At 34.8% G+C, this 72,089-nt stretch overlaps 3 protein-coding genes and 1 non-coding gene across 4 annotated transcripts; 2 read left to right on the top strand and 2 right to left on the bottom strand.

The window, feature by feature from the left end:
- The first annotated feature begins 6,088 nt into the window (after positions 1 to 6,088).
- On the top strand, positions 6,089 to 7,661 carry LOC132062349 (uncharacterized). Its single transcript, XM_059454933.1, has 2 exons — positions 6,089 to 6,770; positions 6,865 to 7,661. The coding sequence occupies exons 1-2, from the start codon at positions 6,089 to 6,091 to the stop codon at positions 7,659 to 7,661; spliced, it is 1,479 nt and encodes a 492-aa protein (XP_059310916.1).
- A 15,939-nt stretch (positions 7,662 to 23,600) lies between these two features.
- LOC132065696 (exocyst complex component EXO70H1-like) lies at positions 23,601 to 25,722 on the bottom strand. The gene has a single exon (XM_059459204.1). It carries the CDS (start codon positions 25,626 to 25,628, stop codon positions 23,730 to 23,732), a length of 1,899 nt encoding a protein of 632 aa, XP_059315187.1. The 5' UTR covers positions 25,629 to 25,722; the 3' UTR covers positions 23,601 to 23,729.
- A 7,484-nt stretch (positions 25,723 to 33,206) lies between these two features.
- TRNAR-UCG (transfer RNA arginine (anticodon UCG)) lies at positions 33,207 to 33,280 on the top strand. Its single transcript has one exon. It is a non-coding gene; the product is annotated as a tRNA-Arg (tRNA).
- A 3,553-nt stretch (positions 33,281 to 36,833) lies between these two features.
- On the bottom strand, positions 36,834 to 40,740 carry LOC132065697 (large ribosomal subunit protein uL29-like). The gene is made up of 4 exons (XM_059459205.1): positions 40,579 to 40,740; positions 39,447 to 39,582; positions 38,959 to 39,115; positions 36,834 to 37,043 (listed from the first exon to the last, which is right to left on the bottom strand). Exons 1-4 carry the CDS (start codon positions 40,580 to 40,582, stop codon positions 36,969 to 36,971), a joined length of 372 nt encoding a protein of 123 aa, XP_059315188.1. The 5' UTR covers positions 40,583 to 40,740; the 3' UTR covers positions 36,834 to 36,968.
- Between the last annotated feature and the right edge of the window lie 31,349 nt (positions 40,741 to 72,089).

Consider the following 72,089-nt stretch of genomic DNA (forward strand, 5'->3'; position numbering starts at 1 on the left):
TGGGTAGGGCAATAAGATGAAATTGAGTAGAATATAAGTAGTAAGAATTTCATAACAATTCTATCCTCAAACCTGGAAGTATGTCCTCTTAAGTCTAGTGAGATGCAAATTTGATAACTTCTTATGAAAGACTAAGGCTAATAAATGGATTGTGATGAATTTATTAGTGACTTACGATATGAATTGAAATTGATATTTGTGGATTGAGTTTGTGTTGATATAATGGTGATATTAAGCCGGAAGCGGCTGCCCGAAGGGGCCATCATTATTATGCCGGAAGCGGCCGTCCGAAGGGACTATTGTGATACTAGCCGGAAGCGGCTGTCCGAAGGGACCATTATATTAACATGTCGGAAGCTGCGTGTGTTGGATTGCATTACTTACTTAAAGATTGTTTTGAGACTTCGTGTGCACATTTATGTTTCTTCCAGCGAAGGCTGCAAGTATTGAGTTAGATTGTGATTTCTTCTCTTCTAAGTCAAATTATGATTATGATTTGTTACCACCTTACATACTCAGCACATGATCCGTACTGACGTCCTTTTTCCTGGGGACGCTGCGTTCATGCCCGCCACTCCCGCATTGTTTGGCGTTAAGTGTATAACTAGGATGCTTGGACGTCGGTTGGGATTGGCAAGTTTCACCTCATTCCGGAGTTGTCTTTGAGTCATGTATAGATATGTATGATTATGGGTATGTCGGGGCCCTTTCGACTCATAATGTTCGGTTTACTTCTTAGAGACTTACGACGACAGGTGTCTGTGGTATGTTTGTCGAGATGTCGACAAAGTGATGTCAGTTGAGTCATTTGTGGGTTTTAAAAGAGTATGTATTTTAGATGATTTCAATTGGTTTAAAGTACTTATTTGATTGAAAATTTTCATAATTGTTATAAAGATAATGATTTCTATTTGGAAAAGTTTTATATTCTTAAAAGTTTTTGAAATGATAGGTTTTGATAGCGCGAATGTCTGAGGGTTCGCTCGACTCTGATGAGAGTCGGGTGCCCGTCACGCCCTATTATTGTTAGGGTGTGACACGTGCGAGTGTCAGACCATACGGATCAGTCTTATCCTTTTTAGGGTTTATTCATAAAAGCTTTTTGTATGGTACTAAGGGCCCATGAGGAATACCTGTAAATAGAGGGCAACCCTCCCCTTTTTTGGGTTAGCTTTTTTTCTCATATCACAATATTGTAACCATCTGAAATATAAAAGCTCTCTTCAAAGTATTTTGGTCCGGATTTGTATTAGTCATCCACAACTGATCTAATCCATCTTCATTATTTAAGCATATTTGGCACATCTCATTTACGATATATTACTTATACACACATATATAAATATAATCATATACACTTCCGTAGACATTTCATACCAACTTAAAAGATTAAAGTTCATCCATATATCCTATTTCACCACATACAAATCTAATTGTTACCCGTAATTAGGGGTAAACAAACATATCCCTTTATTTGAAAGGGATAATAAACACCCTTGACCTTAAATCAATGAGCGAACATGAGTTGGGTTATTAAATATATTTTTAAAATATAAAAAATAGCCCTCATTTAGTGTGGATTTATAACATGTAGTTTTTTTCAATTATTAAAAAAACTTAAGTATATTATATAAAATCTTAATTTTTCATACCTTCACTTTTTCCCTTAGTTTTTCTTTTGATTTTCTAAACCTTTTTTGGCTTCATGAGATATTCTTTTTGTAGAATTTCAAACTTAAGATATGTCTTGATCAATCTTGTTACTTGTACTATTGCTAGTAATGAAATTTTAATTCTATTAGTCAATTTTTTTGTAACACAATTATTCTATTTTCGTGTTAGTTTTACACATAAGTTCTAATTATTTTTAGAAGTATTTCTTGGGTAATTATTTCCAAAAAAAAAAAAAAAAAAGTAACAATTTTGAATGATAATACAGTTTATAAGCGATACAAAATTCAAATTTTTGAAAATGTTAATTAGAGTATTCTTTTTATTTCATACGAAAGATGAATGATGAGTTAATATTTTTTTACTTCAAAATTTTTAGGTATATTAAATGAAATTACTCATTTCTGTACGAGATCATTAAGAACTTTTAGTTAATTTTTTCAGTTTTGAGAAAAACATGTAATAGTTGATCATATTTGAAGGTTATTTTTGACATATTAAAATTACATGCAATGATTAAACTCGATTTTGGCTGTTGATTTATGATAACGAAGGGATATTGTTTGTTATACCCAAAAAGTTAAAGGGGATTTACTCGCAACTGTTGTTGTTAGTTTTTTTTTTTTTTTTTTTTGTGAAGAAAAATATATTAATATTAATCTCCACGAACCACCATTACAATGTACCACTTCAGAGGAAAAGAAAACCAAATGCTATTTGCTTTAGAAAATAATGGCAAAAATTAAAAAAGCTACTCGAACTGGGGATTGAACCCATGACTTTCAGAATATAAAGATAACCTTTGACCAATGCTCCACTCAATCTATTATGACTATGTGTTCACTTAGTTAATATTAGATATAGTTTCAGAATTATACACATAATATATCGAGATTAGTCGAGTGACCATGTGTTCACGTGATCCAAAATTTACACACAAATTCGCCCCTGAGTGTAGTAGTGCTGCCAGTGCTCCCATAACGAGCTCCCTGCACCCTCTGCCCTTTGTGATTCTATCTATTCTCCTCAAAAAAAATTAAAAAAATAAAAAAATCTATTCTCCTCCATATTCCTTTGTTGTTAGCTTTTAAATAACCTGAAAATGTACAATTTTATTATGATGTGTGTCTGTGTGTATGAAGGTGTTTGGCTGCGTACAAAGTTTAAGAGATAATGGAAGATTTTGATACTTGTTGTCTAAAATAAGCTATAGAAGTTTGAAGTTTCTATAGCTATAAATTATCTTATTAAGGATAAATGAGAAATTTGAATATAAATTGTTACTAAATATAAAAAAATATCATTCTTTTTTGGACGACTAAAGAGAAAATTAAGTCACGTAAATTGGGACGAAGGGAGTAAGTCATAATTACTGTCATATCAGTAATGTATTTGATGTATTAAAAGAGTGAAATTTATAAATTGCCTTTATCTCACGTTCATATTATTCACTCCATACACATAAGATTAACAATCCGACATCTAATCGTTCTGTATTATATCCTATCGTTCCCATGTCTCCAAATTTGGATAAAATTAATGGAGACTTCAAGATTAATTATGGCCTGTCTATAGCTTTAATGATGTTTAGGGAACAATAAAAGCTATTAAGCAGGATAGCTAACGTACACCAAAAGCTTCAATGGCACGAGGAAGGAAAAGAATCCACCACCACCACCACCGCCGGAACCCACCCCGCCGAGAGATCCCACACCCACACCAATGAGAGATAAGAGCGACCGTACTGTTACGCCTGAATCGGGAGTTCCTCAAGCCTTAGCCCCAGGGGCGGATCTACTCAGTGGCGTGGGGATGCCACGCCACCCGCAAGCTTCGGACGAAACAGTACATATATATAGGTATATATACATAATGTATAGATAAATATTAAAGTGGCACCACGATGACAAAGGCATGCCGTAGTGCCGATGGTGAATGGGCCGTACGTACGCCCTTCAATACGCGGGATCGAACCCCCGTAACTACACAATTTTTTTTTTAGAAAAAATTAAATATAGACAAAGACATCGACAAAGCGTACCACGCGAGGTACAAATCCTCTTATTCTAATCGAAAGAAGTACCACGTTCTATTCTAATCTCTTTCTTTTTCTTTTTAATAATTTGTGTTGACTTAGTTTCAATTATTAGTAATTTAGTTACTACTTTTTAGTTACTACTTTTTAGCTTTTTTATTTCAATAGTACTACTTTTTTGTTTAGGTATATAAACTTTACAAAGATAACTTCTTCTCTCTCATCAAATCAAGAAACATAAACCTAGTTCTTGGGTTCCCCCTTTCCAAATCAAAATCAATACGGCAACCTTCCAATTCCATTGCCAAGAACCTCCATCTCCAAAATCGATCAATGATGCAGCATCTTCTCCAAATTCCATTGTTGTATGTCTCTGTTTGTCTCTCTTTCTTTGTTTCTTTTAGTTATTTACTTGTTTTTTGTCTATTGGAAATTTGAAAGAAATAAACATTAAAAGAAGATTTATGGTGCGAATGTGAAAATGGTATTTGTGTGCAAATGGACTTGAAGGAAACTAATATGCATTTATTTGAATGTGACATTGAATCGTGATATCAACCATCAAGGCTTGCTTTGAGTTTTAGGTTCATAAAGTACTTTTTATCCATTTTGGATTCATTTTTTTGCGCGGACTTAAACACAACTAAAAGTCCGCCCCTCTCCGACTTTTACTTAAACACAACTAAAAGTCCGCCCTCCGGCAGACTTTTACTTAACACAACTAAAAGTACGCCCCTCGCAGACTTTTAGTTGAACATAACTAAAAGTCTGCCGGAGGGGGCAGACTTTCCCTTGAAGCATATATATATATTTTTTTTAACTTTTCAAGGGAAACTTTTAGTAATGCCTTAGCTAAAAGTGTGTCCCATAAAACATAACTAAAAGTATGCGGTTGGGTTCCCCCTTTCCAAATCAAAATCAATACGGCAACCTTCCAATTCCATTGCCAAGAACCTTCATCTCCAAAATCGGACAAAGCAGACTTCTCCAAATTCCATTGTTGTATGTCTCTGTTTGTCTCTCTTTCTTTGTTTCTTTTAGTTATTTACTTGTTTTTTGTCTATTGGAAATTTGAAAGAAATAAACATTAAAAGAAGATTTATGGTGCGAGAATGTGAAAATGGTATTTGTGTGCAAATGGACTTGAAGGAAACTAATATGCATTTATTTGAATGTGACATTGAATCGTGATATCAACCATCAAGGCTTGCTTTGAGTTTTAGGTTCATAAAGTACTTTTTATCCATTTTGGATTCATTTTTTTGCGCGGACTTAAACACAACTAAAAGTCTGCCCCCTCCGGCAGACTTTTACTTAAACACAACTAAAAGTCTGCCCCCTCCGGCAGACTTTTACTTAACACAACTAAAAGTCTGCCCCCTGGCGACTTTTAGTTGAACATAACTAAAAGTCCGCCTGAGGCGTACTTTCCCTTGAAGCATATATATATATATTTTTTTTTTTTAACTTTTCAAGGGAAACTTTTAGTAATGCCTTAGCTAAAAGTGTGTCCCATAAAACATAACTAAAAGTATGCCCCATAAGGCGTAAGTTTTCCTTAAGGTGTGCAAATAGAAATACAAAATTAGCACTTAAGTGATTCCTTCATGTTTACAGAGAAAATTTACTTCCAGCTTTACGTGCTTCATAACTGTGAGTTGAATATAAATTTTATTTTGTAGGAAGTGCTCCGATTTTGTGAATTGCGATGGATAAGTTTCTCACAAAATTCAATTGTTCTCAACCAAGTTCTAGTACGGATGCCAACAGTTCTCAACTTATAAATGAGCTCAATTTAGGATCGCTTGAAGCCGATCCAGGAGAAAGGGTACCCATTGCCGAATATAACCCTCGAATTCGAGATGAAGTGAGGAGACATTATATTCAAACAGGGCCTTGTCAACCTTTGCTTAAAAAAATTCCTTCAACTCAAATAGGAAATAGAGGTCGTCAATTTGTTTCAAATTGGTACAAAGGTCCACATTCTAAATGGTTGGAGTATAGCATGAAGACAGATGCCACATATTGCCTATGTTGTTATTTGTTCAAAAATGAATTTGTACATGGAAGTGCGGCTGAGTTTTATACGAAAAATGGTTTTAGGAGTTGGAATAGGGCTCTTGAAAGATTTCGTTTGCATGTTGGTGAGGTTAATAGCGTCCATGATAAATGTTTCAAGAAGATGCTAGATTTGTCAAATCATGATCAATCAATTCAAGTTGTTCTTGAAAAGCATTCCGAGAAGGAAAAAAGTGATTATAGAATGCGTTTGGAAGCCTCAATTGATGTGGCAAGACTTCTTTTGCATCATGGGTTGCCTTTTCGAGGTCATGACGAAAGTGAAACTTCAACATATCAAGGCTTCTTTCTAGGATTTTTGTGATGGCGCGGGACAAACATCCGGATGTGGGAAAAGTGATACTAGAAAATGCTCCACAAAATGATACTTTGACTTGTCCTATGATCCAAAAAGACATTGTCAATGCTTGTGCAAAAGAAACGGTGAAAGCTATAATTGGAGACTTGAATGGAGATTACTTTGGTATATTAGTGGATGAGTCCAAAGATATCTCACACAAAGAACAAATGGCTCTCGTGTTGCGGTATGTTGATAAGAATGGTGAGGTGGTAGAACGATTTATCGGTCTAGTCCATGTTAGTGATACATCGGCATGCTCATTAAAGAAAGAAATCTACTCTTTGCTTTCCAATCACTCACTAAGTCCATCTAAAATACGTGGACAAGGTTATGACGGAGCTAGTAATATGAGAGGAGAGATAAATGGTCTCAAAACTTTGATTATGAAAGATAGTCCATCGGCATATTACATTCATTGTTTTGCTCATCAATTGCAATTAACACTTGTAGCTATTGCTAAAAAACATGGGGATGTTGAAGACTTCTTTGATCATGTTACTAATGTGTTGAATGTTGTTGGAGGATCTTTTAAGCGTAGAGATTTAATTCGTCATCATCAAGCTGAAAAGTTGGAGCAGTTACTTGAATCAGGTGAAGTTCATACTGGACGAGGACTAAATCAAACGCGCGGACTTCAAAGACCAGGTGATACTGTTGGGATCGCATTTCAAAACATTAGATAACTTTATTGTTATTTTCTCAACTATTGTTCATGTGCTTGAAGTGATTAAACATGAAGGTTCCACCTCAAGTGATAGAAATCAAGCAAAATATCTTTTGATTGAGATTAAAACATTCAAATTTGTTTTTATGCTTCACTTGATGTTGAAAGTGTTGGCAATGTCAAATGAGTTGAGCAAGATTTTACAAAAAAAGGATCAAGATATTATCAATGCGGTGGAGTTTCTTAAGATTGCAAAAGAAAGATTGCAAGATATGAGGGAAACTGGATGGAAGCCTTTGTTGGATGATGTTTCCTCATTTTGTGATGAACATGATATTTTGATTCCCAAGTTAGATGAGTCTTATTTTCCTGGAAAGTCAAAGCGTAAGTCTTCTGGTGTTTGTTATTCACACCACTTGCGTATTGAAATCTTTTGTGCCGTGATTGATGTGCAACTTCAAGAGCTTAATGATCGTTTTGATGTAGCGAGTAGTGATTTGCTTCTTGGGATGGGTAGCTTGAATCCAATCAATTCTTTTGCTAATTTTGATAAAGGTAGAATCATGACTTTAGCAAAGTGTTATCCGGATGAGTTTGATGAAGTACGAATTCGAGATTTGAGTTACCAACTTGATACTTTCATATTTCATATGCGAAGTGGTAATCCCAAGTTCTCCAACTTGCAAGGAATTCGTGATTTGGCAAAAGCATTGGTTGAGGCAAATCTTGTGGATACTTATTCACTTGTTTATTTACTTGTGAAGTTAACTCGATCTTTACTCCGTTGCAACCGCAATCGTGGAGAGAGCATTCTCATCCATGAAGCGGATCAAAAAATGAAGTGCGGAATAGCATTGGTGATCAATATTTGAATGATTGTTTAATATGTTACATAGAGCGTGATGTATTTACAAATGTAAGTAATGATGTCATCATTGATCATTTTCAGAAGATGAAACCTCGTCGAGGACAATTGTAAATGAATGATGGATATTTATGATATTAGTAATATTAGTGGAACTTTTATGCTTTTCTCTTCTATATAGTGCTATAAACAAATGTTTCATCGGAAAAGACGAATAACCCGAACCAAAGCCCGAAAAATGAATAATCCTTATCCGACCCGAAGCCTAAATTGATTGAATGGCGCATGGCACCCGGAAACTTCAAATCCTGGATCCGCCTCTGCTTAGCCCCCATTCACTTCGGGCAATGGATGGTGGGCAGAGGCAGTGGCCCTACTGTGCTACAAAGACCAAAATCAACGACGATAGGACAGCCACAAGGTACCCCACTGAGCAGTCCTGTCAAAGTGGAAACTCAACCGGATCCAAAAGTGACGACCCACCCACAGGTGACTCAAGCCCTAGAGCAAAAAGAAGAAACTGAGATGGTGCGCAAATTGACATTTTCAGCAGGTTCAAGTGCGATTAAGAATATAGATGAAGAACGGGAAAGGATAAAACCCCCATCTCTGGCTGAGATTGTGAAAGGGAACCGCTCATTGCACCAAGGTAAGAAGCTTGACTACTTTCCGCCTACTATTAAGGATGGAATTAAAGTAGTGAAGCTTAATCCAGCTGGAATTGAGGAACAAAAGGAAAAATGGCAAGATGCACTGGTGGGGTTTGTAGTGGGGGGGGGGGGGGGGAACCCTACGTTTAAGGAGATGCTGAGGTTCGTGTATGGAATCTGGAATTTTGTTGCTACACCCCAGGTTTTCCTACATACAGATGGCTACTTTATCTATCGATTCGAAAGTGAAGAGGACAAGGAAGCTATGTTGGAAACAGGACCGTATACGTTCAATAGTCGACCCCTGATTGTTAAGCAGTGGGAGGAGGACTTCGAAATTACTGAGGAGTCATCTAAGCTGCTCCCTATTTGGGTAACTTTCCCTAGTCTACCCATACAATATTGGGATATTGAAAACCTTGGAAGAATTGCTAGTTGTTTGGGGAAACCCTTGTGCACAGATAAACTAACAGCTCGAGGGGAAAGAGTGTCATATGCTAGAATGCTTATCGAAATGGACACCTCCCAACCTTTCCCTGACTCTATATTAATTGAAACTCCAACAGGGAAAATTAGAGACCAGAGACTTGACTATGATTGGTTGCCAAAATATTGTCAAGAATGTTTGCAAATAGATCATCATACTGCTACATGTAAGGTAAATCCTGTGAATCTAGAAAAACCAGCAGTGGAGCAAAGGAAGAAGAAGCGACAGAGATTCAGGCAGGAATGGAAATCAAGACATAATAACACTGTCCTACCGCAAAATGGGGTAGCAGTAGCTCCTCAACCTAGTGGTGTTCCTGATGCCAATAATTCACACGCTGATAAGACTGAAGGAAATTTCCAGAGAATTCAACTTAAAAGGAAAACAAAGGAGGTCCATACTTCTCCATCGAAGGCAAAGAATACGGATGCTGCTGAATTAGAGCAATTCCTTCCCCAAAATCAAAATGTTGGTCTAAAAATCGCTGAAGGTGGAGAAGGTGACAAGGGGCAGGGAAGGGTGGTCATACACAAGCCCCCATGATTTTTTGCTCATGGAATATTCGAGGGCTGAACAAGCACTTCAAGCAGAAGGAATTGAAAACCTTCCTGCTTAAAAATAAAGTAGATTTAATAGGGTGTTTGGAAACAAAAGTTCAGGAGAGAAATGCAACTAAGATTAAGAAGCAAATGGGCATGGTATGGGAGATATTCACAGACTATCCAGCAGCCCCAAATGGCAAAATATGGGTTTTTTGGAAGCACCAAAAAATTAGAGTTAGAGTTCTATACTTTGATTCCCAGCTAGTACACTGTACTGTTGACACCCAATTTTGTCCCCCTTTTATTCTAATTTATTTCTTCGGGCTTCTAAATTTATTGACGAGTTAAGTATTTTATTTTCACTACTATTTCTACTACTATTAATATCATTACTTTCATTTTCATTATTCTACTATCAATATTAATAGTATTACTTTATTACAAATTTTTTAAATGGTTCGTCATCGTTTATTTTAGGATTTGTACGCGTTAAATTAATTTTACTTTACACATACTAATTACCATTTGTCTTTACATAGTATATATTGTATTAGAGATTAAGTTAAAGGCCAAGAATAAATTAATTGAAGGAAGAAAAGGGCCACATTTTCGGACCAAAACAATTTAGCCTACATTATTTTCCTACCCAGCCCAACCACATCACCCGAACCGACCGGCCCAATAGCTTTACCCCTAAAAAAACCCTTCAGCCGCTTCTCTCATCTCTCGCCTCTCTCTCTCTTCAGCCGCCTCCCTCTTTCTATTCTCATCTCTCTCGTACATCCTCCCTCTCTCCACCATTTTTGGGCTACAACACAAGTATCCTTTCACCATTACAGACTGGGGTATCCCATTTTCGTGCAAACTTTGTCTTTTCAGCCGCGCCTCTTTTCCCTTCATCCCTCTTCCATTTTTGGCTAAAATCCCACTTTCCTTTAGCCGTGCATAGACATGTCCTTCCATTTCCACATAAAATTTGTCCTCACGTCTGTTTTCTGTCATTGAAATGGAAAAGAGTTTCCCATTCTGACTTCAAGACGCGACAATCTTCAAAGAACGGAGAAAATCGGTCCGTTTTGGGGACGAACCTGCAACCAAATCACGTGAAGGCCTATGGGAATTTCAACGGATCCATTTTGATTCGTTTTTGAAAAAATCCAAAACTAAAAATCCCGCTCATTTTGAACCCGAGAGAAACCCTAGAAGTCTACTATAAATATTCGCTTCATTACCCATTTGAAGGGGTTTTTTTTTTTTTAACATCTTAGCATACCTTGAATGCTATTTTTATTCTAAACACCAATTTTTTCTAGTTCTTACTCTATCTCTGTTGGCTTCGAGCCATAGCAGAGATTTTCCAGTGTTATTCGTGAAAGAGAGTTAGATCCGAGACCCCGACGTCTTGGTTCACTGCACCCACAAGAGGTAAATTCTGAATTTCTTCTTATTTATTTAATGTCGACGTGTGTTTCGATGTTGGGAAATCATGTTTTTAGTATCTGAGTTTATGTTCTAGAAAACATGACCACAGCAGTGAATTTGTTTAGTCGAGTATTATATAAATCTAGCATATGTGTTCTGTGCCTATTACATAGTATATGTTTTTTTTTTTTTTTTACATACTTTAGATTTCATGTTATATGACTGTTGGGTTCATTTCTCGTTGGAGTGTTTTTCTGGATGAGCGACTTCGGTTTTTATGATGAGTGGTTATGTTCTGTTGAATATTCGAAAGTGTGTTTGCCTTCGTTTCTTAGTAGTGTGTTTAGATGTCACGAATATAAGACACAATTTCAATTTGTATTTGAATGGATTGCCTGTTAGACCAAGAATTTGTCTATATCATATAGATCTCATAACCTGAAGTGGAAGTTTTAAAATTTACTTACAGTAGAAATCATTAAATATCATGTTTGTAGATTATTCTGGACGACTTAGCATTTAAAGAGTCGAAGTTAATATCCGGTTCATGGGGGTTATTACTAAGTAAACGCTTGTCGTATTATCTTCTTAAATAATTCATGGGCACTTCTATATTTAATAATCTGTTGAAACCAAAACATTCATTCAGAGGTAGTAATTAAGGTAATACGTATGTTGAGTAGGCTGTGGCTTTCATTACTTTGCTTGATTTCCACTGCATTTTTTTGCTTTTCTCTCAGATTCACGGCTTAGTTTTAGGCAGTTTAACTAGCTCATCTCCGTTTGGATAAAGCATTGGTCCATTATAAAGGATCAGTTCATGGTCTATATTAGGATTGGAATTACTAGGATGATAGTAGTTATGACCTCAGTAACTGATTTTCATTTTTTTTCAAAATGGTCTAATGGGATTAGAACTTCTTTTTTGGTGTTGTATATTTATTGATAACTAAGTGGTTGTATTAGCTTGAATCAGTCTTTCCATGAAATTTAAAACAATTCGAAGTCTCTTGTGTTCCCAACTATTGGTGTTGATCAAAACCCTTTTGAGAAACTTGTCTTGTGACAGCACACTAACTATAGCAGTATCCATCTTTTATTTCATTTAAAGTATTGTTTCTAAGTTGGTTAACAAGTCCATCTAAGTGCTATATGTTTTTTTTTTCCTGTGAAGTTTTGGCCGCTGATTGAATCAGCTTCCTGGAGTTCAACATTATTTCTTTTTAGTTTTCTTTTTCCTAATTTGTTTACAGAAATGAAAAGATTTTAGCTTGGTTATTGAAGTTTTTTCATTCTTAACTTGAGATGTTGGTTTCTTCTGAAATTCGAGACTGAATATTTAAGGACAGAGTTGGTACCCTCTGGTTTTCTTCTTTTTGACTAGCACATGATATGTTAAGGAACACTAAAATATAATGCGCTGTTTTGTCTGATATATAATTTTATTTCTTCGATTCTTTGCTTTGTTTTGATACATCCACCGCTACTTTGTATGGTGTCTGTATCGCAATGACGTCGGCTATACTTGTTTAATTTCTTTTCTTCTTACCGTTTGCTTAGAAGTCGTTTAGTAACTATAGGCAGCCCTCGCTTTAGTTAAAGTCGTTAAATGGGTAAATCGATTTCTATACTTAGTGAATATACTATGGAGTATCGAACCATTGTCCTCTTGCCCCGAAACTGCCCCACTTTATTTGGGCTTACTTTATTTGTTCGTTTTGTTGCTTGTACACGATTTCGGGTCCGTACTTGTTTTCCTCTAACTCGTTTTTGTTGGTATTGGGCTTTCTTCGCCCATTTTATTTATTTCTCGTATGTCCTCAATTTGGCAATGAGCTTTGTTGTGAGCTGAATATTTCCTTCGCGTATGAATATTAGTCTTCAAATTTTCCATATTTAATGATCACGCTCTAATTCTTTTCTTTTCCTTTCTTCCTTTTGCATGACATCCGGGATTGCGAGGAGTCTCGAATGAGACTCGACTTGGCCACGAGATCAAACAATTGCATGGCTCTACTTGTGTTTCCTAGTTCGCTAAGCTTGGTTGAAATAAATCCGGTGACGATTGGGGTTTGATTCCTCCATTCGAACAATCCTTCTCCCCTCGGAAAATGACTAATCCGAAGCAATATAGAAAGGGGAGAAGAGGAAAGGCTGTTGCTTTTTCCTTTGGTATATCTGATATTTGCTTAATTTAATTATATTCATAGGTGATTGTTTTAGCAACTTTAGGATACTTAATCTAGTGGGGTTAGTTCGGGCATTAGTTTATATAGTAATGGAAACCTTTCTTTTAGTTCATCCCGCGAAACGTTTAAGTATACCTATAAAAGGAAAATGGATGTTAGTTGATATAATAACGGAGCGTCTTAGTACAAAATTTTTATGAAGTATTTATATATATCTTTGAAAACATGCATCTTTCTCCTTCACTGTATTTTTAGAGCAAACCCGTGTTCCAATATCGTCGATGTGTTACTATAACGTATTTCTAACTCCCTGATCAAATCTATCAAGTTTTTTTTCAAAGTAGTTCTTTATGTATAACTCCTTAAATTCATATAAGACATTATGAAAATATTTGGTTTGGAAATGAATGACGCTAAGATATATGGTTTATAAAAATGATTTCAATCCTTGTGAAAATAATTGTTGCTTGTTAAAACTCAGAAATGCATTACGTTGTTTGCAAAGCTTTCTTCTCATATATCTTTTCTATAAAGCATCCTTTTCTTAAACTATTTATAAAGTCATACTTTAAATAGCATGTTTATATTTCTATTATAACTTTAGCAATACTTATCAAGATATCTTCTTAAATATTATAAGATATTACACCTACATTCTTAGCCTAATTGAATTTAAAGCCCGGTCGGTTAACCATTGTTAATGGATCTTAAAGGGTGCCTAATACCTTCCCTTTAAGTTAGTTGAACCCTTACCTAGAATCTTTTTGGTTTCGCAGACTTTAAAATAAAATCAACTTTAGATAATTACTTTAATTAACTTTAGGTGTCCTAATTCACCATAAGTAATTAGGTGGCGACTCCTGTACTTTAAATAACCCCGAAATTACCCGGATGTTGTAAACTATTTTGACCTCGGTTAAAATAGGGTATAACAGTACTGTAGAGGACAGAGACTCCTACTTCAAATACACCATGACATTTGTATATGGGCTTAACACTGAGGTCGAGAGGAAGGCACTATGGCACCAGCTAAGAAGTCTAAATGCTAGTATAAATGACCCTTAGGTGATCCTTGGAGACTTCAACACATTGCTATCTGTGGGGGATAGAATAAATGGAGCACCAGTACATCCGGCTGAACTAATCGATTTTCAAGACTGTGTGGAAGATATTGGAGTGGGACAACTAACTAGAAGGGGTTGTCACTACTCATGGTGTAACAAGAGGGATCCCGAATGTAGGATTTATAGCTTAATTGACTGGATCTTTGGCAATTCCCAATGGTTCATGCAATATAGTGATCTCACTGCCTTATATCATACACCAGAGTGTTCGGACCATTCCCCAATTTTGGTAAACACTGAGGTTAGTAGGCAGAACTTAAAGAGGCCCTTCAGGCTGTACAATGTGCTTTTGCAAAATCAGCAATTCAAGCAGCTTGTAAAAACCACATGGCACAACATATACCGGGGTATGCAATGTATAGAGTATGGCAAAAGCTGAGATTAATAGCACAGAGGGCAAGGCATATGAATAGAGAAATGAATGGGCTGGATACAAGACTAGAGGAGATGCGAAGCCAGTTAGAGCATATATAGAACCAGCTCAGCACAGACCTTTACAACACTCAGCTCATAAATGCAGAAAAAGAGGCCATAGTACAGCTAGAAAAATGGTCTAATATCCATGAAAGGGTACTTAGACAAAGATCGAGGGCAACATGGATAGCATATGGGGACTCCAATACAAAGTTTTTCCATGCATCCCTCAAAGCAAGACAAGCTAGAAATAAAGTTGCAGCAATCAGCAATGATCAAGGGGAAACATTTACAGCCGCAGCACAAATACAGAGTGAATTTCTGAATTTTTTCACTAACCTTCTGGGAACAAGCAAAGCCGAACTTCCTAGTATCAATGTGGACATAGCAAGGGATGGTCCTTGCCTCACACATGAACACAGAAGGGAACTTGTTCAGGAGGTTACAAGGGAGGAAATCCTAGTGGCTCTTAAGGACCTGCCCCTAGACAAAGCTCCAGGAGAGGATGGGTTCCCTGCTGAATTTTTTAAAGACCAATGGAGCTTAATAGGAGAGGATGTAATAGAGGTTGTCCTAGACTTCTTCTCAGAATGGGGAGATGTTGCAAGAGATAAATTGTACTACTATCACACTAGTTCCAAAAGTCCCAAATCCCACATATGTCAAAGAATTTAGACCAATAGCCTGCTGCACGACAATTTATAAATTGATCTCAAAAGTTATCACTACCAGATTAAAAAAGGTGGTGGATTACTTAGTGGGATCCTCCCAGTCAGCCTTTATTGAAGGAAGGAGTATTCTTGACAACGTGATTGTAGTTCATGAACTTATCAAAGGTTATTCTCATAAAGGTGTTTCTCCTAGGTGTATGGTGAAGATAGATATTAGAAAGGCCTACGACTCAGTGGAGTGGTGTTTCCTAAGGATGCTGTTGATTGAGTTTGGCTTTCCTATGAAGTTTGTACAGCTCATCATGGTATGTGTTACAACAATAAGATACTCTCTGATCATAAATGGTGGCTTAACTCCACGGTTTCAAGCCAAAAAAGGGCTTCGGCAAGGTGACCCGATGTCACCTTATTTGTTTGTCCTGGTTATGGAGTATCTCAATAGATCACTCAAGCAGCTCAAACATATACCTGATTTCAATTATCACCCCAGGTGTGAGAAAATGCAACTGATTCATATTTGCTTTGCTGATGATTTGTTGATGTGTTGTAGAGTTGATCAATGGTCTATCAGGCTGATGATGGAAGCTTTTAGTCACTTCTCTGAGGTCTCAGGCCTTCAGGCCAACATGGAGAAAAGTTCTATCTATCTGGCAGGGGTAACTCAGGAAGTGAAGGATCAAATTGTGAATGAGATGCACTTCACTGTGGGTGACCTTCCATTCAAATATCTCGGGGTACCACTCTCATCAAAGAAGTTAAATATCCAATAATGTATGCCGTTAGTTGAGAAGATGGTGGCAAGAATTAAATGGTGGACCACAAAATTTCTTTCTTATAGTGGTCGCCTACAACTCATAAAGAGTGTCCTCTTCGAGATGCAAACATACTGGGCACAGGTATTCTTGTTACCAAAGAAAATCACTAAGCTGATCACTAGTGTGTGTAAAACTTTTCTATGGACTGGGAATGCTGATACATCTAGGAGAGCACTGGTAGCGTGGGAGAGATTATGTTTACCGGAGTCAGCTGGGGGTCTCAATATCATAGATGTGTATCAATGGAATAGGGCTGCTATCTGCAAATTACTCTGGGCTTTGGCTGCTAAAAAAGATACACTGTGGATCCAGTGGATCCATAGTTTTTACATCAAGAAGAGAAACCTGGATGAGATGCTAACCCCACCACAAGCTAGTTGGCTTGTGAGGAAAATATTTGATGCAAGGAAGTGGTTGAATACGACTAACACCTTAGCTGCTCTACACAGCCATTGTCACAAAGGTAAATTTAGTATAAAAAAAGCATATCAATCTTTTCTACCTCAATGGCCGAAGGTGATCTGGAAAGGAATTACAATGGGAGCAAGCACTGTGCCAAGACACAAATTTATTGCTTGGCTTGCTATTCAAAATGACGACTGGCCACTGTCGACAGGCTGGAGAAATGGGGCATTAAAGTGGATAAAAAATGTGTACTCTGTACATCAGGCAGAGATGATACACTTGATCATCTGCTATTTGACTGTGCATATTCATGCCATATCTGGCAATCCTTATTGAGGTGGATGGGTATTAACAGACAACTTACAAAGTGGGAAGATGAAGTCAACTGGCTGGCACAACAGATGAAACACAACCGAGCTAGAGCAGAGATATTGAAGTTTTTGTTTGCTGCAGCTATATACAATGTCTAGATCGAGAGAAATTGCAGAAGGTTTCAAGGGGTATCACAAGAAAGCTCACAACGGGTGAAGGAGATTGCCCTGCAATTGCACATCAAGGGCAACTACCAAAGGAAGTGGCAACTTATGTTACAAAAACTTAACAATTTTCCTGTTTAGAAATTAGTCTACTCTGTATGGGATGCAGCCGTATTCTTAGAACAGTAGAGGTAATTACTTGAGGTCCAGGTCCTATAGTCCAAAAGGAACCGGCGGATATATGTACAGGCACACTTGGTTGAATAAAATTTACATATACCAAAAAAAAAAGCTATTATTAATTACCTAGAAGTCTCAATCATTAGATTTTGTTTAGTCAATATCTAAACAGCTTGTAGAGTTGTAGTTTGTCACGAGATTAGACCTCAAACATACGAGTGAGACAGAAGCCTAGAGAAGCAATACACTGAGGAGAATTAATTTTCTTTCTTTTTTATCATTTTTTTTTCGCTTTGTATCAAAATTTTATGTGCTATACTATCACATTTTATCCTCTCTTTTTTTCATTTGGTGTCCGGTACCCACATTAGGGCCGACTATATCTGGATTCGGCTGGGTAGAGCTTATTTATGAGGGAAGCGCTCCCTACGAAGGATTTTTCCCATTTTATCTTATTAGGTATTGCTTTCTCTGTTCCCTTTCACTCCGGTATATTAGAGATAGATGTTCTTTTTTATTGTCTACTTAAGCGAATTTTTTTTTTTTTTTTTTTTGTAATTTTACAATTATCAGTAAGTAACCATTTAACAAACTAATTGAAGCTAATAATCAGTTTTAGATTTCTAAAGTACCATTAATAAAGATAAAATAATAAAATAAATATTTAATTAATTTTTAAGGGGAGTTATAAATGCAAACGGGACAACTAAAAGGGAATGGAGAGAATAGTAGATACAGGAAAGGATTATCATCTTATTTTGGTTCAAATGATGTTAATTGCATAAGTACCCGAGAACATAGATTAATAGCATGCACAATTAGAGACGGATTCAAGATTTAAATTTGTAATTTTATCACAATCTATTTAATTTACTGGTCTCGAAATCTACTATTTATACTTATTCAGTAAAATATTTAATATATATATACACACACCAAATCTGAGCCAAAATAAATCCATAACATTAATACATCTGCCCCTGCCTACTACTGATTTATTGAATTGCTATCAAAAGACAAACTTTGTATGCATGACAAACATTACTTGTTTAATTAATTGCAAGCTTTTGTATTTTCCAAGTAGATATGAGGTGTAACAACAACAAACAAAAATGATCACAAAATGCTTAAACATATTTAGAAGGAAGCAAAATTATTTAATGCTATAGTAGCGTGAGGACAGGTCCTTAAACATGTCACATGGTGTCCTTTGATGGGAAGTTAGGCTCGCACATCTTTTCATTTGTAATCATCAAACAGTATGAAAGGGAAACATTCAAACAAAAGGAAGAGAAGAAAATAGTATGGCCTAGATAGTACATTCTTTATACCAAAGTGTTGCTACAAAATTTGTGATCACTTATTCATTGTACATTTTTATTTTTATTTTGAATTTATTTCCCATCACATAGGGGGGTTGGTGAAGGAGTAACGGTAATCCAACTCATATCTATTATGATGAAAACTTTCACTAATACCATTAAACTACAAGCGTTTTCTACTTTATATTTTAAAATTGTTTTAGTTCTTCAAATAGTTAAGTTTAGATATTCCCTTTTAAACTTACTACTTGTATTAAAGGATATTGAAATTTCACCACTTATACCACCCAAACCTATGCTGAGATAGTTGAAATTCACTTAACCAAAGACTTTAAAGTTCAAGCCTTAGGAATTAAGAACTTCTAACATGAGCACTTTAATGTCACGATCCAAAATCAAAGGTCATGATGGATACACAGTGAGATATTTATTCAACATGCGAACCCACTTAAATAACATCAAATATGGACTTGAAGATAATTAAAAAAAATTAATACAAACAGAAGTCACAAAATACAAGAAAGTACATAATGTATCATGCTCCCCCACTTAAATTCTCATTCATCCTCGAATGGAGTAAGAAAACATACTTGAAGTCGTCTCAAATAACTATAAGTATCTACTCCATGTAACGTTGCCCCCTCTCCTCTCTCTCTCTCTATCTTCACAATTTTCTCAACCTCACGTCATATATCTTCAATAACCCCTAAATTTTCAAGGTAGTCTTCTATAGTGAAAAAATGGTAGATCACCTAAAAGCTCCATTTTCGACATATTTTTTGTCCGAGATTGATTCTACTTTCCATCTAAAAATACTTTCTCTCGTTTTTGTTAATGTGTTTGTAATTCATCGGAAACACCTAGATGAGGATATATTCAAAATTTGATGAAACTAATAGGTGATCTGAAATGGTTTGGAGTCAAATTCATACCAGAAATCAACTTGAAAATGTCACTGCGATAATGTATATCACATGTGCTTATATCATGTATACTAATGCATGTCACACAAATTCTCATGGATGTACATACAAAACACGGAAATACAAAAAAATATACATGAATATCAAGTAAATATACACATATATACACAATCGAAAAAATCTCTCTTTTTTTGTTTGTTTTATTTTCACACAACCTCCTTTGAACCACCACCACAAAACCACCCTATATTACAGTCAATTCTACTATAATAGGGCATCTTAATAGCTCAATTGGTTGCCTACCTGAACTTTCACCTTGTTGGTGAGGGTTCGATTCCCCACCTTATAATCCCCTCCCCATTTCCCTTCCCCTACCTCCTATGTAATAAAACAATTTAAAAAAAAAAAAAAATCTACCATAATAATACAAAACGTCTATTCAATGCAAGAACAAAAATAGGAGCGAAAAAGAAATTCTACTGCCGGTTGAAGTAGGCTAAAACTGAGGAAAAGTCGGAGAGTATATGCTAATAATGAAGTATTTCTATCTAATTACTATTTCTCGTGTAGCTTCAAATAAAGCAATAACCTTACAACAATGACAGTAATGGAACATTTTCATGTTCACCCTTTATTTTGATTACTAAAATCAATTGAGTGTTCTCTTTGTTCAATTTCGGCAGAAATAATTTCTAATATCCATTATCTAAGTAAAATGGTCATTGGCACTTATGTCTCTAATTTGTGCTGGTCTTTAATTTTTGTCCCTCATAACAGACAATTTTTTCCTAAGTTTATATCTTCGCGTTATAATATACCACAAGTTGTGTTTCTCATCAGAGGCGGATGGAGCACTATTACTTGGGGTTCAATTGAACCCCAAACTTTTGATGCGGGGTATAAATTTATATGTAAAAATTTATTAAAATTACAATAAATAGTAGATATGAACCCATAATGTTAGAAATATAATGGTTCAATGCTAAAAAACTTAAAAGGTTGAACCCCTAGAGATTAAATCCTAGATCCGCCTCTGTTTCTCATGACTTTTGCCCCTAAAGAACTTATGCTCCGCTAGACATAAGTTCAATTGCTAAATGAAAAAAAATTAAAGACCAGCACATTTGAAGGGAAAAACATGCAATTTCTTCAAGTAAAATCTCTATGTTGCATCAATTGGTATGGTGATAGAATTAAGAGACTGGCCGAGCACATCACTTTTATTAAAGTAATGATGCTTTCTTGCATTAAAAGATGAAGATTTGATGGAAACCTAGATGATGAAGGATTTTTAGAGCATAACGACTTAATCCCACGCTTTTTGAATTTCTACAAATTATGAAACTGGCAGCGCATGGATTTGGTAGGAAGACAATGAAGAAAAGCACTTTAGGGTCGGCTATTAGTGTAAAATTGGGCTAAAGCTTACCAATAATAGTAAATTCTTTCAATTCCAACTCCTTACCCGGATTGTACCTCTCTACCAATTTCTGTAAATTCTAAAGAAGAAATTGCACGAACATCCCTTCAAATGCAATGGTCTTTTATTTTAGCTGTTCAAACGGGCTGGTCTTTAGTTTTTGTCCTTTAGCAATCGAAATTGTGCCTAGTAGTTCTTTAGTTGTGCGACACATAACTTGTGTTATATTATGATGCGAAAATATAAACCTATGCCCCGCAAAAAAATTAGTATTTATTATGAGGTGCAAAAATTAAAGACCAGCACAAAATAGGGACATAAGTGCCAATGACCCAATTTTAAGCGTTAAATTTTAGCCCAATAAGATATGTATTAGCATATTTCGTGGTCCAAAAAGTTTGAACTTTTTGTGCGGAATATCCTTCAAAGGCACGGGTCTTTAATTTTTGTCCCTCAAATTTGAAATATTTAATTTTTGACCTTCGCCTAAAACTCATGGGTTTCGGGTTCGAAACCCCGCTCAGTTAAATAATAAAAAAAATTCACAAGCAAAGTTAGGCCTATTCAGGCAGAAATTTGCATGCTGCCTGAATAGGCCTAACTTTGCCCCAGAAGTTAGGCTTTGCCTTAAGGCTTGGGTAAAAGTTTGCCTTAAGGCAAACCTCTGCCTGAATAGGCCTAATTTTGCCCGAATAAGCCTAATTCTGCTACAAATCTCTGCCTTGTGAAATTTTTTTTTTTTTTTTTTTGGTTTTATTTGAGGCGAGGTTCGAATCCAGAATCTCGGAGTATTAGGCGAAAGACAAAAATTAAAGACTAAGAATTTGAGGGAAAAAAATTAAAGACCAGTGCCTTTGAAGGCCAATCGTGCAAATGGCCCAAAAGTTTTGACCAACAAGGTTGGGTCGTCCAAACACTTGAATGGATTAAGTGGCCACTCCAACACTTGATTCTTACTTTTGCCAATTGTGTGTGTCTCAACTGTCGAGCAATAAAAATATTTTAAGCAAGCTAAACGTGAATACACACATACTACGTAACTAAAATTTAGAAACATAATCATAAAAAATAAAAATAAAAAGTCACACACTCAAATGACGTAATGGTAACTTTATAAATAAAACAAAAAAACCAAGTGGGATGCATGATTCTTTCAACTTTAAGAATATGGTATGAGAAATGAAATGTAGTACGGAGTATTAAATAAGCTGATGCATCATCTTGTGAAAATAAATTTTGCATATTTCCACTTTCATCAAAACTAAAAGTATTTATTTAAAGTTTCGTTGTTATAAGAAATATAACTTATTTTCTCAAATAATCATAAGGTCGTATAAAATAGATTAATAGAGTAAATGGAAAGCTAAAGAGTGATTCATATGAAGAAAATACAAACATAGTCCAGAGGGAAAGGCCAAACGTAATACCTTGTCGATTCTTGATGGTCCGAATTCGTCAATGTTTGTTTGGAAAACTCAAACTCTGCCAAAGAAATTTACAAAGATTTTGACGTACTACTGCTGCAACAACAATAGAGTCTCAATCGCAAATAAGTTGGGATCGACTATATAAATCTTCATTAATCATATTTCTCTATTCAACTTCATCTCATGTCATAGTCATACCAAATAAAAGAAATACGATAAGTTACATACATATAACTAATACTAGTAAAAATAATATTAGAAGTTCTTTATATTTTTACTAGTATAAATCAATAGGTAAAGCTAAAATATTTCTGGAAAAGCACCGGACCTAAATAACAAATCAACATAGTTGAAATTTTTCCAATTAGTCGTATATACTAATTACTCCTAAATATTGATAATGAGTAAATTTTCAATCTGACCCCAAAACTGTCCATCCCCATCCATGACATTTGTTTTTAATCTAACATCATGCTGAATGTGCCCTTGAATGTTGACTATGAGACATTTTAGGATAGTCTATTTATAGTCTTATATATTAAGAAAAATAGAAGATAATAAGAAAAGGAAACAGGAGCTCTCTTGAAAAGGAAAGGGAAACAAAAAACCTAAAAAAACTAATATAAAGAAGAGATTAATGATATGTAAATTTTGTATCCGACCTCCATTGTTTGGTGTCATCATCTTGTTTTTTCTTCTTCAGTTTACCCCCTTTGACAGAGATGTATTCGTCTTTTTCTCTTACCTTCTTGCTTATTCCCTATTACTTATATAATAATAGCATTGTTTAAGTGTTCATTTGGTGTCACCTGCCACCATACCTCTTATGTTTATTGAAATGTTTACAAATAAACATGATAAATTTAACCACTGAGGATATGATAATGATTATTGGTTCTAAGCCATTTCTAACGATTAGTCAACAACTCGAAGTGCTTTTTTGTGTATTCTTGATAAACGAGTGTTTATATATAGATGTAGGAAGATCTGTTTGGGAAGTAAGAAGCTCCTTTGACATCCCTTCATCTGCAAATAATTCTCGACGAGCCAAGGGGCGGATCTTTGAATAGGAAAAAAAAAAAGTGAATCTGTAGGGTCCCAAATGAATTGGTTTATTAAAAAAAGATCTTATTTTGGATGAAATTGAGCTATCTCTGCATTACGATTCCACTTTCTATGAAGCTCGATTCCTTTATTTTAATTAAAAATTTAAATTTGAGCCCTGAAAATAATAAATATTTCCCTACTACTTGCAAATAGACTTATTTAGCCCGAAATCAAATTAATTAGCCAAGTAATTACTGATTGATTACATAAAAAAAAAAAAAAAAAAAAAATTAACCAGAGAGTAGGGACCAAATGCATATGGAGGTATGGAGTTGGTTGGCCTTTTCAATTTCCGTTGGAATTAGTCAACTCCATGCTCAATGATCAGCCCTTTAATCCATGACACAATCAAAGAGAACAGCAAAAACTATATGCACCAACTGTATTATTTTCATTAAATAAAAGAATTTGATTCTCCTGTACCATTATAGCCACAAAATTCTATTAAAAAAAATTAATAAAAATATGTCATTGCTTATACAAAATCTATTCCGTTAATTCTTAACGGCCATGTGACGGAGATGACGATGTTGAAATTGACGTCGACGATGAAGGTGAGTCATATGATGTCGTTCCATGCTCTGAAAGTCCAGTCCCATAAAATAAATCCGACAAGTAATTTTGCAAATCGTCAGGGGCAAATCTGACAACTGACTTCGCTCCACCACTTCTCAATACTTCCCTATACTTTTCGTAAAAGGTCTGATAGCCCGAAACAATCTTTCTAGCCAATGATATTTTAACTTCGTCTCGGAGTTTCGGGTCGGGTATAACCCATGAACTCTGCATGTGGTATGCTTCCTCAAAACCCAAATTGAATTTTATAAACCAATCTCTTGCTTCGGGCAATGACATCTCCACCGTTGAATGCTCGGGGAATGACGTCAGCACTTTGGTCCATCCCATCCTCTCGTAGTTTGAAATGTACAGTTTGACTTTCGTTTCGTTCTTCGATAACCAATCAGATCCAAGTAAAAGCCTTAGGTTCGACTTTTTCACCTTCGAAACAACGTAGTTTAAGTTGTTCGCTAAGAACAAATAGGATAATGATACATCCTTATAGTGTTGAGCTTTGCCGTCAAGTTTACAAAGGAGGACAAGAATGATCCAAGCAATTCGGACAGAAGACGGCGAGTTATCAGCGTAAGATTCCGGTAACGGAGTTTGTATAGAAAGCGGAAAATCAGCGATGATCTCGGAAAAAGCGAAGCTATAATCCCCGAGGAAAACAAGGTAGTTCATGACGTAGCGAGTCAGGGGGTGAACCCCACCCCCTGACTTCGCTTTCGATGAATCTTTCTGAATCGCCAATTCAAACTCCGTTAGCATAAATCGGGCAGCTTCACCGAGTTTCACCAGTGACGTTACCGCCTGAGATTTGATTACTGCAAAGGAATCGAAACTGAAAATGAACTCGATGTCATCCCATAGATCCGAAATTGACTTGTAAAGATCGAGGATAGTGAACATTTTCTCCAGAGTTAGCTTCTTGTACTTAGCTACCATTTCTGGGAATGAAAAAAGATTTAGAGCACTTTCTTTAGCGATTTCAGAGAAACATGATTCTCTGATTGCATCAGAAGCAGAGAAAACATGATCACACAGAATTTTTTCGCCGTGAAATAAAGTACTCACTGCTATTTTCACAGCACTTAACCAATTCTTTATTTTCTTCTCCAACACATCCCAATCCATTTTCTGAATCTGCGAAGTGGTTAATTTTTCAACACCTAAATAATACAACGTCTCGTCGATAATTGATTTTCGATTAAGATTGTAAATCTTAACGCACTCTTTTCCATAACCAGCACCAATCATACAATCAGCTATAGCTTTTAAATTCTGCATGACAAGTTCAGAGACTTTTTCAACCTCAGAAACACGAGTACTAACTGAGACCTCGGTGTCCGGGGTGTTAGTTATCTCATTAATTTCATCATCATTATCATCATCGGAGACACTTGACCGTGTTGATTGTCTGGAGGATCGAGTAGACAGAGTTTCGGAGTCTAGGAAATAACGATTTCCCGACAAGATAGTGTACATTTCTTTTTGAAGTCTTTTCATTGCAATTTGCATGAGAGTTTGAGCCTGAACAAGGAGTTCAGAGCTGGATTTTTCTTTAATAACAAAATGCATACAATGTTGCAAGTTGTTTACAGCATCAAGAAGTTGTTGTGCCTCTTCGCGATAATCTCTGAAAAGATTAGCGACTCTGTTGTATGAAGTAGATGCATCGAGATCCCATCTTCGAATAATTGATCCAGCGTCGTTGATTGTATCTTCCATTAAAGTTTCGGAAAAGGTAGTAATATGACGTGAAGGGGAATTATTAGAAGTAATAGAAGAATGTAAAGGTGAACTAGGTCTTGATGGAGAGAAATACCCAGTTGATCTCATTGCTTCTTTCACAATAAAATGTTTCAAGTTTTTTGAAGAGAGAAAATCAGGTTGTTTTTGTTATTTGAAGAAAATGTAGCTTAATGGGAGTTGAACAAGAGGGATATTTATTATATTTATAGAAGGGTGGCAGAGAAGGTTGACTAAGGTTAATAATTGAGCATGTAAATGGTTGAAAAAGGTAAGTAACGCGGTGCTTGTTGACAATACGTCTTTTTTGTGTTTGGATTTATTCAATTGTTGAGACTTGAGATAACCGAACTGGCCTTCTTTCTTTCTTTTTTTATTTTTTTTATTTATTATTATTATTTTTTTTTTTTCGAAGATCACAAAGCTCCTTCACTTGTCATTGGTGTTTGAGAAGGAAAAGGGTCAACTTTATAGTCGTATTTTTTTTTTTTATAAAAAAAAAAATTGAGCAATTTTATCGTTCGCTAAATTTTTATCTAATAGTTCATTTTTACTTGTCCTGTATACTAAAAATAGTTGTCCATTTTTACTTGTCCAGTTTGAAAAATCAAGAGATAATTTATCATTTCATACCTATTTTACCCTTATTATTAATTATTGGGTTGACTAGTTCAAGGAATTTTTAGTGTCTACACAACTTTTAAGATATGTTTTATCGATTTCAATCATTAGGTAACTTAGCAATAATTAAGGGTGATATAATAAAATTGTTATTCTCTTTTTGACTCCTTAATAGGTGTGTCAAGTTAATATATGACAAGTAAAAATGGACGGAGGGGTATTACCTTCTCCATTGGAGAACATTCTCGTTTGTATGTTGGCAGTGTTAAACCGATAGAATTTGACGGATAAATTTCGACCTTGTTGAGAGAGTGATTTTAAGTTTTTAACACGCCGAGACTACTTATTTCACGTAAGAGCTCTTACGAGGTGCGTTAATGGCAAGGACAAATATACAAAAAATTGTTAAAACTAAGGGTCTAAAAAGAACGAACATTCAACGTATGACAAAAGTTGAGAAATTTCATAGAGTACATGAACAAATTTGAACCTTTTCCCTATTTAAAAAGTCAAGATTTTATACATCTTATATGGGTAAAATTCACTTATAAATTTGTTTACTTACTCTAACAGATTAGTCGTTCTATTTCATGTCATTAAATGCCTAGTGAAGATATTTAGTCTATTTCTTTTTAATTGAACTGATTTTAGTTACATTTGATTTGATATTGCCTGGGTAATTAATTAAATTCGAACAGTCTCTACTAATTTGACAACTGATTGTTATCTTGTGTTCTGCATGATTTGATTTTCCATTGAACCTTTTCTTCTCTTTGCCTTTTACGCGATTCTCCTCCACCCTTAAAGAATATTTAAATTTAAACAAAATAGAAGAGGAGTTATTATAATTTTAGTTTAGTAGTCCTGTAGAAATTTAAAATAATTCTCTTGTGATCAAATTTTTTTCGCCTAACTCAAGCATACTTGAAACGCTTAAGACACCGTACGCCCTTTAATGCAGTAGAAATTGATCTGAAAATATCTATGATTGATAAACTAAATAAATAGCCAAATTGTGTTGGTAATTGAAGAAAAAAGATTTAATGTGGAATTTCTGTATGAAAATTGTTTCAAAAGGGATAGGATTGGACAGTAGCCCCAGCTGTTTCTTGCTGGAATAATTGCATAAAAAGTTACAACTTTGTTCACAATTGTGACAAATCCATTGAATTCATTTGAAAAATTAATTTAAACTGCTAAGCTGTAGATAGTTTGCTGCTCAATGTCGACCAAGTGATTAATTTCACAAAAATTAACCGGCCTGGACGGTCTTTTCAATTTAGCGACTCGTTTTACCTAACACAAGACATGACATAAAACCATTAGTAATTTTAAATAGGCCTTTTAAATACTACTCCCTCTGTACCAGTTTAAGTATCTTAGTTTGACTTAACACGAAGTTTAAAGAATAAAAAAAGACTTTTGAATCTTGTGTACCTAATATAAAGATGTGTGTAATGTAGTTAAATGTCCTTTGAATCTTATGATTTTAAACTTATCATATAAGATGTTTGAATTGTCAACTTATAAAATATAGAAAGAACCACTCTTTTTTGGCACTGACCAAAGAGAGAGTAAGGCACTTAAATTGGGACGGGGGAGTACTATATATTCTATCCATGTCAATTTATGGAGCATAATTTAATTGATCACGAACTTTAAAAAAGAAAAAAATTACAACTTATGGTATTAAATATTTTATAAAATTTTCTATAACTAAAAAAAATGTCATTAAGAGGAAAAGTTTAAATTAAATTATATTTCCAAAAGATAAAAAATTAATATTAGTGAAATTAAAATACTCCAGCATAAGTGATAAAAAAAATGTGGATTGACCGTGATGGTCAAATAATACGTACCATTGGGTAAGGGTCAAAAGTATATGAATAAGCAACTTCCCAAGAGAATATTTCCCCTGAAAATCATTTGGCTCTTATTGCTAAAGAATCCATATTTTGCCCGCATTATTGGTTCTTTAGCATTATAATAATATCTCTTGTTGTCATGACTTTGAAGATTAATTGGACTTTACACGCTAGAGAATGAGTCAGTCCTTTTCTTCATTCATCATACTTATATATCTTAATGTATAACGTTACCGTTAGACTATTTCAAAATGAGTTTTTGCTCTTATAATTTATATAGATATTTAATAGGTGGGACTTTTTCCACTGAAAAACTCCAAAAGCATGAAACCAACTATTTCTAATTGATGAATCTCGTCGAGCCACCCTCTAATTGTTCTTAGCACTAAATCTATTACACTTGTAAAATTATGGGTTCAGATATAATATTTTTTGCAATTTTAGCATGTTATCACATATAAATCCATGCTCCATGGTCAGAATATTGGATCCGACAGAACTCAGTGCCAAAGAGTTGCATCCGTCAGTGAGACTAAGTTATTTTCCTTTACAAGTATATTACTAAATACATGTGGGATTAGTTTATTCAGAAGATGAATTTTTCTGTTTGTTTTCCCGGCCCTACCAATTTGATAGATTTCTTTATTCATGAATAGAAAAGAGTAACATGTACGAGAATGAAACATTAATATTGGCGTTATTTATCCAGGAAGTCTAATTAACTAGCATTTGCGTACGCATATTAGTTGCTTGCTGTGCAGATGATAGCTCGTATCAATAGTAATATATTACTTGCATTAATGTTATTGCAAGTTGCTAGTAATATTTGAATATATTATGGTAAATGGACAGGCGCGCGACCTGCAACTTTAATTAGTTTCATGCAATTTTCAATGTTAGGCGAGTAATAATTAATATGGTGTTGAATGCTCAATCTTTATCAAGTTTTATAAAGTCAAAAGAAAATGTAGGTATAATTGGAAACCAATCGAAATACGCAGCTGGACGATTTAAAGTTGAGGCGTATGATGACAAGGCAAATAAAAGATTAATAAGTAGCCGAAATGTTATACTCCTTTCGAATCAAAAAGTTCACTTAACCATTTGCACACTCTTTAAAAAATTACTAACTCCTAAATAAAATATGTAATTTGATTAAACTACCCCTAATTAAATAGGTATTGAGATTTGATCATATAACACTTAATAGGGGTCAATCTGAAAAATAGGGTTAATTCTTTTTTGATTTGATAAGTGGACACTCTTTTTTACCCAAGAAAAAAGGCTAAGTGGACACTCTTTTTGACCCGGAGGGAGTAACTATGATGTAGTTTTCATACCAGCAGAAGCTACTTTATAATTAAGATAGCGATTACATCAGTTATATATTGGTTGAAGATTATATTGGAATTTGCGTTAAAAACAATTTAACAATCAAATCGCGTGTAAGATAATTATAAATATTTTTTTTATGATAAAAATAACTTAATGAAGGTAGAATAATGTAATATAAATACTTTAAATCTTTACTCCCTCCGTCTCAAAATATTTGTCGTCCTTAGTAAAAATACTTGTCTCAAAATAATTGTCGTTTTATTTAACCTAAGTAAAATTAAATAGTTTTTTCCCATTTTACTCTTATATTAATTAGCAATATTTAAGAGGTTTCATCATGGATGGAGTAAATATTTATTGAGGAGTGATAAGATGATGAAATATGTTAAGAGGTAAAAATAGGCAAAATACTACCCTTATATAAATGCTTTCTTAAGAGGTGTGTAAATGAAAATTGCAACAAATATTTTGAGACGGAGGGAGTAATAAATTAGACTGCTTCGAGTCATGTCACCACAAAAGAGTTACACTCAATAATGTCATCAAGCAACCCATTTTAGGAAAGAAAAATTCAAAGAAAGTCAAAATTCGATAAAATAGTCAGAATTTTCTGCCTTTGACAAAGCTCTTCGTCGGTTTCCTATTTGACTTGAAACTGGTAACTGAAGGAAAACAAAAAAACTATGTGATGGGGCTTAATTTGTTGATATTTCTGGTTTGGTCTTTTTTTAACAGCTTCATCAAATTTAACAACTAGAGTTTGTTAAATATTAGATGAAGATCAATAGAATTCACTTTTTGAAAATTTGAAACACCAAATTAAAATGCCCTACTTAGAGATATATTTAACGAACTATTTTGAGTCTACTCCAAAGTCCAAACATAATGGACCAATTCTATCAAATATGATTTAGAAATATTTTTACTAATAAGAATAATTTCCAAGAACATCAACAAACCAAGCCTCAATTAATAAAGCCTTCGTGTTACGTTTCGATAGCTAGGAATTTTTTTTTGTGTCCAAATTTAGATAGGATACCAAAATCCAAATCTTAAGTACCGCCTAATATTTAAGATGTAGTTTCACGTGTGAAATATTTAGTCAAACCAACAACAATCACACACACACACAAAAAAAAAAAAAAAAAAAAAAATATGGTCCATTCAAATTGTTGAATAGAACGTCTAGGAATTCCCTTTTAACAAGGAAACATAAAAAGTATTGATGCACACGTCGGTATATAAAATTGTCAAAAGTACACTTCATTGACTTTCTCAAATCGATAACCTAAAGAAAACGACAAGACCATTGGCACCAATTGAGCATCTTTTACCAAAATAATCTGAACAAATGCTTGAACTATGTTTTGAGGTTTCTTAAGGTGTGTTTGGCTTGGAGGAAAACATAAACCTAAAATTTTCTTCAAGTTTCTCATATTTGATTGGTAAAAATTCAAAAAATATTTTCATTAGGAAAATAAGTTTTTTTAAAAAAAAGAAAAATATCTTCCCTAGTGTAAGTAGGAAAAACAAATTTCATAAGTGACATTTCATGTTAATTGTCTCCTCCACCACCACCACATTTCTACCCTTCACGGCTTCACCTCCACTCCCATAATGTTTTCCTAAATTATACAAAATGCTTTTGAGATTAAAAAAAAATTACTTACTAACACTAGAAAAGAAGAAGTAAAAAGCCACTTCTTTTTTAAGAAAATATTTTTCTCGTACTAAACACACCCTTTTTTAGGTCTTGAAGCATTATTTTTTTTTTTTTTACCCCCGTGGAAATTCTCAGCCACCACCCTTAAAGATATCGATAACTTTGCCTAACATAGCTCCTTTGTGCAATAGCTTGCAAAAAAAAAAAAGCACGGCGATGACGCACTAGACAAGCTCGGTGCTAAGAGCTCTGACTAAGAAAAGTGGCTGGTCATGAGGAAAATCGATTCCACATCTCACATGCATGTGGGAAATCACTCACTCAACCAACTCAACCAACCTTTGGGTGTCCTGAAGAATTAAATATTACTCCTAATTCGTTGGGGAATGCTTAAATCAGTTTTATATACCTTCCTTTGAATTCTTGACCATTCTTCAGAAACCATTTCTTGCAAAAGAAGAAGCAATTAATAATTTACTTTAAACTAAACAATCTTTGAGAATAGAATATCTTTTTCTTTTTTTTTAAACACACACACACACACACACAAGAATTTTCTGAAAGTACTATGGTGATCTCCTTCTTAAATACATACAACAGTTGGTATTTATCAATTCTGCAGTTTAATTATGAGCTTTTTATGGTCTTCAAAGGTGCTTTTCTAAAGAAGACAAGATAAGGTCTGCTAACTATTTATGATTGTTCGAATGTTGTACGCACGTCAAATGACCCCCAAATCATTTGAGCGATTTCTTTTGAAAGTTTAATTATATAAGTAGAGAGTTTTTTATGTTGTATTTATTTGAGGAAATAGGAGATAGTATTTATTTGAGGAAATAGGAGATCAAGGGAACGAAAAGGAAACTTATATAATAGAAAAGGAAACTTATATAATACTTACAGCCCATCATTGTTGGAGCTAAGGGAAGACTTCTCTTATTGTGAATTATGATTTCTGCTTTATAATCAGTTGTTATAGCTTATGATAAAGTAACTTGTAATGGATTTAATTTATAAACATTATCAGCATATTTTGACCTATTATAACGGACAATCTGCCTTATAATTGCCTTTTTAGGTTACTAATCAAACTTAATGGACAGTACTTGTAATTATATTTTATGTGAATATATTGATAACATAAAATTCTTTTACACACTGTCAATATATAAAAGATAAACTCGATAATAGAAAGGTGACCACCAACTTAACTAAGTAAACTACTCCTTAAAAACTTCAAGGTTTAAGATACCAACAAAAGGACAAGTTAAATACTTTTTATGGGAGCAAATAATAACATTTTTCATAGTACCATAAGGACAGAGAATAATGCGTATAATTATAATTAAGATTGGGTTAGACAGCTACTCATTTGGATGATTCTTTTGCAGCCACAAAAAGATCCCTCTATGACTTGGTCTATTTCATATGCATATCCTTTGTTAACAACGCCCCAGATTAAAAACATATATCTATATGCTGGTTCAAGGATCTGTTGTGAACTTTTGGAAAGAAAAATTACTTCGAGACATGTAGATGCTGCTGTTTGTTTTTCATTTACAATACATTATTAGGAAATCTTTATGTAACAATTGGGCGTTAATGTATGCTTTCTTTTAAATGGCCATAGGTAATGAGTAATTAATGACTAATCCTTCATTCATTGGAAAATTTCCCAGATCATATACAAATTTCAACAGTGTTAATTTGTTGAATTTTCTTTCTTTAGTAGGCGATAGATTCGTAGAAGGTTCTATATGTAGTACATGTTTTATCATCTCTCTAGTTCTAGAGGGTCTCTCGGAAAATTATTTTTTCTTGTATGAATTAATGTTAATCGAGGCATGCATAACTTTTGTAGTCAATTGTCATTCATTAAATTCATTAATATTACCTAATTCAGGAAAAAACAAAAAAGTAGATACTATCAAAATTTGTGTTGGAAGTTTGGACTAATCTGCCTTTCATCCCCAGGTCACCCGGAGCTGCAGGAATTTCTAAAACCCTAAAACGGAGACATTGATATAACTAGAGGCTCGGGAACCTAGAGCGTAATATACCTACCGTCGAAGATACTTTAGTCACATATTAACTCGAATGAAGCAATCAAGAAAGTCATGGGCCTCGTAGTACGGCACATCTGTACACTAGAAGAATAGTTAGCTTGGGCCTAGGTACATTCAAGACCGCATAGCGCAGTGGATTAGCGCGTTTGACTTCGGATCAAAAGGTCGTGGGTTCGACTCCCACTGTGGTCGCTGCCTTTTCTTGTTTTTTTTTGTTTTGCAATTTTGAGGCGAAATCTGTGTTTGCTTATTACCCAAAGAAAAGAGTCTCATGTTTGATTTTTGTATCTGTTTTCCGTTATTTAAGTTAAATCAAATACATGTTCCCGTATTAAAGCCTAGAAAAGAAAAGCTACTTAATGATTCTTGATTATGTAAATAAGGGTAATTTTGGAAGAATAAGATCAATTTCTTCTTGAAATCCTAAAACAACATTTATTACAAACAAAATGAAAAGTCTAAAACACCATTTATTATAAAACGGAGAGAGTAACATATATGATACTTAAAGGATCCAAAAGAATTCTAGCATAGATAGATGAATTTCTGTTTAAACACTCTTCGTTGTTGCATCATCTATTCCCAGTTTTTATACATACTACCTAATACCAGGGGATTAATCTTAGTTATACTTCCGAATAAGTAAAATAAATGCCATCAGAGATAGGGGTGGCAAATGGGTGAGTTTGGTTGGATTTGGTTTGGTTGAAAATGGTTTGAACAAAAATGGGTTGGGTTTCAAACCGCCCATATTTTATATGGGTAAATATGGGTTGGGTGATAAATGGCTGGGTTGGTTATGGGTTAACCCATATTATACAAGTGTAATATTATTTCAAGTGTATGTTTATAATTTTTTTCTTTTGTCAAGTTAAATTAATTTTTTCATATAAATTTCATGGGTGAGGAGTGGGAGTGGGGTGGGGGTAAAAATTTTTTTTTTCATTTTTTATAATTTTTTTATAAAAGTAAAATATACGAAATTGATTTTTTTTTCAAGGGTAAGAATTTTTTTTTCCATTTTTTATAGAACTTTTATAAAAGAAAAATATTTGAAATTGAGTTTTTTTTTTTTTTTGGGGGGGGGGGGGGGGTCGGAGAGGGGTGGGGCAAGGGTAAAAATTTTTTTTCCATTTTTTATAAAATTTTATAAAAGTAAAATATTTGAAATTGAGGTTTTTTTTTTTTTCGGGGGGGGGGGGGGGGGGGGGGTGGGGGGGTGGAGGGGTCGTGAAGGGGTGGGGTGGGGGGTAAGAAGGAATTTTTTTTTCAAAATGTTTTTTATAAAATTTTATAAAGGTAAAATATATGAAATTGAATTTGGAAATTGGGGGGGGGGCTAATTTTCTAAATATGGGCTCAGTATGGTGGGGGTGGGGGTAGGGATCGGAGTGGGAGGTAAGAAAAAAAATCAAATTTCCTATTTTATAAGCTTTTTATAAAACAACATAAAAATAAAGTATATGAAATTAAAAAAAAAAAACTTTTTCCTCAAGTTATCGTCTGTAGAATGGTGGGTGCGGGTTTTTTTTTTTTTTTTTTTTTAAAGAATGAGATGGGGAACTGAATCGAACCCGTGGTGTTCCTTGGCATTAAAGGGCTTTACTACTAGACCACCGATATTTTTTGTTCATATACTTACATTGATTTAATTTATATTTTCAAAAACCGATGGAGTCCGTTTCCGTCGATTTTTTTATAAAAAAAATAAAAATAAAAAACCGCGTGTTTATTTTAGAAAATAATATATAAAATAATTATATTTTTAGGATAACCGACACAATCCGTTTCTTTCTTAAAAAAAAAAAAAGATTCAAAATTGTTGAAAAAACGACGAATCCGTCTTGCTTTCCGTCGGTTTTACCAGCTTTTTTAGGAGTGTTTGAGTTAAAGAAATTTTGGTGTAGAATTTTTTAGAGATTCGAGAGCGACACTTGCAATATTTTTTTTTTTTTTTTTTTGAACAAGAGGAACTTGAGGAAAAGAAGCGAGAGAGAGAGAAATATGTGTCCGATGAATGGTTTAACGATTAATCTCACGAAGGTTTAACATTTGTGGTAAAATGTATAAAAAATAGATTTTCTAGAATATTTGATAAGTTTTTGGAAATTAAAGGACTAAAACCGGGTCTACATCAGACTTTCCAGATAACATATTTCGGAATGCCAGTCACTTATCAAGAAAAGCACTAATTGCTTGAGATAAACTGTGTTGTCCAAAATCAGCAGGGAGCCTGACTTGGAATATGCTGTATGCAAACTTTTGTGGGATATATATAAGAAGGATAGGATGCGGGTACAATGGGTTCATATCTACTGTGTGAAAACAGGGAACTATGTGGGGTATTCAGCCAAAACAGGCCCCTTGGTTGGTCCAAAAAATCATCAAAAGTCAGAAATACTATGAGGATAGTGGATAGCAAGAAAGTGATGTTAAGAGGATAGACAAGTTTTCTATCAAAATAATATATTTAAAACTTAAGAGAGGAATTTCAGAAGGTGGAATGGAAGAGGCTGGTATAGACGTATAGTGGTATGTAATAATGTAGTTCCTCCTGAATCGACTTTCATATTATATCTCAATCTATGGAAGGTTGCTCCAAAGGAAAGATTTGCAATGTGGGGTTGTATAGAAGATGTGAACTGTGTTTTGTTTAACAGGGATAAAGAGAATGGTGATTATTTATTCTTTAGCTGCTCTTTACTCTTCACAGATCTGGAACAAGGTTTTGCAGTGACAACAGTTTCAAATGGAGGCTCGAGGTTGGCAAGAAGCGGTGAATTGGGCAGTATCACATTACAAAGAAAGGGTTGAGGTGTTTAGGATGGCTTTAGCTGCTAGTCTCTATTATATATGGCAGGAAAGGAATCCGAATCATAGGATGCTTCTCTCTTTTTTTTTTTTTTTTGTCTCCCATCCGGTGTCCCATATCCGCATTGAAGCCCGACTATTTCGGATTCATACTACGTAGGGCCCATTCGGAGGAAGCGCTTCCTGCCAAGGATTTTCTTATACCCAAGGCTTAAACCTGAGACCTCTGGTTAAGGGAGGAGCAACCATATCCACTGCACCACATCCTTTGGTGGTGGATGTTATATTTGTTTTGTTTAGATAGCCAGATGAAGTTCATAGGTCCAGCAGAAACCACTACGTTATTCAGTATGTCCATTTTAGGCTAGTGTTGAATCCAAGACTAGGCTGTTAGATTTGAATTACGATCCTTAGTTTGATGCTACATTTGTTTTGTTTAGATAGCTTGATAAAGTTTAGATGGAGTTCGATACTACTCCCTTACGAAAATAGGTTTCTCATTTTTTTGTCGTTTTAGAAGTTTAAGACATAATTAGTTATCTTTTCTCCATTTTACACTTAGTAAAATTTTATCATTAATGGAGATAACACATAAATAAAATAAACATTTAATTGAGAGAGATTATAACTTAAACATAAATAAGGTTGTCAAATACGCCTCTAAATACAAGGTATTTTTTTTCCATGCTGCGTACAATTGCTCTTGGTCATAAACTTGTGTAGTTACCAAAAAACAGGTACGGAGAAGCGCTCTGAGTTAGCAAGAGTCTTAAACTTTATTGCATGGATAAGGAAACGCAACAACGAAAAAAAAGGGTAGGAAATTTTAATGCCCTATGAAAGTATGAATTGCTATTCATCATAGACAAGTCACAAAGACGGATTTTGTGCAACAAGTGAGCCATCGTTGAGTCGAAAAAGAAGACGAACAAAATAAACAAAGTTCCAACTTCATAATGGCCTCAATAGTAGTAATACAAAATATAATAATGAAAACGGTAAAATATGATCCTCAGCTTTGTTCTGCAAGTGATAACATAACAACACAAGCTATCTAAGTTGGATAAATTTAAACCTTAATGGCATACTTTCTAATTGGAAAGTACATCTCTTTCTTCTTCTCCCTTTCTGTCTTCAAAGATGCCTGCTCATAGAACCACAATTAAGTTATTAACATGAAGTAAACAAGCAAAAGTCTGTACAGTGAAGAAGAGAAAAAAGCACACAAGCCAGGGGACAAAATAGACAACAGTATGCTACTAAAGGTGTTGGAACGAGAGAATATATTTCCGTTAATTCAGAAGAAATGCATTAAAGCCTAAACACGAAGTTCTTCTCCAACATTTGGCAACATCAATATTACGATGCAGAAACTACAAAGAGACTACCGGTAAGTTCTTAATCTAAGACCATAAGTTCAACAAAGTGATCATTATACAGCTATCCAGGTTAATCTTAAGGTGCCAACAAAAAATTAATGATGTGCAGACTTCTTTTCAAACACAACTTTTGCATTGAAATTTCAACCTTGAAGTTCCACTAAAAATATCAATTCTCGCATTCTACTAGAACACAATCCTGTTACAACAATGAAGGCAATGCTCTTTCTGCGTAATTGATGAGTCTAATTCTGATGCAATTTCAATAATATCGTCACAAGACAAAAGAGCAGTCTGCTTTTCTTATACCGGAAATGAAAGAAAATATGAACGAAAGAAAGGGGTGAAATGGCAGGGAAAACTTTGAAGAAAATAATTCTTTAGAGTGGACATACTGATTCAGCCTTCTTTTCCTTCAACTCACCCAATTTAGTATTCAAAGCTTATCGGGTTACATTTATTATTTCCTTCACTCTTTACCTTTTCTTGAGCTCCACCTAAACCAGTTGGTTCCCAGAAATTAGGGTGTACCTTTATTTTCTTCAATCAATCTCTTTCCCTTCCCTTCGCTTCACCCAAGTGGTACCAAAAGCTGACTGTTGAATTTTTTTAATTTCTTTCCTTTCACTTGACCCCTTCGGTACCTTTGTACTGCTACTTTTTCTTCTTCTTTATTGCTATTAGAAAAGGAAAACAAAAAGTCATTGGCGAAGGGTAGAGGGACGGGCCATTATCCACCGAGTTTCGAAAAATGCGCCAAAAGTCACGGCGAAAACTGATGCAGGATTAACAGGTAAGAGAATGAAGATTCATTCCCATTGACGCTGATCCTCAGGTAAGCTCTTCCCAAGTGCTTGATCGATCAGGCATTTTCCCCACCTCTTTTCCCCTCAAAACTCAAGGTAACAAATAGCAGAAATCGTCACAACTTGCTTTTTTCTCTTCGACTTCTCTTTTCCTTTTCTAGCATACAAACTGGGGGACAGTCGCCAACAATTTTATCATGAAAAGTATGAGTAGGAGCATGATATCAACTAGCATCATTGCATTCTCTTAATTCATCATGCCCTAGGGAAAAAAAGGGGTCCCCATCTCTACTAAATATCTCCTCTTCCCCCATCCTATCCCCTAATCCAAACAAGTTGCGGAGTATCACAAAAAAAATGATTCAAGACATATAAACATGAAGGGCGACAAGTTGGAAGGATGGAATGGATGCTATTCACATAATATATAACTACTTATGGATACAAAATATACTTGTTTGCTTCCCCATTTGTGAGATCCATTAGAAAACTCGTGAAACACTGATGTGGAAGAAACGAATCCTTCCTGAAGATGAACATCTCTAATAACACTAAATATTTAGACACATCATAGAGCATTAGTATACAACAACAACAACTATGTCTCAAACAAGTAAGCTATAGAGAATTAGAATTCCATTTTATTTTCATGTTTAAACTGAAATCCTACACACCAATGAACAAAATGGACTTCTATTATCCCTTCATCACTCATTCGAAAGACCAAGGAGTATAACAACATATATTAATTCACCAGAACACACAGCACCCGGGTTACTAAGACAAAGGCCAAAATCAGTAAAAAATCACAACAGAGCAGATAAAATAAAATAAGAAGCATCATACTAATAAAAACGGAAACAGATTGAAATACCTGGTGCTTAGTAAGACGCTTGCGAATAGCTCTGGTCTTCTTGGGACGGAGGTCAAGAGGCAAGTACTTCTTGTTCTTATAGGCCTCTCTCAGAGCTGACTTCTGCTTCTGTGATATCACAGTCAACACTTGTGCTATCGACAACCTCACCACCTTACTGCATCAACCCAACATTTCAATTCAGTAACTTTTAATGTGATTTCTAAGTATATTAATTTCATCTGGAATTTTCTATTTACAAATGGTTTGTACAGACATATTAATACAACAACAATATACCCAGTGTAATCCTCAGCTCGAGGAAAACATTTCAAAATACAAAAAATGAAGGCAGCGACAATAACGAATAAACGTGGTACGGAAAGCAGTGCATAGCATACAGAAAAAGGAACATTAACAATAACGAAATAATGCGATAAACGAAGCACAAGAAACACAGGTAGTAACAGAAAACTAAGAACAAGAAACTAATGGGTTCAAAAAGTTACATCTTAGAGAGCTTGTTAGGGGCCCCACCAGTGACCTTGGCAACACGAAGGAGAGCAAGTTCTGCTTTAAGATCCTTCAATTGAGCTAAAAGCTCAATCTTTGATCTATTCCTCAGCTCATGAACTTTGATTCTTGCTATACAACCAAAAAAAATCAATAAAATAGTTACAACTCAAAATTACAACAACAACATAATCAGTGTAATCCCACGAGTGGGGTTTATGGAGGATAATGTGGGATAGACAGACTGTTTTCGATAGACCCTCAGCTCCAAATTATGATTTTTCATGGAGAAACTTGATTGACATTAATAAAGGTAGCAACTTTTTTTTTTTAAATCAAGAAAAAAGAATTAATAAAGGAAGCAACTTTCTCAAGTCTTGATATGGGTCTAAGGTTCATTCTTTGGTCTGTGTAACTGGGGGTTCTTTAAAGTTAATACTCCCTCCTTTTTCAATTTATGTGAACCTATTTCCTTATTAGTCTGTGCCAAAAAGAATGACCCCTTTCTATATTTAGAAACAATTTACCTTTATGCAATGATTTACCGCCACACAAAATATATGAGACTCATATAACACCACAAGTTTAAATGTCTTCTCTCATTTCTTAATCTCTGTGCTTAGTCAAATCGATTCACGTATATTGAAACGAAGGGAGTATTACGCATACCCTTTTAAGTATATCCTTTGAGAAAGGAAAAATGATTAATCTTTTCATGGAGAAACTTGATTGACAGTATATTCTTTGAGAAAAAAATTTGTGAGTTTTCATGGAGAAAATGGATTGACATTATTTTCAAAAATATACAGCTTTTGAAAATATTTACACCACGTAGCCCGATATAGAAAATTATGCAACAATTATACAATATTAAACAGCTGTATAAATGGGGGGGAAAAGCATTATACATAATGTAGCAACCTTGTAAAGGTGTTTATACACAAATATGGGCTTAATCGAGTGTTTATACACAAAGTATCGGCTACATGGCGTAAATATTTTCAAAAATAGACATGGAGCGTAATTTTCAAGAAAATAAGACCGCAAAATAACAGGATACAAAGCAAATGAAGATGAGAAATAAACATTAAAAGGATTTAAGTTAAAGAAAATTATAGTTTTACATACCCATTGCTTGTCTCTTCTCTCTGTGTGTGTGAAGATTGTGAAGTGAAGGCTTAAAGAAGCTAAACGACTTGATGTTAAACCCTAATGGGCAGCTGATAGGAGAATAGAAGCATGACAGTTTCTTGCACGTGCAAACAAGTATATGGGCTTGTAAACTTTTTTGCGGTCCATTATGGTAAATTTGTTGGGCTTTTCATTTTGGGGAACGGGTTATTTGCACAAATAGGATCTGAGGTATTACCGTTTAAATATCGGGCAAAAAATATATATGTACATAGTAAGAGGATATATTTACAGAACATGATGATAGTTTTAGATTTACAAACAAACGATATATTACAATAGATTTTTACATATATTTTTCTTTTTTTATTTTTTCAGAATTATATATATTTTTTATAAAAAAAATATTTTTTTTAAAAAATATTTTTTATTTTTAAAAAATTAAATATATTTTTTTAAATATTAATTTTTTTTTTTTTTGCTCAATGGCTTAAAAAATTACCTCATATTTCGTGTTTATCCACTTTTAATATAATCTCTCATATACAAAATTTTGAGAATAATAGATATTGTATGAAAATTGTTACAATGATTTTCTCCAACTTTTTGCTTTTATTTCATCCATTTATCTACTTCCAATTGAATGAAATTAAGAGATATACACATTTTCCTGCATAAAATTTTAAGCATAATGTTTAAGCCTTGATCAAGACATTTTCATACTCTTCATAAAAGTCTTTTTAATTGGTAATTTTTATACACAAAATTCATTATTTTAAGTCTTGAATGTTGTAAAACATATATTTATAATTTTTGTATGCTAACATATATATAAAATGTGATAAATTCGTTCAAATTTCAATTTTATATATGAAATATGTATAATAAATTGTATATGTATTTTGATTTTGATAATACACATTTCATACATAAGTTTAAAAAAAAAAAAATTAATTTTTTAAAAAATAAAATATAAATTTAAAAAAAATATTTTTTTTAAAAAATTGATTCAAAAAAATTTTTAAAAATAAAAAATAATTTAAAAATAATTTTTTTTTTTTTTTAAATATAAAAGCATGTTTTTGTATAGGATTTGTAATGTTATGTTTTGTAAATATAAAACTATCGACACGTTTAGCCAAATATTTCTCCTTAAGATGTATATATATCAAATATATGTACATAGTAAGAGGATATATTTGACCAAATCCATATATCAATTTTGAGAAAAAATTTGAGGCCACATTAAATAATAAGGAAACCGCCTTGAAGATTAGACACTTATCCATGTATAATAGATATTGTTTCAAGTTAATTAAAAATTAATATTTAATTATAAATGAAATTTTAACTATAAAAAATTATTTTTGTTTTTTATGTTCTAGGCATATATTTAGTAATTTTTCTTATAATTTTGAATTAATTTTATATATGAAATATGTATAAAAATTGTATATGTATTTTGATTTTGATAAAGGACATATACATGGTATAAAATCTAATCAAAGTATGTATAAATTTTGAGAAAATATGTATGATAAATTTGTAATTGATTCAAACCAAGATCGTACAAGAGTTCATCACTCGACAAAGTTCATAGCAACATAGCATACCATAAAAATAAATATGTATAAATTTTTGTATGCAATATGTATAACTGTATAAATTCGTTATAATTTTTATGTATGAAATATGTATAAAAGTTGTATGTATATTTTGATTATGATAAAGTACATATAAATTGTATAAAATCTTATCAAAGTATGCATAGATTATGAGAAAGTATATATGTATTATAAGTTTCCTGATTGATACAAACCAGATTTCATACACATATCAGTTTTCAATATTTTTAAGACCAATTCATATCAAATTTATTCGCATTTCATACACACTGTGCCGCATATATCTAAAAAATGATATTTAGCAGATTCCATACACATATCATACATATATTTGTTGTCAATATTTTTGAAAACTACAGTTTATAAATTATACAAATTTCAAACACGCAATGATCACATATATCTTAAAACAATAAAAACCAATATTTATATACATACACAGGTCAGTAATAAAAAATACTTTGTAATATTGGTTTGGAAATTTATACTAGGAGATAAGATGAATTTTAGGTCTGGAAATGGTGTCTACCATAGAGGAAGAGAGAGAGAGAGAGAGAGAAATCTTTTTAAAAAGAAGAAGAAGTTGATTGGTAACTATCCTAAAATTAAGCCCACATTTAAAATCAGATTCTCTTCCTTAAAAAAAGCCCAAAATCGTGGGTATCCCATTAAGCCCAAATCATATATACTTTGTAATTTAGTTGGTATGTTTTGTAAATAAGAAAAAATATCCTTATGCTTTGTAATATAGAGTCTTAAGTAGTATTATTAGGTCATTTTCCCTTAAATATTGGCCTCGTTAAGTAAACGGTGCAATAATAACCATTTTTCCAGAATCTGGAGCAAAATTCTAACAGGTTGCCAGATTTTTAAATTTAATTCTAACAGGTTTTCTTGTCCCTCTAGGACTCTAGTTCTTGCCTTGTGCAGGTACTATATAACTAGACGTGTGTATCATATGTGGATCATCTATAATAAGAAATCCCAATTCTCTTCAATCCTTTCAAGGGGCTCTGATGGACTTAATCGACTTCTTAAACTTAGAATAGGAATCGCTAATGTCTTTTTCTTGTTCATATTTCTTGCATCCTTGGTTCTTTCAATAAAATTACTTTACTTATTGAAAAACTCAAATACTAATTAAACATTAAGAAAGAGTTCACAATATGTACCACGCAAAATCTTCTACTCTCACAGTTATTTCTCCAGCTCTTAATTTGACTGCTGCAACGAACATTGAATCTATGTCGCTGCTACTCTAAGAATATCTAGTTGTGAGTGAACTGCTTATGGAGAATATTTTTTGTTACATAGAAGCAGTTTATACCGATAATATAAAATAAAAAGGTTTTAATAAAGAGACATTGTCTCAAATAATGATATGAATTAATTTTTTTTGACGGCAAGTCGTGTTTACAGTTGCAACACAGTCATGACGTTTATTGCAAGATGTTCTTCAACAACTTCAATTTGGAAAAAAAAAAAAAAAGTGTAAAAAAATTGTGTTCATTAGGGGTTGAAAAAAAAATTATCTGTTACATCTTATGATCACACAACTTTCAATTCAAGGAGAATCTCACATTCATCGCAATTTAGGTTCATAACTTAAGGATCATCATCTCTGAGCAACTCTCCTTAGATGTATGCAAATTTATCCCATGTAACGCACGTGCAATCAGATTTCAACACTCCGTAATTACTATTAATATGCTAATTTGAGATATTCAGTTCTAATTACTTACACATTATTGAAGATCCCTTCATTTGACGTCGTTGACGGGAAGCATATTAAAATGATACATTGAGTTGAAAAACTTTATTTTAGTTGAACATCCTAAATTATAAGTGCAAATTCGTATCTAAAATTGCTTAAAGTATAAGTGTTTGGTCTTGAAAAAAATACTAAGATGTAATTTTAGCGACACAATTTTTTTTCAAAAAGTTAAGACAAGTTTTTCCATGTGCACTTAATAATCAACTTAACTTGTGTTGATATGAATCAAATTTGTGGATATAAACATGTTTATCAACTTAACTTGCACTTGCACTAATAAATACTCTTATAACATATTTCTTCCAAGTCAATAGAGAAAATCAAACAAAAAAAAAGATAGATCAATCATCATCAGAGAAATAACAAAATCTGCAAGCTTGATAGACCCATTAAAAATATTCAAGCCCTAAATCTGACCACTAATAGAAATCTCAAAGGTAGCACGAGAAGGATAAATCACATGCCAGTAAAATAATGTAAAAGAGTATGAATCGAAGAATTCTCAGACTTAAAAGACTAGCTTGAATAGATATCATATAAGAAAAAAGAGGGAGAGACAGGACTTACTTTAACAGTCAAAGTCTTTGCATAGTCCAATATGGATCGTGCATTTACAACACATGTAGAATACTTTAGCAGGATTGAGTTAATGAATTCAAATCCAGGAGCAGCTCGATAAAATATGTGGCCTAAAGTCAAAATTTGAAAAGAGGCATTAACTCTATTTAATAATTTTATATATTTTTTATTTGATGTTTATTTTCATAGTAGGTTCTTAAAATACATGGTAGTTAACTATATTTTGAATATCAATTTTCTTTTCTTAGTTGACATTATAGCCAATTCTATATTCTTTCAAAGATATTAATAGGTATATATAAATATTGTACGTCAAATAACATATGCAAATGTTTAGATCCTAGGTAAGTTATGATTGTTAACTCGATGTGGCTCTATTTTTTCTTTTATTAGTCCAGGTGTATTTACTACCAGTGAAACCTAGATCTATCATATCAATTGTATTCAAGCAGTTTAAAAAAGCACTGGTTCTTTTATTATTAATAGGATTTCCTCCGTACTTTTCAGATGCAGATGTGACTTCATTAAAATCCCCACATAGCAGCCAAGGTTTATTATTTTGGCTACCCAAACTCTCCAAGTTATTCCATAAGGTCTGTCTATTTGTAAACAGAGTACTTGCATAAATCAAAGACAACATCCAAGGCTTGGCGGAGGGGCTTACCTGAATGTTAACGTGAATCTCCTGGCTAGTGATGGCTATGGGATCAACGTTGAGTTCTTCGTTGCGCCACATGAACACGACTCACCCGAGTACCCATTTGCTAGTATCTCAAAGTAATATGTGAAATTTAGTAGTTCCATTAGAGAATGGTGGTTAGCCATACGAGTTTCAGTCAGATAAATAACTATAGGGTTATTCCATCCAACGATTGCTTTGAAGTTGCTTTGGAATTCTGGGTTATTGCAACCCCTATAGTTCCATAGAAAAACTTTCATTTCTGGTTTCTTGTAAGTAAGCGAGCTCCCTCCTTGTGCTAGGGACATCTCCAGGTGTGCTAATAACTGATATGATAGCCCGTTCATCATTAGTATGTCCTCCTCGGTTAGTGTCGGGATCAACAGCACAACATATTTGTGAAGTATTGTCATTGGGTATGTGCGGATATTCATTGCTATCCTCAGGGTTTCCAATGGAATCGAGATGAGGTATTTTCTTGCCTCGTTTTCGTGAAGGGTTAGTGACAGTGAATTCTTGAGTGTTATTGTCTGTACTGTCTGATCTAGAGTGTTTTGAACCTGCTGCGCGAAGTTGACTGGGTGGTAGAAATCCTCCTCCTCTGCCATGTCCCCTTGGTGTATTTCTTGAGCTTCCAGAGTTGGTACTACTTGATTCTCTTCGTGCCCATAAAGGTCATCCGGTATGGGTGGTAGTAGTTCCACATTCCCCTGATGCTCCAGGTGTTCGTCTCCAGATGAAGTTGATGAGTTCTGCCGTGGGTGTGAGGACTGGGGGTCCTCTTCCTCTATGTCTGCAGTTACTGTCGTCTGGATACCATGTTCCTGTATTTGTGAAGTTGCATTAAAGAGACTCAGCTGTAGATGATTTCCAACGGCCCAATCTTTTTGACTTTGAGGGTCTGGAGGGTTGTTTGAGTTTGGATATGGGAGTAGAGCCCTTAATTTATCATGTGGGTGAGGAGTTGAGTGTTTTCCAGCATCATTAGTGCATGTTGTCGAAGTAGTTCGAGGTTCCAAGTGGGGGGTGGAACTTCAGTCGTTGTTGTTTGGCTGAGTGCAAAGTAGGAAGCGTTTTGGTAGTCTGCATATGCATGAGGGTTGTCACACCCCGACTTTTGATAGGGCATGATGGGCACCCGACCCTTACTTAGGGCCGAGCGAACCCGTTGATTCTCGTGATACTCATAATCTTACTGGACTCTTAAATCATGAAATGAGTGCATAATGTTAGCTTTTCAAAAAAAACATGCTTTTCGTCTTTCTCAAATCAAAAATCTGTAATCATATGAAATTTGTAACATAATGCATAATGATACATCCGGCTTCTGAACGGCTTACAAAGGCCACATGTTATATGCGTGACTGCGTAACGCAAGTCTCTAACACTAAGATACCATAACATAGATACTCGACTCGGCAACACTCGGAAGGAAATGGAGCTCGCCAATCTGAAACTGGAACATCATCTTCTATCTAGTTATCCTCTACTCATCTTTTGTGTGGCATGAAATGCGACATCCACAAGAAGGGACGTCGTGCGAATAATGTGCGAGTATGTAAGGCATGGATAACAACATAATATAAATATGGAAGGTAACATGGAATAAGAGAGATAACATTACATACTTGGATGCCTCATAAGGCGGATGTCATGCATGCTTAGCCTTTAAAAAAACATTTTATACATATACATAGTACCATGCCCGGCCATTAAGGCTCGGTGTCATATATATAGTATCATGCCCGGCCATTAAGGCTCGGTGTCATATATATAGTATCATGCCCGGCCATTAAGGCTCGGTGTTATCATCATTAGCCCGCGTACGGGCCTCCCGACGTCAGGGGCAATATCATAACATGCCCCGCACGGTGGTGTGCACATCTACGTGCCATGCCCGGCCGACTATAGCGCGGCGCGGTGTGGGAAAATACATACATATATATAAAGCATGCATGGGAGCCCAAATAAAAGCTACGACTCTACGGAGTGACGTAAGGTCGGTAACCTCCGATTTATATTATGGAGCAATCATCATCGCTATATCTCATGAAGGAACAATTATTATAAGGCGACATCAACAACAATGAATAAATCGAGAAAATCATGAAATAATCTCAATAATCTCATAATAGTATTAACATCATTAAACTTTGGAATTTTCTAGAATTAAAATCATCATCATCATAATCATCATAGAAACATTCTCTATCTTTAACATCGTCATTCATATTGTAAAAACATGTCCGTTGTTGTTGTCATAAAAGCTTATAGAATCATAAATCTTTGATTCGGAAAATAGGGACATTTTGGAAAATATTTATGGATTATCGAAAAGTCATGCCTTTGAATCATAAACTCTATGAATCATGAATTTTCCAGCTTTTGGGAATAAGAATATTCTTGGAAAAAAATTTATGGATTCACATAAAGGGATCATGGGACATTTGGAAAACACACCTATTAGGATTCATAAGAAGAGATTATGCCTTTAAAAGAAAGAGACTAGCCTTAACATACACCGATTTCAACCTCCGATTATCCACACTTATTCATACGGGTCGGTAGTCTATATTTAAGAGGATTCACCGCTATCGTTAGACTCATCATAAATACTTGTCACACCGATCTGATGAGGTAACGATGGAACCCGACCCTTACTTGAAGTCGAGCGAACCCACGCTCTCGTTATACTCGTAGTCTCATTGGGCCCTTAGTCATGGAATGAAATGCGTGATGAAAGTTTTTGAGAAAAACATTCTTTCGTCTTTATCAAATCAAGTAAGATGCGTGATTATATGAAATGCAGCAAGTAATGCATGATAATACATCGGCTTACGAGCCGCTTGCAAAATCGACATACTATATACGTGACTCGTCCGCAAAGTCTCTAACATAAATCATTATACCATGACATGGATACTGCGACTCGGCAACACTCCGAAAGAAATGGAGCTCGCCAATCCAACCGGAACATCTTCTAGCCATATCCTCTACTCATCTCGTATACACACACACGTGGCATGAAACGCGGCGTCCACAAGCAAAGGACGTCGGTACGAATAATGTGCGAGTATGTAAGGCATGAATAATAACATAATATAGATATGAAAAGTAACAATGAGTAAGAGAGATAACTTTGAACATCTGGATGCCTCATAAGGCGGATGTCATGCATGCTTAGCCTTTTTAAAAAAACATTTCATACATATACATAGTAACATGCCCGGCCATAAAGGCTCGGTGTGAAAGTAACATGCCCGGCCATGAAGGCTCGGTGTGATATATAAGTAGTATCATGCCCGGCCATTTAAGGCTCGGTGTTATCATCATTAGCTTGCGTCCAGGCCTCCCGCGTCCGGGGCAATATCATAACATGCCCACTGCAGTGGTGTGCACATCTACGTGCCTGCCCGGCCGACTATAGCGCGGCGCGGTGTGAGAAAATACATACATATATATATAAAGCATGCATAAGAGCCCAATCAAAACCCACAACTGTATCGGAGTGACGTAAGGTCGGTAACCTCCGATTATATTATGGAATAATTATCGTCGCTTTGTCTCACCTTGAAGGAACAATTGATTTAAGGTGAGACTATCAATGGAGAAAAGAACTGAGAAAACATAGAATAAGACCACAAATCTCATAGGGCATCAAGTCATGCACTTTTGGAATCTTAAAAGAAATAGTCATCATCCATGAACAAAATTGAGACATCAAGAAATAGTTCAACGTTCTCATATCGTCATCGAAAACATAAACTTGAAACCTTTAAACATGAAATCATTCTCATCATTTTCATCATAATAACATTCTCATTTTTGACATCATCATTGTTATTGAAGAACATTCCCATCGTGGCCATCATAAGGGCTCACATAGTCACGACCTTTGGTTTGGAAGATACGAATATTTTGGAAAACATTTATGGATTATCGGAAGGAAATCATGCCTCGGAATCTTAGACTTCTTAACTTTTGATAACAAGGAAAAATATGGAAACATTTATGGAAATCATAACCTAGAGATCATGCCTTTGAAAGAAAGGGGAGAGCCTTAACATACCTGGAAAATAATTCTCGACTTCCAACTTACTTCCTGTCTTGCAACTCTCTTAAGAATTATTCGCAGCCTCGTAATCTACATATGTAACCATTCATACTATTATTAGAATCATCATCATACGCTCGTCTCGAAACTTTAATTAAAATCCTTTTAGATTCTGTCGAAATTCGGGCAGCATTTCCCCTGTTTATATGCCTAGCCCGAAATTCCAATTCAACAACCAACAACATCAACAACAAAACCAATAGCAATAACATCATTTCCAACACCAACATATGCCATAAAACAGCCCACACACGTTGTTTCTAAATTTCTCCAACTAACCAACTTGGGATACGACTAATTAATAACTTTATTTCCGTAAAGAAGTCGAAATTAATACTAACAACATCAATAACAACATCCCCAACATCCTACAAGATAATATATATAGATTTTATCCAAAATTCTCTTCAAGCCTCAATCCATAATTCAACAACATCAACACAACAAACTATAACTCTATTCTTGCAATTATTCCTTAATCAAACTTGATAGAGAAAGAAATTCAATGATTCATACCTTGTATTTACTAAAGTGGCAAGATATTCTATATCCACTTATTTCCAAACTCACTTCAACACAAAACAAATTTATAATCGCGTCTACACGTTGCCCGGACCTCGATTAGTATTCAGTAGCTTGAAATTTGCTCAAATTCCTCAATTTTATGTGGGATTTAAGACCCCTTTGTGTGCAGAATTTTCTGGAAATTTTGGACCATTTTTATGATGAAAAATTGGGGGTTTTGACCCTTTTTATAATAAGTTGGGTCGGTTTCACTGTAGCTACAGTACGCAGCGGTACTGTAGCAGCCCTTGTTGGCATTGTTTGCTGTTTCTGCGCAGCAGTTCAGTTTGTAACGTCTATAATTCTCTACTCCGATGTCCTATCGATGAGCGGTTTGTTGCATTACAAACTAGACTCGACGAACTTCATTTTAGGCTTTTGAAACACCTTAAAACTCCATATATACTATAAGATACGCGCCTCCAAAGTTGACTAAAAATCCATCCAAAGATTTCCCAAATTTTCGTCGATCTTATTTTCTTCAATTTGATTCGATCTCGAAATATTCCGAGACTCTCCATATATGATATTTGTCATTCATTATACTAATAATGGTCATGTTCTCGTGTTTCAAAATAGTCTTTCCCGACTATGACTTACGAGATTGTAATTCGTCCTTTTTCTTCGTTGTTACATATTTCTCATGGCTTGTACCTTCCCAAACGTCATGGGACGTCTCCGACACTCCATTACTATGGCGATGTACATGTCATGATCATGCTCTGAAAATACGGGGTGTAACATCCTCCCCCCCTTTAAAAACATTCGTCCTCGAATGTTGAGGCGGAGTTCGCTCCGAAATGGATGTCAATGTTTTACCCGTATTTGTCAGTGTTTACTTACTTGCGGTCTTACTTGCTCGTTAAAATTGAACTTACCCGAATTATGTAATCTATTCTTCTTCTTTTGTGGCCAAAATTTATGCCCATACTCAACGTCGTCCCTTTTTCTTATTATTTGTCTGTCTACTAACTCTCCAAGCTTTATCGCTTTCATTGTCTCCTTAGCCTTCGTTGTTCATCCTTGTACGCCCTTTCATGCCGTGCTTACCACATACTTTTATCAAATTTTTGATGTCGTCTCCCTTTTTATTTAGAAATTCTTGTTCTCTTCAATCCTCCGTATTTTTCTTACGTTCCACAAGTATCCCAAGCCTTTATCTCCTTGGAGTTGACTTATTCTTATTCTTACTTTCTTAAAAAAAATAACTTCAAAGCGGATCACAGTTAGCACCCTTTGCTTTCTATAGCAGTTGAATGAATCTTTGCGGTACTTTATTTTTCAACTGATTTAACACCGACATGTCTCGCTTAATTTCTCCTTCCGTCAATTGGACTTCTGGCCCTTGGCTCACTAATGGAAATTCTTGTGCTTATATCAAAATATCTCGAATCTCTCCTTTAATGATTCACTTCCTTCAATTTACTCTTAAAGTTTCGATCCTTAGTTCAGCTAATCAATTTAGGGGTGAATTCCTAGTTTCGTCGAAGAATAACCAAGATTCTTAGTCCTGCAGCGTATTCAGATTCTGTCATTCTTCCTTTTGTCTGTAACCTTCATTTGTCCCTTTTTCCAATAAGAGCCATTATATTGCCTGCTCCACGAGGTTTCATTGTCACCTGATGGATCTAATCAAACGCAATATCCTTTGATCATTTCCTTTGGATTTCTCCTTTTACTTTTAACCTTTGCCGACTATCGCTTAATAAGTCTTTCCCATAGTTTGAGGAAATTGTCTGTCATTTCGATTTATCAATCAAGCGAACCTCTTAATTCCTTAAATGTCCATCTCCTTTAGTTATCCTTGAATCCTTTTCTTGTGATCTTGTCGTCACCCACTTCCACGACTTCACCTTCCGTTGGCTTAGTTCCTTTATTTCGCAGCCCTTTATTTGTCTACTAATTGGCCACTTCCTTATTTAGCTGCAGCACTTTTCCTTGCTTGCTTCTCTAATGCTACTTCCGATTAGGCTTTATTAATTGATCTTACCTCATATCATCTCATCTCCTTTTTAATGCTTTTGTCAAACTCCTTGATTCCTTACAATGTCATCATAGTTCCACCTATGGTAGCGCCCAATGGCTTGCAATAGCATTTCCTTGTCAATGTTTTATTATTCTCATTAATTACTTTACTTCGGATTACTCATCCAATGCGTCAAAAATACAGTAGCTAAGGGATTTATATTCAAATGAGACTCAATTCAACCCATATAACAGTCCTCAGCTACTTCTTATACACTTGTATACAATATTTTCTTGTCATCGTTCTTATCCTGTATCACAAGATTACACTCACAACATACTAATCTGCTATTCAAAATATTTTCAATTACTTATCTGAGTCTTTCCTCCAATCTCTTCTCTTCTAATCTGAATATAATTACCAATAACTCATAAGCCGGAGACTAAAATAGAGTCTTGCTTAATCATCACTTCCTTTCAATACAAGTGTGCTTCCCTCTTTGAGTCCTTGGCTTTCCTACACCAAATGGCTAATTTAAACTTAACTAGCTTCCATTACTCTTCAAATATTTATTATCGTCTCCACACCATTTTACTAGCCATTCCATCGGGACGATCATTTATATGGTCTTGTAACATATACTCTCAATTCAATATAAACGGTGACTTACGATTTTTCGACACATGAGATATTTTCAAATCTCGTGTAGTACTGTTGTCGTGCTATCCATAAGCATTCTTGTCTTTCTTTCTTTTGACGATCATTGAGATTCTTATAAGTATTTCTCCTTTAAATCTCTCATCTCTTCCAACGCCGCGATTTTTCTTTAGTAATCCCGTCTGTCCTGATACTTATCCTTGATCACTTGTAGGCATTTTCACTTCCTTCATTACCTTTTCGGGGTACTTCTGTTGCATATTTACTTGTAACAAAATTTCTCTGGTATGAGCGATTCGAATCATAGCCCGGGACACCACGTATTATATTTGACAAAACTTATTTCTTTCGATTTACTCAACCTCCATTATCTTGTCATGCCTTCTCTCCCCTGTCTGTTTCATAATATACGTGAATTTAGTCCAATTTCACCTTTCCTTTTGCACATCCTTGCTATATTAGTTCCTTTCGAATTTTGACTCCTTCAAGCTGGTACCTTTCTTTCTTCCGTACTTAGAATTATTCTAATTCGGCTAAGAAAGTTCACATATATCAATAACATTCGAGTATTGACCGCCTTTGGTAGTCAATTGGCCGAGCCTAGCGATCCTTCAACTCTTCTAGTCCATATAATGCCAGAGTTACCGTCATCGTATGGTTTGACTTATTTCTCTTTTGCTAATTAAATTCTTGTATCAAGTCATCCATATATATTGTTCATAACTCGAACCACTTCCTTCCTTCATGTTTAATAGTCCCTTATGTTAATGAATCCATGGTAACATTAAAATTCGTTAGGCTCCTTCAGCCGTAGGATAGTGTAATACATCCATTATATATATATATATATTATATATATATATATATATATATATATATATATATATATATATATATATAAAGCACAACACGACCGCTTTCCGCTTTCCGCGATGCGGAAGAAAAGCAAACATTTTCCGAGAGTTTCCGCTTTTCTTCCGCGATGCGGACGAAAAGCGCAATTCCCCGAAGCTTCGCGATGCGGACGGAAAGCGCAACTCCCGAAGCTTCCCGCGCTGTTTTCTTCCACGGCGATGTTCGAGGCCGATTTTGAATGAGAAATTATGGATCCGATTCTTGGACTTTCGAGTAACACAAGATCATAACCTCTAAATTACTTATGGAATTCGTATCGAATCCAAAGGAATATTGGATGATGATAAAATAGTATTTCAAGAATCAATCAAATGAACAAGGTTTTTAAGATTTGAAATACGAAGCATGAGAATAGAGTGGATTTGTCTTTAAACGCTCATGTTCATGTTCTAGCCGGGTTCGCCAAAGAAGGGAGGGAACGAACACCTCACATACCCTTCAACCAAGTTTTTCCTTCGCCCGAGCCTACATGTATCGAGGAATATATCATTAATCATACCTTCATCGCATCTTCATCAACTCATAAGTACTCGTTGGCATCCTTTTCTTTCTTCCTTCGTTCATTTCTTATTCCCCTTTACGATAGCATAGCTTGCTCGTATGTATGTTTATCTCTCGTATATTCATCTTGTTTCCTTTATAATCGTATCTCTATCCCAAGTCCACCGTCGTAAGCCATCTTCTACCTTTGGCCAACCTTACTAATTTATTAAACTTCCTCTCATAGTCACCAATCACATAATTTCCTTTAATCATATATCATATCCGATGGAACTTCTCGTATTCGTTAACTTCCTTCCCATATCAATATCTCTTTGTGATCACTTACTAACCAATCTAATCTATAAATCATAATACTGTAATCGAGTTTCTGATGTCAATCTTTCTTTATGTCTCCAATAGGTCCCAATCTTTCAACACCTCGGATGTAGCTCATCCCGCATTCTTAACTACTAATCACCTTTCCCCTTTACTCTTTCTCTATGGACACGCACGCAATTCAATTTGCAAAAATTTTGGCAGAGTTTCCTCTGTAATTCTTACTACTTCATTCCTGCACACAGCCCAAAAACGCATCCATTGCTCTACAGAGCAATCACCAATACCATAATATCTCGCTCAAGTTCTTATATCAACATCTATCCATGTTAATGAAACAGGAAACATACCTTTCAATTGAATGACTTCAATTCGAAGCAATTTTCTCGTAGTGACATAATCAACTGCTTATCCATGATCAAAGCATTCGGTAGAATCCGGGATGCCATATCCTATGATTTAGCTCTATGGCACGATCTAAGATAAGAAAGAAAGGTCAATAGTTCCTAAATGCCTGCGGCCTCTTGTTTATAAGTGTGGCGCGCTTCACACCCATAAACAAGACTCTACCGGACACGACTTTGCGTAGACACCCCTAGAACGAACCGCTCGATACCAATTTGTCACACCCCCCAATCCCCGATAGGGCATGATGGGCACCCGACCCTTACTTAGAGTCGAGCGAACCCACCGGCTCTCGTTATACTCAAATCTCACCGGGCCTTAGTCATGGAATTGAAATGCATAATATAAAGTTTTTAGAAAAATATTCTTTCCGTCTTTATCAAATCAAGTAAGATGCCGTAATTATATGAAATCCGTAAAGTAATGCATGATAATACATCGGCTTACGGAAGCCGCTTGCAAACTGATATACTATATACGTGACTCTCTAGCAAAGTCTCTAACATAAATCATTATACCATGACATGGATACTCGACTCGGCAACACTCCGAAAGAAATGGAGCTCGCCAATCCAAATAGGAACATCTTCTAGCCATATCCTCTACTCGTCTGTATACACCTGCGTGGCATGAAACGCAGCGTCCACAAGAAGGGACGTCAGTACGAATAATGTACTGAGTATGTAAGGCATGAATAATAACATAATATAGATATGAAAAGTAATAATGAGTAAGAGAGATAACCTGAACATCTGGATGCCTCATAAGGCGGATGTCATGCATGCTTAGCCTTTTTAAAAAAACATTTCATACATATACATAGTAACATGCCCGGCCATAAAGGCTCGGTGTGATATATAAGTAGTATCATGCCCGGCCATTTAAGGCTCGGTGTTATCATCATTAGCCTGCGTCCAGGCCTCCCGCGTCCGGGGCAATATCATAACATGCCCACTGCAGTGGTGTGCACATCTACGTGCCTGCCCGGCCGACTATAGCGCGGCGCGGTGTGAGAAATACATACATATATATATAGCATGCATAAGAGCCCAATCAAAAGCCACAACTGTATCGGAGTGACGTAAGGTCGGTAGCCTCCGATTATATTATGGAATAATTATCGTCGCTTTGTCTCACCTCGAAGGAACAATTGATTTAAGGTGAGACTATCAATGGAGAATAGAACTAGGAGAAAACGTAGAATAAGACCATAGATCTCATAGGGCATCAAGTCGTGCACTTTTGGAATCTTAAAAGAAATAGTCATCATCCATGAACAAAATTGAGACATCAAGAAATAGTTCAACGTTCTCATATCGTCATCGAAAACATAAACTTGAAACCTTTAAACATGAAATCATCCTCATCATTTTCATCATAATAACATTCTCATCGTTGCCATCATAAGGGCTCACATAATCACAACCTTTGGTTTGGAAGATACGAATATTTTGGAAAACATTTATGGATTATCAGGAAGGAAAACATGCCTCGAAATCTTAGATTTCTTAACTTTTGATAACAAGGAAAATATGGAAACATTTATGAAATCATAACTAGAGATCATGCCTTTGAAAGAAGGGACGAGCCTTAACATACCCGAAGATAATTCTCGACTTCCAACTTACTTCCTGTCTTGCAACTCTCTTAAGAATTATTCGTAGCCTCGTAATCTACATATGTAACCATTCATTCTATTGTTAGAATCATCGTCATATGCTCGTCTTAAATACTTAATGAAAGTCCTTTTAGATTCTGTCGAAATTCGGGCAGCATTTCCCCTGTTTATGTGCCTAGCCCGAAATTCCAATTTAACAACCAACAACATCAACAATAAAACCAATAGCAATACATCATTTTCAACACCAACATATGCCATAAAACACCCACACACGATGTTTCCTAAATTTCTCAACTAACCAACTTGGGATACGACTAATTAATAACTTTATTTCCGTAAAGAAGTCGAAATTAATACTAACAACATCAATAACAACATCCCCAACATCCTACAAGATAATTATATATAGATTTTATCCAAAATTCTCTTCAAGCCTCAATCCATAATTCAACAACATCAACACAACAAACTATAACTCTATTCTTGCAATTATTCCTTAATCAAACTTGATAGAGAAAGAAATTCAATGATTCATACCTTGTATTTACTAAAGTGGCAAGATATTCTATATCCACTTGTTTCCAAGCTCATTCCGTCGCAAAACGAATTTATAATCGCGTCTACGTGTTGCCCGAGATTCGATTGGTATTTCATAGCTTGAATTTTTGCTCAAAATCTCACTTTTAGGTGGTATAAGAGCCCTTTTCTTTTTGGCTGAATTTTCTGGAAATTTTGGAGCATTTTGGATGATGAAAAATGGGGTTTTACCCCTTTTATAATGAGTTGGGTCGGTGCCGTAGCTGTAGCTACGATCGGTACTGTAGCGGTCTTGTAGCGCCCCGTCCTTTGTTTCTGCGCGACAGTTCAGTTTGTAACGTCTATAACTCTCTACTCCGAGGTCCTATCAATAAGCGGTTTGTTGCATTACAAACTAGACTCGACGAACTTCATTTTAGGCTTTTTAAACGCCTTAAAACTGCAAATATAACTGGAGATATACCCCTCCAAAGTTGACTAAAGATCTGCTCAGCATTTCTTAAATTTTCGTCGAACTTATTTTCTTCAATTCGCTCGATCTCGAAATATTCCGAAACTCTCCATACATGATATTTATCACTTATTATACTAATAATGGCCATGTTCTTGTGTTTCAAAAATAGTCTTTCCCGATTACGACTTACGAGATCATAATCATCCTTTTTCTTCGTTGTTACATATTTCTCATGGCTTGTACCTTCCCAAACGTCATGGGACGTCTCCGACACTCCATTACTATGGCGATGTACATGTCATGATCATGCTCTGAAAATACGGGGTGTAACAATACTTATACTAAACTCTCAAGTCAAACTACTCTATACTCGAAAATAAATAGATCTCCCCTATTTATATGCCTAGCCCGAATTCTCAATACCAACAATCAACAACCAATAACAACAACGAAACAACAACAACCTCATTACTACCAAAATATTCCATCAAATACTCCACATGATATTTTCTCCAACTCCTCCACAAACGAATTCGCTACATAATTATTCCATAAATTTATCTCCGTAAATAAGCCTTAAATGATACCAAAAAAGAAAGATTCATACCTTACTTCCGCTAATACCGCGATATCTCCAATACTTGCCTTACTCCCAAGCCACAAATTCACCGCAACACAATTTTATAATCGTAACTATACGCCGGCGGAACCCGAATCCGGAGATTTTTACTTAACTCGCATTGAAATTTAATGGAGGGAAGGTTGGAGAATTCTCTAAAAATTTTGGGAAATATTTTTGGGCTGATTCTTGGCTGAAAATGAGGGGTTAAACCCTTTACATAGTTGCTCCGAAGTCACCGTAGCGAACATGTTCACCGACTACATCGTAGCGATTCTCGTTCATCCGCGGAAATTATTTCGAGACCTAAAACTTTTATACATCGATCTCTTTATTTGCATACTTGGATATGTCCAAAACTCCATACGATCCGTATAACTTATTCAACATCCCAAACTTAGCAAAACTTATTTTATTTTTTTCCGATTCGTTTAACGTCCAACCTTCGCGGCACTTACTTATCACTTGTTGAACATAACATAAACACTTATAACTTCAAACATAATCCTGTCCTTTGAGCTTAGGTGACTAACCTATGACGCAACTCAACGCACGAGAATACAGGATGTAACATCCTTCCCCCCTTTTTGAACATTCGTCCTCGAATGTTAAAATAAGACGAAACTCACGTCATAATTGTCACGACCCAACCCCGTAGGCCGCGACTAGTGCCCGAGCTGGGCACCCATACGAACCTGTTAATCATAATCAGCGTATAAACAGATTATACATACATAAAAGTCAGACATCGGACCATAGCTGGCATAGTCAGATCTTATACATACAAAGAAGTGGACCGTCGCCCCCAGAATCTGTCACAAATTCATATATACATATCGCTATCAACAAATGATATCACATATAAGCCAGCAAGGCTATCGAGAATACGGGGGACGGCCAAAACACAAATCACGCGGACATACGACCGAACAGTGACTACCCATACCCACACATATATGTCTACAGACCTCTAAGAGTAATAACAGAATCATATGACGGGACAGGGCCCCGCCGTACCCCTGAATAAATATATACATATGCACAATAACGAGAATACGGACCAAAGTACGAAAAACTCCGAACAAGGGAGGAGCGCTCCAAGTCACCGAACGGAATCTAAGTCGGTGGATCACCCAAATAAGTATCCGTACCGCGCGGCATGAAACGCGACCCCGAAGAAAAGGGTCGATACGGAATATGTCATCGAGTATGTAAAGCATGGAACATAGTAAACAGGTCATAATCAAATCCGAAGTACGTAAAGTAAATGCAATGTCCAGTTATAAAAATGCTTACTCATAAAAACATAAGTCATGCATGGGGCTCTTAGAATATGGTCGCCCGCCCGTCGTTGGCGCCATAACACAGCATCACACCAGAAGGTTTCATATCTTCGTAACCCGACATATCCCCGTAACACTTCATAGCACACCATAACGCCATAACACAGCATAACACCAAATATAAACGGGACCCGGCCCTCTAGCAAGGAGCTCGGTGAACCGTAACACAGCATCACACCGGAATATAACATAGTGCGCACGAAACATAACCGGCCCGGGACTCGGTGAAGGATGTAATAACGTAATGCACGAGCAGAGTCGTGAGCAACTATATGCAGTTTAAAACATTTTCAAAGACTCCATAAAATAGTCAAAACGAATTATCATTTAAAAATCAAGGGAATAGCCAAACCAAGTTTTCCCCGAATGTCACTCGGGGACATATCCAATAGAACTTTTAGAAATCGTAGACACGTATCAAACCATATGAAGTAGCTTATGGAGGTTAAGAACATAATCGTCACTGCAGACTCGATAGGCAAGTAGGTAATCGACGCTCGAAGGTTAAGACGACAGTCATGCTAAGTTCTTTCAAAAGTCGTTAGAACTATACAAAGGAAGGTCGCGGGACCCACGGACGAGCGTCGACCCAATCCGAGCCCGCCTATGGAAGGTATGGTCATTATACGCTACAGAGCCTTCTATGAGCATATCGAGGCGATCCGGTTCATCTACGAAAGTTACGGCCCTTTTTCGACGTAGGACTTTTTAAGAACAAAACCTTTTATGCAAACTTTGAAAACTAATGATTCCAAGAACATAAGGGCCATTGTTCTAGTACATTACATTTGCCACCATTAAAAAGTAAATAAGAATTGTAGACATACTCGGATCGTAAGATTAGAGTTACCCCGAGGCTCGTAGCGCAACCTACTTATAACTAAGACATGCCAAAAGAAGGAAAGGTTAAGCTTTACATACCTCGTCCGCTTCCTAAGTTAATCCAAATTTAAGTCTTGGCTTCCCAAATCTACAACAACATCATTAGATAGCAAACATTAGCCATGGGTATCACGGAATCCAATTCTAGGCTAGCACTTCATCTACGAAATTTGGGCAAAGCATTTCCGTAAAATTCAACAACCCCGAGAATTCAACTCGGCCAAACCTTCAACAACAACACCAACAACCATACTAACAACATCAACAATCAATTTAAAACGCATTCTAACGTCAATAACTCTTTTTTTACATAATTCGACAACATTCCATTTACGTTCAAATTAACCACATATGATCAAGCCAACATCAATGATTATACATTCAAATACTAATCCGAAACCTTTAACATAATTCAAGAACATTTTAAACGATCCGCAAAATATTCAAAACAACCCAATCAATGCACCACAAAACCCGAACCCTTCTAACTTCAACAAGAACAACTGCAATACATTTCTTCCTTCCAAGTTCTTACACTACACCAATAATCTACACGTTAACAACTTCATTTTCATAAATACAAGAAACCATATTGAAATCACATTATCTTCTCTAACAACCTACAAACGACTCCAACTTCCATTTAAATCATTAAACCTTCATTTTCATCATAGAATCCATACAACAACAACCAAACATGCTAAATAAAATTAATTCTTCACTCTTACATAACACCATATATACACGGCCACAACACCACACACACGGCCACAACCCTTCACCCTTAATTTCATGAATTTCATTCATTTCCACATACTACAACATGCATAAACCATCTATAACATATGAAAAGAGGATTAAAACTTACCTTCTTCACTTAGTCCTTCAACATGGCTTGAGTTGGTGCTTGCAAAAATGAACGGATGACTTACTCCTACAACCACTCCATGTTGTTTAGGACCCTCCAATTAGTTGAATTGCTAGGAGAAATTATTTTTTTGGAGAAGATTTTTGGTCTTCTATTTTTCTCCTCCATGGCCGAACCCTCTCCTCTTCTTTTCTCCATATTTTCTTCATGTTTCTAGAGTTAAAAAGATGACTTATGGTCTTGCTTGTCATCTAATATATGCACACATAATTCTCCATGGCCCACTTATGGCTTGGATGCATTTTATTTGGCCAACTCATAGGTGGCATCCCACTAGTGCCACACGGCCAAATGGCCAATTCATGAAAAATTCTCAACTTTTCATAATTCACTTTTAACCCCAAATTTTCCATAATATTTCATGCCAATAAAATCATAAGCAACTTATGCTTTAAAACAAAATCGGATATCATAAGTCTCAACCTCGTGCCCCGGCTTAGTCTTGTCCCTAACTTTTCATGGTTAACTCGGATTGTCCCGACGTACAAAATACGGGATATAACAATAATCACTATCAACTCTTCCATTCTTATTCAAAACCTTCTTTGTCTCGCGATATCATCACTTTGTTCTATATATCTCGTATGTTTACTATGTCCTTCTTATTATCTCTCTTGACTTATCTTGTCGTACTCTTACTCTCTTCCTTATCTGCTTCTTGGTTATCATATCTTACCATAGACAATTCTATAACCTTTATCACTGTCGCTTTTCTTCTTCTCTCGTAAAAACCGTAATGCGTGAGGACACAATTCCACCGCTAATACCTTTTTTTTTTTTTTTTTTTTTTTGTTGGTACCCATTCTTTTGAACTCGCAGCATCGTCATCCCTTGCGTTCCCTTCTATAGCGACTGGGTCGATCATTGCGGTATTTTATTTTCCAGTTGGTATAACACCGAAATTTCCTTTCACCCTACGCTCTACTCGATTCTCTCTTTTCTTTTTCTTTTAATAAGGGTCCTTATGCTAAGTCTGGCTATCGGTAATTCGTATACTTACACCTGGAATATCTTGAATCACTCCTTCAATGATCTTCTTCCTTTAATGCTATCATAATCGATGCACCATTGCATCTATTTTCTACGACCTAATCATTCAATTGTCCAAATTACTTGTGTTTTGTAGTCTCCTTTTCTTTGGGTGATCATACCATAGTAAGCATCGTAGTTATTCCAATATCTTGTCAATCTTTGTCCCTTTACCGGAATATTGTTCAATTTCTTTTCTTCCTCACGAATTATTTTCGAATCAATCTCAAAAGATACCCTTCAATCACTCTATTCCTTTGCGACTAACCCTTAGATCTTATTAAACTCGCTTCTACAAAAATTTCTCACTTCAAACTACATCATTTTTCATATCGAATGCATTTAGAATCTTTGCACTCTATTCACTCGCTCCCTCCTTATGAGTCTTACCTTACGGTGCCTTCAAGACAAATCCACACTTCGATCCTCAATCCTTACTTTCAATCTCAAGCCTAATACGTTCCTTTCATCGATTCACTTAATGTCCATGCTGAAATGTATAACGATAACACTATACCATTTCCGTATAACGCTCACTTTTTTGTTTTAGGGTCTATACTTGTCACATCTTAGGATTCATCATTTTAATCTCTACACTTATATTTTTTTACTCACTTCCCCTTTAGGGGTCTCACTTGTACTATTCCCAAATCCATTACCTCACTTCCACCTTAAATTCACATATCCCTTTCCTCAATTCCTTTATTGTCTTGCATCATATTCATGCCATTTCTGTAATTTATAGCAACGGTAATTCATGTGTGAAGTCTTAACATACTCATCTTGCGATTACTTAAACATTAATTCGGCCGACATAAGCACCCCGAGCAAGGATGTACTTTGCTTAGCTCAACCATTAATTATGAGTCGATGCCTACATTCCGCTCCAATTAATAGCTCTTTCCTATGGGGATGCTCAAAATAATAGTATGTCTAACCGTCTGTACCATCCATGTAGTGTCACTTATCATATTCTTCAATAGTCAGCATTCACTGGTAGCGTCATCTTCCCCTTTTTTCTTTCCGCCTCAAGTTATTTCTCTCTTTCCCGTAATCGACTTATAGCAACAGTAAATGCATTTCCCTTAAACCGCCATCTGTCGTATCAAGGATCTAAATCTCATGCGCAACTAATGCCCCTTGTACCTCATACTCTTTTATTCTTGTGTTGCACTCAGCATTGATTTCGAAGCCAATCATAATCATATCTTTACTTGTCATTGGTGATAGCCTTACTTTATCGCTTTATCGTCATGTGGTGAACTCATAACTCATAGCCACATTTTTCTTTCCAGCTTATTCCTTTATGTACTTTACTTGTTCTGTCTTAGTATAGGGTATCCGTAGGAGACGCATCTTCCTTTTCTCATAATACGACTACTTCTTAAGCTTGTGTACTTCGCATGTTTCCTTTTCTTTCTATACCCATACTTACTCCGTTTTATAATTAATCCTTTATTCCTCGCACAAGGAACCCTATTCTTAAATCAGTACCGCTTTGTCCTTCAAAATATATTACTTCTATACAATCCATTTTTCGCTTCCAGCACTTATTCTACTCATTCTCTCTCATCCTTATTATGCTGATCCTTTTCCTAATTAGTTTGAGCTCAAAATGTCCAAAAACGCACTCAAAGAATCAAAGAAATTCTTACAGACCCAAAGTTGAAAGCATGCTTGATTTAAATTGAAGTGAATTAGACATAAGAAGTAGAAAGAAACTGCAAATTTAATTGCCTATAACTTCAAAAATAATTACGTCAATCATATTTTTAGAAAGTAATATAAATTCTAAAAATATACGCATAATGATTGGTAAAAAGTGACAATAAATTATTAACATTTATATATATAACATGAATAATTTAAAGCGATATTTTTGAAGCCTATTCGATTTTTTTTGGTAATTAGCTTTTCATTAACCACCAAAGTGAATATTTACAAAACTAAGCCAGATTTTTCTCAACTAGCTTCCTCTATACAATAAAGGCTGGGCCTTCTACATAAACTAACACATCAACATGAGCACTTATCTAACATAATTTTAGCAGAAACTGGAGGTCTGAAGCTCTAATGCTGCAAATACATTTGCCACTTTCCTTCCTGGATTCTCAATCCTCTCACACACACTTGCATTTCTCTCAGCCAAATTGCATGAATGAATTCGATATACACTATTAGGATATTTGCTTCCTGAGTTTTGCCCTTAGTCTTCGGTAGTATCCACTGATGCAGTCCTGTCCATAAATGATACGTAGGAGTTGCTATGTTCAGTAGTATACACTATTTTAGGATATTTACTTCCTGAGTTTTGCCCTTAATCTTCAGTAGTATCCACTGATGCAGTCCTGTCCATAAATGATATGCAGGAGTAGCTATGTTCAACCATTGGAGAAGTCTGATCCATATGCTTCTGGCTTTCTACAAACAAATGGTCTCTAGTCTCTGGCACTTTTTGACACATTAAACAAATTGGATCTAGAAGCCTATTCAATTCTTTTTCCTGGATTTGTCTCCTAAGTCCTAATGTAGAACAAGGCAGCTGACGTTGTCTATTGGCAAGTGCGATATGATTTAGCACAGCTTTAGTATTATGTATCTTAGCTAAGTATTTTGAATCTATTGTTGTAGATCTATGATCATTCCGTAGACCCTGCCGACGGGATTGGTGAATCGGCCATCAGATTATATTTTGATATATAGGTAATTAGTAAATATGGCCGCCCTTCGTACAGTTGACAAAGAAAATGAAAATATTATTAAATAATCTTCGTGTTGGAGTAAATTTTATTAAAAAGATCTTAGTTTCGATAAGACTTCTTGATGAAAGAACAAGAAGACCAAGAAATCCAAGAAAATCAAGAAGCACAAGATTGAAATTCAGGAGAAAGTTTAAGAAGCTTAAGATTGAAGATTAATGTTCCAAGAATGGGAATTCTTGTTTCTTGAAACCTTTTCTAAATAGGTTTCTTCTTTCTTGATTTATATTGTAGTAGGGTTTAATTTACTATCATTAGTAGGATCTTTATCCTAGTTCTAGTAGGCTTTTAGTTTTCTTTATTCTTTTCCTTATAGAATAGGAATTTTACTTTCCTTATTTTTAGCTATTTCCTTTCTAGAGTAGAATAGAGATTTGTAGTCATAAAGAAGAGACTAAGCCTATACAAAGGGTTCTCATGACATGTAATAGGAGGAAGCCACATTTTTGACATTAACCCTAATTTACAATAGAGCCATTTTCTCTATTTCTTGTTCTTTATCCTTGTTTTTGGTGTCAAGCAAGGTGGTGGTAGTCTTTACCTTGTTTTCAGTTGTCTGTAGTATTTCTTTATCACGTTTATTGATTTCAAGTGGTGACTTAGGAACTCTATAGCTTTTTGATCATTCGAGAACATGTTTCTTTATTTAAAATTCGTTCTAGTTCATACCCAGAACCTTAACTATCTTTCCATCGTTCCGCTTTCAATATTTACTTGTTTTAAACGATTCCACAGTTATTTTCATAGTTCAAATCGTCAACTTTAACCTTGTTTTAGAATCACCTAATTTCGAGACATATAACCTGAGATTCGTCCGTTTATTGAAATCTGCCCATTAAGAACAAGATCCTGGTCGATTGGTTCTTTGTTAACTCGAAGAATCACATCACTTCTTATTACACAAAGTGGTGAGTAATACTTTTTTTTTTCTTTTTTCGACAACATAAATTGATCGGTAATCAAATAAGCAGTCTAATAAAAAAAAAAAATCTATAAACTCATGGTCTTGAGATAGCACATGTAAAAGATACAACCACTTAACAATTGAAAACTACAAATAGTAAAGTTACCTTAATTCTTATAAAGAAGATAGGACTTACATCTAACGAAAGAAGTCACTATCAAAAACATTAATACGTAGCATTTAAGCTTGTGCATTCCCTAGCAAAGTGAAGATAATTGTATTTGTAAGCCAATGTAGTTACATCTAAAATTCTCTAGAAATTTAAATATAAAATTTGAAGTAAACATAAATGAATAAGTGGATAACGAAAAATACAAACCCTTATAAAATGCTAAAAGATTCTTATAAGTGGGTAATGACAAATATAACCCTATAAAATAGGGGGACTATATCACAAAGAAAAAGATATTATTATAAATAGTATATTTAATTTAAACTTCTAAAAAATGGTTAGATTTTAGCAAGCTAAATTTGTTTTATAAAACATGATGCGGAAATTTGAGTAATTAAAACATGAAAGTTGTTTACGTCATTGAAAATATAAAACGGACTCCAACTTTCATGTTTTTCGTCACCTTATATATTATTTTTATTTTCTAAACTCAAAAGATAATCATCACATAATAACTAAAGATGAAATTCATGAAATTGATCAATATGATTTTTTCTAGATAATATAGAATAAAATAATACAACGATATAATAACACTTGTAGAAGATGGAGTTGAGCTAAATCATCGTATTTCTTTTTAATCTTAATGAATAATATTTTAAATTGATCAGAGATTACAATGGTTTTCATAAACTCCTTACTTTCATTGCCTAGAAAACATCTCCTGATATGAAAATCCACCAAAACAAGTAATGAAAATATAAAGATAAAAGCACCTCAAACCGTCAGGTTCTTCATCCAACTAAAAAATGAAAACAAAACCCAATTTCATTTCTTGTCCCTTTCATCGCCACTGAAAGATACTTCGCTGTAGAATTTATAACAAAACAATGAAGATATAAAGATAAAGAGCGCCTCAAACTGTAAGCTCTTCGTTTTCCAACTCAAAATAGAAACAAAACCTAGTTTCATTTCTCGTCCCTTTCGTTGCAACTGAAAGATGTTTCGTGGTAGAATTTCTGACCTTCATCTCCTCCTCCTCTCTCTCTCTACATATATTGAAAGCTGTAATTAGCACGAAAAATATAATTAATTAGTATCCATCATCAAGTTTTACATACATTATGAGAGCCTTTAAGGAGCTAGGTTATGCTAGATGTTTGAACACCGAGAAATGACACTCCGCCTTCATAGGAATGGGTAGTCAAAACTTGAAGAGCGACTCCATCTTCCTTCCAAATAATCTTCAACATAAACTATTGGACCAATGTTGTTACAGAGTGTTGGTATACAATTTAACAATATCTTCAAAAATAACTTTAATGATATCTTCAAAATCAAAATAATCCAAATCCAGTAAATTCACACACCGATCCCTCCCAAAAAAAAAAAAAAAAAAATGTAAAATTTTAAACCATAAGGGGTCGTTTGGTAGCTAGTAAAAAGACATTTTATTCATGTATTAATTTCTACATAACTTATACCATGTTTGGTAGCTAGTAAAGAGACACCTTATTCATGTATTAATTTTTGCATAACTTATACCATGTTTGGTAGCTAGTTAGGAAGTAAGTTATTCATATATAAAATTAGTATGGCGTTTGGTTTGAAATTTAGAAACCCGCACAACTAATACTTGTATAAGTTTTGAGGGAATCTATGTATTATTTTATGCGGGACGTAAGATGGAATAACTAATATATGAATAAAAAGTTGAAATGACAATATTACCCTTATCACTCCCCCCTTAAATACTTTCCTTTTCTAAATGAATATTTTTATATAATTTGTAATATAATATTTTAATATTAAGAAAATATAATATTTTAATTTTAATTGTAAACAAATATTTTAATTTTAAAAAGTATATAATACTTAGAGTCCGTTTGGCTTAGCTTATAAGTTAGGCCTGTGCACGAATCGGTTCGGTTCGGTTTTAGCCATCATCGAGTTGAAATTTTGAATTTTGACTTTCTAAAATTCTCAACCAAACTCGATCCATTCTAGGTTCAATTCAATTCATTTTTTATTATTTCGGTTCGGTTACACAATTGATTTGTTCAGTTTGTTTGAAATTTAAACAAGCAACTATTTTCATTTCAATTTTAGAGTAAACATGACCAAAAATAATGAGATTCTAAATTTGCAGCCTTATAACCAAGACATTAACCAAGAAAAAACCATAAACTTGCAAGCATAATAGCTTATAAATTGCAAAACATGAGCTTGACAACTTGTGCAAGCATACAAATCCGCCAACACCACATTACATATACCAAATTAATAATCCAAAGATCTTGCAACTGCAAGCAAACAAGCATAATAACTCAGTTTGCATCCTCAAAAAAAACTAAAAAAAAGCCTCTAATTCGTACAGGCTAAGATCAAAGAACAAACAAAGTCATGGGTGGAGGCAAAGATGGCTCGTGAGAAGAACGCTGAAAAGATGAAAGACCAAAAGGGAAGTCAGCTTGAGGCCAACAAGAAGGCCATGAATATCCAGTGCAAGATGTGCATGCAGACATTCATTTGCACCACTTACAAGTTAAATAAATATTACTCCATCACTATTAAGTATTAAGCTATATATATTTAGACTATTAGAGTATTAGTCATATCAGTGATTAGTGCCCTATAAATTCGGTTTGTTCGGTTCGATTTGGTTGATAATTGAAGCCAACCGTATTCGAACCGTTAAACCGTAATATTTGAAAATTGCATTTGTAAATCGAAATCGAATTGTATTATTCGAATTGTTTCGAATCGGTTTGAAAATTTGGGTTGAACCGATTTGTGCACGTGCTATTATAAGTTATTGAAAATAGCTTATAAGTTGTTTTAAATTTTTTTGAGTTTGTTTGGCCGACTTATAAGCCATTTTGTGCTTAAAATAAGCCCAAAAAAATAAGTTGGGTACCCCAACTTAACCCAACTTATTTTTTTGGGCTTGTAAGTTGTTTTCAACTTATAAGCTGCTTTTTTTAAGCTAAGCCAAACGGGCCCTTATTAACTTTTGATATACAAACCAAAATCCAAAGAGATAATTTATGCATAACTAAACCTTGCAGAAGTAAATCATGTATAACTAATACTTGTATAACTAATACTTGCATAACTAATACCTGTATTATTAATACACATGCATAAATAATATCTGCATTATTAATACCTGCATAACTAATACCTACATTAGTAATACCTGCATAATCCTAATCAAAGAACCAAATGACCCCTAAGGGTTTGAAAGAAATACCAGAAGCTAACACTTTGATCACATTTGATTTTCAATTTTCAGTAATTCAAATAGGAAAAGCCTCAAACAAAAATTAAAGCACAACATTTTAAACTAAATATCAATTAACGTAGGTGATAAAAAGAGGAAATGAGCGACAATTAGTACTCTAACGTTAAGCATTTCTAGTCGGAAAAAATCTCAAATACCTATAGGAATTACGTTGGGAAAAGTCTCCAAACACATATCCAAGATATAAAATCTACAGTACGGACTTAGTAGCTTAGTTAGTTGGCTACCTGAACTTTTACCTTGTTGGTGAGGTTTGAATCCCCACGTTGTAATCCCCTCCCCCATTTTCCCCTTTCCCAACCCCCTATGTAATTTTAAAAAAAAAAAAAAAAAAAAAAAAAAAAAGAAGAAAGAAAGAAAGAAAGATATAAAATCTACCTAAAATAAAGAAAGAAGGGAAAGAAGAAAAGAAAGAGTCAACAACATTGAATCACAATTTTAAAAAGCTGGAAACTTCTAAGAAATGGAGGGTAATGGATTACATGAAGAGGGGAAGGTCATAACTCAATAGATTATTAATAGAGGATTGCACGTACATGGGTCTGGAGGTTAGAAATGATATTTAAGGTGTAATTACTTATAAATTAATGAGACAACTGATGGGATTTTTATGTTACAATGAAAAGGTGCGGTTGATGGGATTGAAACTTATCACATGAATTGGGAAAATTAGGGAAAAGGTCAAAAGGGAAAAAAAAAAAAAATGGGAGAAAAGGAGAACCTTTACTCTTCAATAAGATCATTACTTTGCTATTAAATACTAAAGATGAAAATTAGTGTGCCCCTCAAATTTTAAGCATTATTTCACTGACCCTTGATCTTTCATAGGCTCATCGGTAACTACAATTTTAAGTACGGATATTAATAGGGGAGGAAAAAGTGTAATTCAGGGAATTAAGAGAGTGACTTTTGAATTATTTACTATACAACACATTATTAATTTAAAATTCAGAAAAAGGAGGAAAAAGATAAATAATTTTCTAAATACGATAGGTACATCACTTTCGGTTTTAATTAACTTTATATTATATATAGATATAGATTAAGGTTATGTCCTCTCCTTTGTAATCTTTTGATATACAATATACATGGCAAGGGATCTAAGTCTACCCTCAATCACACACACGCGCCAGCATAGGAGAGGAAAACGTTGTTGGGTAGGTTAAATTAGAAAAAATAAAAAATTAGCTTTGTAATTATAGTTGATTTAATTCATGTATGCAATACATGTATTTTTGTTTACATAAATTCCAGTAATACATAATTTCCACATGGTTTATGCCGGTTAAAATAGCAACCAAACGATGCTAAACGGGCCCTAACACCATAAGAAAACTAAAAAGAAGAGAGAAAGCAAATTAAAGTAAATAATTTGTTAAACGGGCCCTAACACCAACAAAGACGTCAGAGAGAGTCAAAAAGGCATGAAAGGCTAATTGGATAAACTTGTTTCTTAAGCCAGTAATGGTCCGCCGCTCCCAAGCCAAAAAGAACTCTCCATATTATTAATAACTTATAAATAATCCCTTGATAGATGAACCAAATTCTACCTTTCTTTTTCAAGCGATTTTCCTTCTTTTTTTTTTTTTTCCTGCCGACCAAAGATTAGCCAAGGAAAATAAAGCTAAAACAGACAAAAGGTTACATAAAAGTTCAAATTTAAACTAAAGATCATCAATTTTTTTTCTTTTTTGATATAGTGGAATTAAAAAATTAATTAACGACTTTAAAATCGTTCACAAACAACACGGCTTAAATTTGTTAGGACAAGAAATTTCATCTCATTAAGTGCATTATTCCAGAGTAGTAAAGCATTTGCTAGAAAATCGGCATACTCATTTGCCTCCCTTCATACCTGTCTAAATTGTGACTTTATTGTCTTAAATAAATATCTACAATATTCAATAATAGGTCTAAGTGGCTTGATGGTATACTCCACTTCATTGATAAGTCTAACGGCAATAAAGCATCATCCATCTGCGCAAGTAACGATTCAGAATATTTCTTGATTCAAACAGTACTACTAGAGAAAAAAGTATAGAATTCCACACACTTTTTTGTACATATGTTCAATCAAGTTGATGATATCAAGAGGGTAAAGTGCCAAAAAGCAAATAAGGCCACCTAATACAAAATTGAAAACAAAGTTACAGAGACAGTGGTGCGTTGCTGGTAGTAGTGTATTGGACTAACAGACAACCCCAAAAAGAAGAAGCCATGATTATGACTGAACATTTACGGCCTCATTCTTCATATATACCAATCCAAAGAAGAGAAGCTTCTTTGTCTTCTTCAAATTATTGGTATTTCATTTTCATTATTTTTGTACTACCATCTGGACCAACTAGGAGGTCTTGTCATCGAATTTTATTGCAGACATGATCACGATCGAATATGCTATGAAAGAAAAGGATTGGGTACAAGCGAATGAATATCGTTCTGACATCAAAGCCTGTAGTTAAAAGGTTAAATCTAGGAAATAAATATCGTTCTTACACTCGAGCCTATAGTCGGTAGGTCAAATCGCTATCCAAATAATTAAATTGAAGCTATTACTATGCACTTCGAATTGGAACATATGTGTGTTTATGTTGCTCCCAAACGCAGTGGCGGAGCCACACTAGGCCGAGGGTGTTCATCCGAACCCCTTAAAAAAAAATCTTTGTTTCTGCGTTAAAATTATTTTTTATGTATATATAGTAGATGTTAACCCCCTAAGCCTTCTTTTCGTATATTTACTTTTTATATTTTGAACCCCCTCGGCGAAAATCTCGACTCCGCCATCGCTCAAACGCACACGCAAAGATATGTGATCGTACAAGTAATATAGACTGTTAAGTCCAGATATCGATCCCACAG

Source organism: Lycium ferocissimum, chromosome 7, assembly GCF_029784015.1.
Source record: "Lycium ferocissimum isolate CSIRO_LF1 chromosome 7, AGI_CSIRO_Lferr_CH_V1, whole genome shotgun sequence".
Classification (NCBI taxonomy): Eukaryota; Viridiplantae; Streptophyta; class Magnoliopsida; order Solanales; family Solanaceae; genus Lycium; species Lycium ferocissimum.

Excerpts from the sequence above, each read along its gene's own strand:
- LOC132062349 (XM_059454933.1), top strand. The coding sequence starts at position 6,089 with ATGGCGCGGGACAAACATCCGGATGTGGGAAAAGTGATACTAGAAAAT. Across the intron at positions 6,771-6,864 it reads GCGCGGACTTCAAAGACCAG|GTTCCACCTCAAGTGATAGA; the intron begins GTGATACTGTTG and ends TTAAACATGAAG.
- LOC132065696 (XM_059459204.1), bottom strand. The coding sequence starts at position 25,628 with ATGAGATCAACTGGGTATTTCTCTCCATCAAGACCTAGTTCACCTTTA.
- LOC132065697 (XM_059459205.1), bottom strand. Across the intron at positions 39,116-39,446 it reads CCTAACAAGCTCTCTAAGAT|TAAGGTGGTGAGGTTGTCGA; the intron begins GTAACTTTTTGA and ends GGGTTGATGCAG. Across the intron at positions 37,044-38,958 it reads AGCGTCTTACTAAGCACCAG|GCATCTTTGAAGACAGAAAG; the intron begins GTATTTCAATCT and ends TTCTATGAGCAG.